This window comes from Vipera ursinii, assembly GCF_947247035.1.
Source record: "Vipera ursinii genome assembly, chromosome: 1".
Lineage (NCBI taxonomy): Eukaryota > Metazoa > Chordata > Lepidosauria > Squamata > Viperidae > Vipera > Vipera ursinii.
This window is the reverse complement of record NC_139512.1, coordinates 27288553-27360641: the sequence shown is the minus strand read 5'-3', so window position 1 is coordinate 27360641 and position 72089 is coordinate 27288553. Positions and strand designations below refer to the sequence as shown.

Genomic DNA, 72089 nt, shown 5'->3' with positions numbered 1-72089 from the left:
AGACAAACAATTGGCAAGACTCTTCACCGGATGTGTTTCAAGCTGAGGCTGGATCACAACTTTCACTGATGATTACATGTGGATTCCTATTAGAATTTCCAAGTGTTACTGCTTTTTGCCAGAGAGAGACACAGGGAGACAGAGGGAGAGGGGGAGAGAAAGAATTTTGCATATATTTGAAAATCTGAGAAATGACTTAAATTCTGCTTGCCAACGTCATATGGTTTTATCTTTTTTTCAAATCTTTTTCTCCACTCAGAACCAGTCAACCATGCATTGCGCAACAACGTCTGTGAGTCTCTTGAACAGAAGATGTGCTATCTGGTTTCCTGCAGACATTAATCATGTGTCAGTGGACTGAGTAACCACATTGAAAAATGTTGTAGCTTGCTCTTGTTTATTTCACACTTGTGCAAAGGAAAAAAAGCTGACTGTATCCTAAATTTCAAGACAAGTGGTTCAGTGATTTTTAAAGTCTGGGTGGGTTTGAACATGGATTCCTATTGCTCAGGTCCAGCAGCTTAACCATTAAAACGTATTGGCAAGTGCACTTTCATGTACCATTTTCAGAAGCCAGCAGAAAAACTGTAATTCTCTCAGGGAAATCCAGAGCCCCATTCAACAAAGATAATAGAAGGGGATCCACAAATGCTGTCTAAACATATTTTATGCAGTTGCCATGTATCTCAGTTGGGTATTCTCTACTTCTGCAGGCCCATGGGATGGGGAAAATAAATCTAAATGGTTATTAAGTAGAGTCAGAAATGCCTTGACAGCGCCACTGGACTCGGGAGCTATTTGTATCTGGAATCAAACCTGGTATAAAGTAGGAGCCTGATAAACGGCAGGACATTTATTTCCTGTTTTTCTATAGCTGCTAGTGGAAGGGGATACCCTATCCACCTACACTCCCTTATTCTTTTCCATTTGGTTGCTTTATATTATCCATATCAGAGCTGGGCTTCTGGGCTGCTCTTGCTAGTGACTACAGTACAGTTTGGTCCATCAATCAATATGTGATTTCTGGAAACCTTTAGTCAGGCTTGAACCAATGTTAACTTCAGCTAGAAAAGCTATATGAGAAGTAACAATGAACAGCAAGGAAAGATCTGAATGACAAAGATCTTCTGGAGCTGTGTCATTATTTTTGGAGATGTCTCTGGCTCAGATTATGTGGAGATAACACCTATCTTGGTTGAATGGAATCTGGCTGTTTGCAATCCTGGGTGAGCTATCAAGGGAAAACATTTTTCTTCAGTAATATACCTGTAATAGTGTCACTGCACGTTTTTTTTTTTGTTCGTCAGAAAAGTTCATTTCTAACTGTACATTTCCCCTGCTCTCCGCACCTGTTGTGATAACTTATCTGGTAACCATAGTGAATCCCATATGACTAGTTATGTTATGGTTTCAGTCTGTTTAATGTGCATGTCTAGAAAAGGTTCTCACAGTGTTTATCTTTATTGTTCTATTCACTTTGCTGTTACTGTCTGTTACGTTAGGATGTAGTCAGCTGGCTCTCTTTATAATATATATTTAGTTTTTATATTTTTGTAAGTAAAAGGTATTTAGTAAGATTATGCGTCGTGTTTTTATTGCCTTCCTGCATGCATATCATGCATTCTCTGAAGCACGGTCCTTCGCCCTCTACAAAGGTGATTTTTACCTTGACAAATAGAAAGTCCCTTTTAATGGTTAGACCCAGTAAGAGGAAGGGATTTACAAACATGTCTGCATTATACAGTATCTCTCTCAGCTAAGACAGAAGACTTTCCGTACAGGCTTGATAACTACAATCACTCAAAGGAGTGACAAACTCAACTTTCCACCACTTGCCTAAGAAACATATTTCAGGTATTTGTCTATGTATGTATGTGTGCATGCTGTACAGGTGCAGCTGTTGGCAATTGATATACAGCCATTGTACCCAGAAAGCTTCTCCATCATATAAATGAAAGACAAACACTATAAAAGAAAACTTTTCTAAACAAGACCTGGAAAGATCAGAACAGAATAGCTTATTGGATCAGACTAAAAGTATATTTCAGGCATCCCCATTATTTTCTGCCACAGGCATGATGATTGAAGAATTCTGGGATGCTCACGTCCTTCCATCTGGAAGGCATCCAAGTCAAGAAATGCTTGCCTATCTGAATAATTTATCCACCCCCCAGCAGAATAGGAGAGCAATAGCATTTTCCCAAAGTCATCACCTGCCTGCCCCCTGCCCCCATAACATATAGATTTCTCCCTTTTCATAAATCTCTCTTAAATCTATGCAAATTTGGTAGCTATTACCACCATCCACATGCAAGATGGTCCATGCAAGCTGGAGGCTATCATGTCGCAATGAATTCCATAACTGTAGCATATAAAGTTCTTCCTTTCATCTGTTTTGAAGTATCTGGCAGTCAGATTCCTAGCATGAAGGAATCTGTCAAAGAACAAAGAATAGAATAGAATAGAATAGAATAGAATAGAATAGAATAGAATAGAATAGAATAGAATAGAATAGAATAGAATAGAATAGAATAGAATAGAATAACAGAGTTGAAAGGGACCTTGGAGGTCTTCTAGTCCAACCCCCTGCTCAGGTAGGAAATCCTATACCATTTCAGACAAATGGTTGTCCAATCTCTTATTTAAAACTTCCAGTGTTGGAGCATTCACAACTTCTGAGACAGGTTGTTCCACTAATTAATTGTTCTCAGGAAATTTCTCCTTAGTTCTAGGTTGCTTCTCTCCTTGATTAGTTTCTATCTATTCCTTCTTGTCCTGCTCCCAGGTGCTTTGGAAAATAGCTTGACTCCCTCTTCTTGGTGGCAACCCCTGAGATATTGGAACATTGCTATCATGTCACCCCTAGTCCTTATTTTCATTAAACTAGATATACCTAATTCCATTCTTTATGTTTTAGACTACAGTTGCCTGATCATCTTTGTTGCTCTTCTCTGCACTTTCTAGAGTCTCAACATCTTTTTTTACATCATGGTGACCAAAACTGGATGCAGTATTCCAAGTGTGGCCTTACCAGGGCGTTGTAAAGTGGTATTAACACTTCATGTGATCTTGATCCTATCCCTCTCTTAATGCAGCCCAGAGCTATGATGGCAGCTGCAGCACACTACTGGCTCATATTTAAGTGATTGTCCACTAGGACTTCAAGATCCCTCTCACAATTACTACTGTTAAGCAAGGTACCTTCCGTCGCGATCTAAAGACATTCTTATTTGAATGGCCTGATGGGGGATGGGGGGGTTTATTGTTATTTTAATATTTGTATTTACTGTTTTTAGTTGGGCATATATTTAATCCTTTTTAACTTTTGTATCTCTGTATTTTTTATGCTTGCCCTGTTCACCGCCCTGAGTCCTCCGGGAGAAGGGCGGTATATAAATAAAATTATTATTATTATTATTATTATTATTATTATTATTATTATTATTATTATTATTATTATTATTACCTATACTGTACCTGTGCATTTGGTTTTTCTTTCCTAAATGTAGAACCTTCCTTTGTTCACCATTGAATTTCATTTTTGTTAGACAGTGCCTAATATTCAAGTCTGTTAAAATCCTTCTGTATCTTAAGCCTATCTTCTGGAGTGTTGGCTATTCCTGCCAGCTTGGTGTCATCTGCAGATTTGATGAGTTCCCCATCTATCCCCTTATCCAAATCATTGATGAAGATGTTGAAGAGTACTGGGTCTAAAACAGAGCCTTGGGGTACCCCACTGCATACTTCCCTCCATGTAGATGCAGTTCCATTGAGGACTACATGTTGAGTGTGGTTGGTCAGATCTGGATTTTAGCCATAACTTAAACCTGATCCATTTTCAGCTTCATACATAATAAGTAGTGTACACTCTGTATCATTGGATGTAAATTTAGTGTGTACAAATACACATTATATGATTTTAAAAAATCCTAAAGAACAAAATATTTCCAAAGTGGAAACAAAAGTAGCAAACAGAGAGAAAAAAATTAACAAGTAAAAAGTCAACAATATAATTAGTTAAGTATTAATTACACATGCCTGAAAACTTCAATGCACTCAAAGCACTTTGGCAACAATCGTGATTAATCCTGTCTTTGACAAATTGCTGACAAATAGTCTTCAGTTAGAAATTTTGTTGCCAATTCAGTTGGAACAAGCTACAGAAAGCTACAGCACAAAGCTGTGGCTATAGAATTGCAAAATGATCTAAATTTAGTTAGCAGTAGTTTTTAGATACAGGAGGCAGATGGTGTGGGCGAACCAAGTTGCTTTCGAACTGTCTAGATAACCAGGTTCAAATTCATAGTTCATGGGTTATCTACAGTATATAAATTTGCTAAATAAATAACTAGTGCTTCTCAATTGATTATGTACCATAAATTCATCATTGACTCTTAACAATCACATTGATAGATTTCCCCCTATGACTATCTGTCCCTCACCTGGTCTTTCAGGTCTTCCAAATGGGCACCCATTGACACTGTAACTGAGTCTTTGCTGGTCACCCTCTAAATCTCTTTCCTTCCACCATTCACAGCATTGGAGTCTTCTCACTGGCCTTCATTAACATACTGCCATCTGTCTTGCTTCTGGGCCAGTTTAATAAGGTTCTAGTGAATAATGAATGAACAACTCTATGTGGGTCAGGTGCAGTCAGAACAGCTAGCCATGTTCTAATTTATTGTGAGCATGATAAAGATAAGCAGAGTAAGCTTATCTCACCTATTCCATCAAAACATTCAGGTCATCCAGATGATTTCTCTTTCCAGCTGTCAGATGAGTCACATAAACATTACAACACACAGCAGCCAAATTCTCTGTAGCAGTGGACCTGATATAAGAAGGGTTTTTTGTAATACCCTTTTAAAATGAGTCTGTTTATATGTGATTTTGATATAGCTACAGGCTGTCCTATATTTAATGCTGCTGCACGTTGACCATAATCAAGGTTTTAATTTCATTTCATTTCTGGATATCTAACTGGCAGGCAAGTTTCTGATGGGATTTTTTTGAAAAAAGATTTTTAAACCAATCTAGAATTGGTCAGTTCACCCAATACAGGTAGTCCTCAATTTATAACTATTTGTTTAGTGCCCAAAGTTACAATGGCACTGAAAAAAAAGTGATTTATGACCATTTTTTACACTTATGACTGTCGCACCATCCCCATGGTCAGGTGATCAAAATTTGGATGCTTGGCAACTGACTCATATTTATGACGGCTGCAGTATCCTGGGGTCATGTGATCACCTTTTATGACCTTCTGACAAGCAAAGTCAATGGGGAAGCTAGATCCACTTAACAACCATGTTACTAACTTAACCACTACAGTGGTTCATTTAATAATGGTGGCAAGAAAGGTTGTAAAATGGGGCAAAAACTGTCTCATTTAGCAACAGAAATTTGGGGCTCAACTGTGGTTTTAAGTCAAGGATTACCAGTAATGAATGCTTCAATATGGAAACAGTACTTTGTAGAATAAGACACTTTACAAAACAAGACACAAGACACTTGTGATGAAGGCTGGTTAGATCACTACCATTACATGAGGATGAGGAATACGTGCCACTTTAGAAAAGAAAGAAGCCGACAACTTATTTGCCTGAAATGGTATAAGGTTTCCTGCCTGAGCAGGGGGTTGGACTAGATGACCTCCAAGGTCCCTTCCAACTACTACTACTACTTCTTCTTCTTCTTCTTCTTCTTCTTCTTCTTCTTCTTCTTCTTCTTCTTCTTCTTCTTCTTCTTCTTCTTCTTCTTCTTGTTATTGTTGTTATATTATTATTATTATTATTATTATTATTATTATTATTATTATTATTAACTACTCAACTGGTTGCTCCTTCCTGTGCTGCTTCTCTCATAGTTCTGTCACCTAAAGCACATGATAACCAATTCTAGATGTACCCTAGTCATCTCTCCACGAGGTGATCTCTTGGTGCAAAGAGACGCTGTAGCCACTCACAACAGAAAAACATGTCGCTCAGCATCTCTTTGGGGTGATGCAAATTGGGTTGCTGGATGGTGCAGGGAGCCATTTTAGGACTAATGAAGGGGTGCTTTAAACAGCAGATGATTATCATTGGAGTAAGTTTGATTACTCTGTAGGGTAGCCATGATGTGTCTATATTGATAATGATCATAATTATGCAGGCAACTATGGAAGCAAATGTTTAAAGTTAGAAATGAGAGTTGGATTTTTGAAGAAGCAGGGTAGAAAGGGTTTTGATGCTTTTGAACTTTGGTGTTAGAGAAGACTCCTAGGAATGCTATAGAGACAACAAAACAAAACAAGGGGCCATGGAACAATTTAATACAGAGATCTCACTAGAGGCAGAGATAATCAGGTCCAGATTGGATACATGTGATGGATTAGTTCTCTGAATAAATTACCAGTTTGTAATTGATAACAACTACCAACAGTCAGCAAATTGCTAACAATGTGGTAATTATTATAACGACCTTTAACAAGAAGAATAAGATTGTGTTGGGAAAGGAGAAACCTTAAGAATGAGCAATTTCAAATGTTTATATCATATTAGCCTGTTCACGCAATATAGAGTACACTTCTGAAGGGCAACCTTCTTGAAAATTTGCTTAGTTATGTCTGATAGTGGTTGCATTTTGAATTATTATCATGGTTACTGTGCTGTTACTATACTTTTCCAAAACACGTAAGTTGATGTAATGGAGAAAAATGGTAGAATCATAGAATCGTAGACTCATAGGGCTAGAAGGGAGCTTGGAGGTCTTTGGTCCAAACCATAACATCCCAGACAAATGACTGACCAATTTTTTCTTGAAAATCTACAGCGATGTTGCACCCACAAATCCAGGAGACAAGCTGTTCCCTTGGTTAATTGTTCTCACTCTCATTAGGTTTCTCCTTAGTTGAAGGTTGGATCTGTTTTTAACAAGCTTTCACGCATTGCTTCTTGTCCTATCCTCAGAGCTTTGGAGAACAGGTTGATGCTTGCACCTCTGTGGCAACTCCTCATGAACCGGAAGACAGCTATCATGTAACCCTAATTCTTCTCTTACTTAAACTAGACATATCTAGTTCTCTCAACCATTCCTCATAAATTTATCCTGCAGACCCCTTATCATTTTAGCTGCTCTTCTCTGCATTCTTTCTAGGGTCTCAGCATCTTTTTTTGTACCACGATGACCAGAATTGGATGCAGTATTCCAATTCTATGGAGGAACGTTGTCCATAGGGTCGCGATGGGTCGGACACGACTTCGCAACTAACAACAAATTCCAATTATGGTCTCACTAGTGCCGTATAAAGTGATAGTATCACCTCTTGTGTTCTTGATGCTGTCTGTTGATGCAGCCTAGGAATGCATTTGCTTAGTTGCAGCCTAGGAATGCATGAGGACCCAGATTGTTGGGGGCAATTAAGCTGACTTTATAATAATGCTGCTTGGGGGTGTGTGTGAAAGCCCTAATAAGCAGGCATATACATAGAATGAAGGCTACTGCTAAGCTTGTAAGCCGCCCTGAGTCTTCGGAGAAGGGCGGGATATAAATGGAATTAAAATTAAAATTAAAAATTAAAATTGGCTTTTTTGGCAGCTGCAGCACACTGCTGACATACTTAAGTGGTGGTCCACTAGAACACCTAGAACCCTCACAATTACTACTGCTGAACCAGGTACTTCCTATTCTACACTTGTGCATTTAACTTTTCCTGCCTAGGTGCAGGACATTATTTTTCTCACCACTGAACTTCATCTTGTTAGCTAGGGCCCAATGCTCAGGTCTGTCAAGATCCTTCTGAATCTTGAGTCTATCATCAATTCCCCACAACCTGATGTCTTCTGCAAATTTGATGACCTCTTCTATTTCCTACTCGAATTCATTTATGAAGATGTTGAAGAGCATTGGGCCCAAAACACAACCTTGAGGTGCCCCATTGCATGCTTCACTTCACATAAATGTAGTTCCCGGGTAGTTGGTTAGTCACAGTGGTGGGATTCAAATATGTGAACAACCAGTTCTCTGTGTGGATGCCACTTCCAGAAGTCCATTCTGGCCTGGGCAACAAAAAATTAGTTACCGGTTCTGCCAAAGTAGTGTGAACTGGCTGAATCCCACCACTGGTTAGCCAACTGCAAAGCCTTCTGGTGGTGGTACTGTCTATCCCACATTGTTCTATTTTACTGAGAAGCAGGTTGTGGTCTACTTTGTCAAATGCCTTATTGATGTTTAAATATACTACACAGTGTTTCCCAGTTCCACTAATTTAGTCACTTTATCAAAAAAGACAATAAGGTTTCTCTGATACAATCTGTTTTTAATAAAACCCATGCTGGCTTTGTTCATTTCTAGATACTCACAAATCAGTTGCTTGATTATCTTTTGCAGGATTTTTCCAGATATTGATGTCAAGGTTATCTAGTTTCCTGGATTCACTAGATAACAATTTTCTTTGCTTTTTTTGTTAGAAGAAATTCTATGGATGATTTACACTTTAGCTTATACCTATTTCCAGTCAATCCCTCCTGTGCTTCTATCAAAATTAACTTTTTGAAACAAGTTCTAGAACTTTTTCTCTTTAGAATTAATATTATTTATCAGCAAAAATTCTTACATGCTTTCAATCACTTCTTGCATGAAAGAGTTTTTCCTCTTTCTGTTTTGTTTTGCAATCAGACACATTGCAAGCACTCTATTTGATTCTTCATCACAAATTCCAGCAGGCATCCTTAAAAATATATGTAATGGGTTTAATGGAACCACTGGAAAATAAAAGAAGCTGAACAATTATTATTTTTTTAATGTTCATGTTTTTGTGTTAAGAAACATTGTGTTTTCACACCAATTCATTTGTGATAGTTTTTACTATTTTCAGCAGTGACGTATTCTCTATCCCCAGCCCTACCCTTAGAAAATTTTCAAACAAGAGCAAAAATCCATGTTAACTTTTGAAATGCACATATTGTTGGGAATGTTTAAGTTGTCCTAAAAGACAAATAAAAATATTTTAATATGCAAACCAGTAAATAGGCACTCCAGTCTTTTTCCATGGTTAGTCTCCATCCAACAGTACAGAAAGGAACATATACAAGTTACACAATGTAACGTAAGAGAACCAGTTTTGAAATTAAAAGATATTTAGAGCTCATTTCAAGCCAGAATAAGCAGGATGTGCATTAGAATATAAAATAGAGTATTCCATCACATCTCCACTCCACTATAAGCTGTTATAAAACTATCAGAGAATAAGGAGGGCTTTTAATGATGTTTTCTACAATACTGTAGCTCACCCAGTATATTGGCACTGAAATTGGTTTGATATTTCTCAACTTCGGGGATAAAAAACAATTGGACTTTCTTTTCATTTCTATGGCAATAACACTGTATTTCATCCACTAAAATTCAAGCATTTTATTTAATCCTATCCATTGCTCCCAGATTACATTTGCAGTTTCCCAGCCTTTCCTGGGTCATACCTTAAACATTGGAATCAAAATGGCCATTTCTGTATTCTGAAGTGCAATTTTTGGCTTAAACATAGCTATTTTGCATATTTTCCTAAATTCCACTCCAAAATAAAAAATTGTCTAAAATTTCAGACCTGGCCATTCTATTCCTAAGACCATATGACCAGCCATGTCACCTGCAGCCCTTGAAGGACAAATAAATAAACACAAATTGTAGCTTTTAGAATCCAACAGGAAAACCCCTTGACCTATCCCAAGTGTTCTAGCTGCCCTTCCTTCTATATGAGCTGCTTCCTGCGATGGCTGTAATAATGAGCATGAAAGGTAGAATGGCTTGAGCCATTGTGATTGGCCTCAAATAATTCAACAAAACAAGCAGGGATTCAAATACTGACTCTGGTCCAGGCTCAACCACTTCTCTGGGACCACCTTCGGAATCAATTTGTGACAGCAGCAAAAGAGTAAGAAAAAAAGAGAAATGAGTGTTTGTATTACGGACATCCCTCTGCTTTCTAATACGAGCATTATATCCTGTCCTCTGTTCCTAAATTAATCTCTTGGTTTAAATCTATAGGGCTCGTTTGACTTTCCATTTGTGTGTCTCTGCTTAACTGCCTTGAGGATCACTGCTGTCTGCATATGTGTGTCATGTGTGTGTGTATTTAACCCAAATTTATTTCCCCTTTTGTTTATCTGGTGGTCCCAAGCTTGCTTTTGTCTGCTTTAGCCCTGCCCTGCAGGAGGTAAAAGGGGCTAAGAGGCTGTCTGTTAAGGGGAACAGCTTCTGTGCACAGCTGCACCAAGCCAAGACTCCTGTCTCCCTTTTTCCCCCCTTTGCTCCCTGAAAAATCTATCCATTGACAGCTAACTCACCCCCCCCCCAATCTCTTCCCCAAACCTACCGGCTATTCAGTCCTGATAGAACCCTCCCAGGCCCCTTTTGTCCCAGGGAGAACTGCAAACCCTCTCATTAGTGCTTATTACCCTGAGCCGTTTGACAGCTTACAAGACTTTCCCATTCAGGCATGGCTAGAGCCTGCTCTCCTTCTCAAAAGAAACGGAAGTATTCAACTGGTTGAATAGAGGGGAAAAGCTGTTTCACTTCTCCTCCCTCCCTATTCAGGTTACTTTTGATACAATATTTTCCTCTTTGTTTGGCTAAAGAGAGACAGGTCAAGGCAGACTTCTGGCAAACCTTGCTTTGTTTAATGTAAATAACCAGTTCCTGTCTTCCTTCTGCTCAAGGAAGGTCTCTGTGTATTTTCCCCTGCAATTTGACGGAATGGACTATTTCATCCTTTAAGGCTAATTTTAGTTTCGTGTGTATTGATCGCAGCAATTCATTTTATATCAAGTCAATGTGTTCCATCATTTTAACCCAGACAAACATATGCCCCATTCAAAGAATGAGAGAAGCAAAGCCTACCTCTTAGAGGTATTTTTACAGATGTGAAATTTTTCAGCGGCAAGGATAAAGGCAGTTAATTTCTGCAATTTATTTATTTTTCCTCTTAAACAACAGGAGGGGGAATGTTTGTAAAAAGTGGGGAGGCCACCCCTAATACTCCAGTCCTTCAGTCAAAGCAGCAAGAGTCTTTAACCTCCTTGTTATTATATATTACAACTTCTTACCTCCAGATGAAGCAAATGGCTCTTTAAAATCCTCTCTTACACATGCAGCAGAGTAGCTTTTCCAACTTGGTCTCTTCCAGAGATCCTGAGACTGCAGCTCACTGAACACGTAGCTAGAGAGTTGCAGTCTCACTATTGTTGAAGTGCATAAAGACAGGGAAAGTATCAGTAAAGGGCTATGCAAAGAATTGTCTCTGCATCTACTGTATGTACTAATGAAGATTCCCCAATATCTGATACCTTAATGAATATGTATTCTTGAGAACAACAGGGAAGTGAGTTCCTACTGCCATCTTCTGGAATATCTTTTCAGCTTCCCTGTTCAGCATACAATATGAAAGTATAAATTATGTACAATGAATATATAAAATATAAAATAAAATGAAGTTTCCTGATGTTCTCTTATCCAAGCACTAAGGAGACTTTCACCTGCTTAGCTGTTTCGAAATCAGTCAAGGTCAACTAGGAGCTACCAAAGAGATCTCTGGTGCAGTCAAAAAGTGTCCACTGTAAACAAAGGGGAGCCTTTCAAAGTTTGGGAGCATAGGCAGGAATGTAAACAAATGATTAGGATGAGGAATCCTAAATCAGGAAGATGCAGCTTAGGGATGGGTGAACATGCTGCTGCTGATGGGAATGCTGCATGATGCTGGAGAAGTGAAGCCTGAAAAAAGGGAGGGATGGCAATGTTATAGGGTGTTCGAGAGAAGGTCACAGGGCGCCAAACAAAAGAGTTTCCATGTTGCAACATTTTGCGGCAGGTTTAATATGCACTTCAGTGTCTCTGATGCTAACTCCTTGGTTTTGATTATACAACAAAGAATTTTGACAAACCTGCCTTCTCTTCTATGAACAGTGGAAAGAGGTAAGCTATTTCAATGCCCTTTGGCAGTATCTTGCATCCAACATTTGAGAGAAACTCTTTTCTTGATCTTCAAATCCAGATTCAGTAGGAGTTCAAGCAGCAAAGGCAGAGATCAATACATTAATCTACACCAGTGGCTCCCAACCTTTTCTATACCCCACACCCCTAGAACGCCTCTGATATATTCTCACACCCCTTATAAAAGTTCAAAGTAACAGCAGAATTATACATACGCATTATAATTTTGAAAACCCAAGTTTTTGCACCCCCTGGAATATCGTCTCGCACCCCTGGGTTGGGAACCCCTGATCTACACTCTCTTTAATGACAATGCCACTTGGCTAGAATCCAAGACCTGCTAGGGATCTCCCCACTCACAATGAGATTTCCCCAGAGAGTTTGCTGATTTTACATCTAGCAATTAGTTTACCAAAAGGATCTGCTAGGCTGGACAGTGTATTATCCTGCCTGTACTGTATTAAAAGGCAAGCAAAGGGATTGTTATCCTATTCAGAGTTATATTATTATTACACTGGATCATTCTTATTTATCAGCTTTGGCTCAGAATTGGAAAAAAACTGGGTTACATACTAACTGAATTATATACTGAAAGAAAATAATTACTTTAGCATTACAATAAATTAATTTGAATTATTGAATTACAACTAGATTCTGCTCTTTGGATAGTAGAATGATTCAGCACCATAGACAGACACGTCTCTAAATTCATGCTAAAGGAGAACCCCACTTTGGTTTATATTCTGCAACATTAGATCTCTTTTCCATTGACCGTGAGAGAAAGTTGGATGAAATGTTCAGTAAGAGATCTTTTAAGGGAATAAACCTGGCTTAACTTCAGATAAATAAATAATTTAAAGTATGTATTATAATAAATGGGTGATTTTTAATTATTTGATTGTATTATATTGCATTCTTTAATGTATTAAAAATGATTTGCTTTGCTAGGTGTCATTAAGTAGATTCCTCAGCATGTTTCCCGTCCACTCCCAGCAGATATTTCAATATTGCCTTGCATAAGGTGTGATTTTAAGACAAGGGATTCTGAAGATTCATTCTATATACAGGATGATGATGATGCTTATCTCGACAGCAAGGTATGCAAGATAATGCTATCCGTTACTCAGTCAAAGGTGAACACTGTTGCACCCAATACAACTTACTCCCCAAGTAATCAGTTCTTGGAGGGGGTATTCCAGCTTGCTACCTTCTATTTTCTTTAAATCTGACTGATACATGGGCAACCAGCCTACACCCGTTTTAGCTGGCCTGTAGCCTTTTACTTGCAGTAGTAAAATAGGAGTGATACTGCAAATTCAGCCCCCAGAAACGGAATTGAAGCATCTGAATAATAATGGAATTTATTTCCAAGTAAGTGGGCAAATACTAGAATATACAACATGGCCTTCTAAGCAGTAGCTTTCCAGTAACCTCTCTAAAAGACCTTGGCTCTGTATCCTAACTGTCATTTCTTCCCTGTCTTTTCCCAGCGAAAAGAAATCAAATGGCAAGAATCAGCTTATTTTTTTTAAAAAAAGAAAAACCACAGAAAAACAAGACTGAAACAGCACAGCTCAAGTGATTTAAAGATCAGTGCTCAAACTCTGTAATGGTATGAAATCCCTTTGGCTGGGGAAGGAGAACCCCCCCACACACACACACTAAAGCAGCTTAGCTGGTGCTCCTGCTTAAAGGCCTTTTGCTTTCTTCCACCAAATCTGGGCCTGTTAGGCAGTGGGGGGGGGATCCTCCCAACAAGCCAGGTTCCTACCTGCCTCTGCACCTCTTAGTCTGACCCACAGCAGGTTTAAAAAAAATTGAGGACTTTGTCTCAATGGAGTTGTTAAGCTAGGTAGATATCTACCAGCTCACAAACATGCTCCTTCATTAAAAGGCTCTGGTGTGTGTTATAGAATCAGCTTCTTGTTCCAATAAAGAAACACAGCATCAGAACGTAGCCTGGATGGGGACACTCAGGTTCTGCCTCATGAAATTTTAATTCCAAAGTGGAAGGGAAAAGAAACAGAATAGAAATACAATAAAACCAGTATCACTTTTTAACATTAGCAAGAATAATTTATAGGGTAGGTAATGGGGAGCAGCAACACGCTTTATCTCTGAATGAAAATAAAAGCTTGATTTTAAAGACTGATGCTTTGTATCTGACGGTACAACCCTATTTTATGTAGGCTTACATGGAAGGAAGTTACAATACTTCAAAGACACTTACAAGTAATGATGCAATCCTACACTTACCTACTTCAGGGTGAGTTGCATTTTCTTTTCTTGGGTACATATACCTAGGATCCCACGGTCATAGGATTGTACCATTCCCTGGACTGATCCTATGCAGTTAGTACATAGAAAAACTATTGAAGCATGAAACAATATAGTATTAATTTTGCTAAGTAGATAACAGTATACAGTAAATCACATTGTATACCATATTTATACAGCATATTTTTAAAGTGGTCCATGCATTTTTCAGGTTAATACCTATTAAACCCTGAAATGAATAACAGAAAATACCTGGATCCTGATATTGGCCAGGTTAATTTTTTTTCTCAATAGCCATGAAAAGATTTTTTACAGAAAATGAAGTACAATTGCAATTCTGTATCATTTTCCATACTGAAAAGGGATTATATTTTATAGTATTTAGAAGGATTAATTTTGTAACCCTGGTCTTAATGACTACTTCATATAATTGGGATTTAGGAATTTGAAAGTGAAAAAGACTTATCATCACATCTACTCCTTTAGTTTCTGTATGCATGCATGTATGTATATGTATGTGTGTGTGTGTATATGTGTGTATATGTGTATGTGTGTGTGTGTATGTATGTATGTATGTATGTATATATGTATGTATATATGTATATTTTCCAAACCTAGGCATGATTACTTAGAGGTTGAATATCCTATTGACTTAAGGGGGCTTATTGCAAGTAATATGCTAAAATGGATTGTATCCTCTTTCCAGGATGCTAAAAGATTTACTTAGCTTTGTTTTTTAAAAAATGTAAATGCATTTCTGTCCTCTCCTTCTATGTTCTTCTCTTCCTTTATCTCTGGTTCAATCTGGCTGGTAAGATCATTTTATTCCTAAATCATAAAATCCTGGGTAGTGGCAGGGAGGACTCAGCAATGACCACAGAGCAATAATTTTCTTTATAAATGAACTTCCAACCACCAAGCCACCAAACTGAAGTGAACAAGTGTTGCTTAAATAGGAAAAGGATCTATTGTCTACTAGCTGTGTGCTCAACAAAATAAGTGAATGAACTGTTCTTCCACATTGTAGTGTGGGTGTGTTTCTGCAAACTCAGTCCCTATGGCTAGTATATAATTTTGCATTGAACGAATCCATTAAAGAATTGATTGAATAGCCCCAATGAGACAATTAATAATGAATAAAATAAATTGCAAACACAGCTATTTTGCAAATTCCCTCTTGCCAGGTATTGTTTCTAGCTACCTTTCTCACATTGTTACTGACCCACCCTTCTCAATACCTGTTCTTTCCAAGATTAAGAATTTTTAACACAATGAAGGGAATAGCAGAATTTATTTTGCTCACCGAATATATTACTATACTGGTTTAATTTGTTCTTTCTGTTTTCTGGCTGCCCTTCTTCTCCATACAATATCAGATCCTGCACATGCTCCACAAATGGAGGAAATGAAATACAGTGTCAGTTATTCACATAGGCACCGCCCCATATAATAACAATATTAATAATGATTATTATGGTCACCAAATAAGACAATCTACCAACGGAGCAATTTAAATAACTCAATAAACATTATATAAAATATTTATATTTATATTTATATATATATGTATGTATGTATATAAAAAAAACAAAATAAACAAAAATCACTGTCTTTGTAGTCGGATATTCCGAGAGGGAAAATAATAAGATTATAGTTTATAGTTTATTATATTTGTATTATATTTGATTCCAGTAGGCGACGCAGGCGTGTCACTCTTTCTACGACCCGCGCGCCCCTTGTTTGACTCCACACCTTCCAATAGCTCCTGCTTGAAGAATTCAAGGCTTCGGAGTCTCTCCCTCGGCAGGGCCTGTTGTCCGGGCTTCTCAGGCGCGGACTGCGGACAAGGCCAAGGGCTGAAGCCGGCGAGCGAGGAGGGCTGGCCTTGTAATGTTTCGGGGGCCGCCCTCGGTGTATCTCTGCGTCCTCGCCAGGTCCCCCCCCCCCCCTCGGCCCGCAGGCTCCGCGCTGTAATCCACGCAGGTTCGGCGGGGCCTTTTTCTGCTGCTCACAGGTCGCCTTCGCTGTCGCTGGAGGTGATGGAGATGGCCGAGGAAGCGGCGGCTTTACTGGATAGGCTGGCGGCGGGACTGGCGACGGCGCCGAGCGGCGGTTCGCCCGCGCTCTCTTCCTCCGACGGCAGCGACCGCCCCGCACCCTGGGAGGAGAGGCCTTGTTGCTGGAGCCTGCGAGGGGGAAAGGAGAAGAGAAACGGTCGTGACTCGAGCGGCGGTGGCCACGAAAGGCAACCCGCCTTCCCCTGCTTCTGCGTTACGAATCCCGCTCCCCAATGCTGGCTTCTGCCCCTCTCCTGGCCCGCGGAATTCTCCGCCGAGGTTCGGATCCAGGGCCGAGTTAAGACCCCCCCGAATGGAATACGCCACTCATAACCACGTCTGTGTTATTGTTCCCCTCCGCTGCTTTTTCTCCGTTGAGTCAACAGCATGGGTTGCATGTGAAAGACTAAGATACTGATTGTGTCTGCACTAATCACTTTGTGTTGCATGAAACATATTGATCAGTCTCTTCATTTCAGTACTCAGATATAATTTTGATGACAATCCCGCCATGTTGAAAGTCCAAAGAGCAGTACCCTCGCTTTTAAAAAAAAATAATAAATCCTCTGCATTGTCCCCCTCACCCAAAGACCACATTCTCCCCTTCGTCCACCTACTGCTGCCGTATCATCTCCACCATTTAGCCCACTTAGCATCATTCTGCCTTCAAGGTTACTACAAAATCATACCCCCCCCCCTTTCTTAAGACAAGCCTGCACACCATCTCCCCTCTTAATGGCTGCTACAATATAACCCAAACATGGCCCGGTTACAGACAGGAGGCTGCAGAAACTTATTTTCAACACAAAGTTCCAATATCTTCCCTGAATGTTCTGTTTCACATATAGAAATTATACACAAAATGTATAGTTTTGTTGTCAGATAGGATGCATTTTTACAGTCAATGTTCATGATTACCAGTACACGTTTGTGTAGCTTTCTTGGCAACATTAAGAAAATAGTTTGCCACTGCTTCTTTGGAGATTTCTTTTAAAAAATATTAATTGATCCTAGTCCTCAGATTTCCTGTGCTCCCTATCCCACTGTTAATTAGGTCTAAGCGTGATTAACTATTGGTGGAATAAGGCTGGCTTGGAACTGCTACTTATACAGTTGTTTTTGGTGTAGTGAGATAGAGACGGAACATGATATGTTTTGGTCCTATCAGCAACTAGCTCTGGAGATAATTATCATCTTGGAAATCTTTTGAATAGGAAATATATGTGCTTCCCCTTTTTTCTAAAAAAAATTATAATCATAAGTCAGATGGGGCAAGGAGCATGGCTAGTCAATGGGAGATATCTATGGCCCTCCGGTTACTCAATCTGAGCACAAGTATAATAAAAGCTGGCATGTTATATCTATCCTAGATGCTAATGTATTGAACACAATAGTATTTTAGAATAAACATAGTGTAAAATATTAAGACTCCACACAATTACATTTTGACAGCTTTTCCTTTTGTTTCTTCCTCTTCAATATGAAGCTTTAATCATTGATTTACTACAAATATTACAGGTATAGTGGCTCAGTGGTTAGAATATCAGCAAACAGCCCGTGCCTGCAAAGATGAAGTGAGGGAAGCTAAGGCTCAAAATGAACTAAGGCTTGCAACCAAAGTCAAAAATAACAAAAAAAGCTTCTTTCAACATATAAGAAACAAGAAAAAAGTTAAGGAAATGATCGGTCCATTAGTGGGGGAAAGTGGCAAGAAGGTGACAAGCAACAGGGAGAAAGCAGAACTATTTAACTCGTTTTTTGCATCTGTCTTTACACAAAGGGAAAAAACAGTCCAACCTACCAAAACCACTGCCATAAAAAACAGACTAGAAACGCAAGTTAAGATAGGCAAGAAAATGGTAAGTGAGCACCTGTCCAGCCTACACGAGTTCAAATCACCAGGCCCAGATGGATTACACCCCAAGGTTCTCAAGGAACTGGCAGACGTGATCTCAGAACCACTGAACTATATTTTTCAAAGATCCTGGAGCACTGGAGAACTACCAGAGGACTGGAAGAGAGCTGATGTAGTTCCCATATTCAAAAAAGGGAAAAAAATAGATCCAGGAATTTACAGACCTATCAGCCTGACCTCAATACCTGGGAAGATTCTGGAAAAGATAATCAAACAACAAATCAGCGAACACCTTAATGCAAACAATGTTATCACTAAAAGCCAACATGGGTTTGTCAAAAACAGATCATGCCAGACAAATCTTATTGCATTCTTTGACCAAGTGACAAAACTAGTGGACCAGAGGAATGCTGTAGATATAATTTACTTGGACTTCTAAGGCATTTGATAAAGTAGATCACAACCTACTACTTGATAAGATAGAAAAATGTGGGTTAGATAGCATTACCACCAGATGGATTCGTAGCTGGCTGACAGGCCGTACTCAGCTGTGGTCCTCAATGGAACTGCATCTACATGGAAGGAAGTGTGTAGTGGGGTGCCCCAGGGCTCTGTTCTAGGCCCAGTGCTCTTCAACATCTTCATTAACGATTTGGATGAGGGGATAGATGGGGAACTCATCAAATTTGCAGATGACACCAAGCTGGCAGGAATAGCCAATACTCCAGAAGATAGGCTTAAGATACAGGAGAATCTGGACAGACTCGAACACTGGGCACTATCTAACAAAATGAAATTCAATTGTGAAAAAGTAAGGTTCTACATTTAGGCAGGAAAAATCAAATGCACAGATATAGTATAGGTGGTACCTTGCTCAATAGTAGTAACTGTGAGAGAGATCTCAGAGTCCTAGTGGACAATCACTTAAATATGATCCAGCAGTGTGCTGCAGCTGCCAAAAAAGCCAACACAGTGCTAGGCTGCATTAACAGAGGGATAGAATCAAGATCACATGAAGTACTAATACCACTTTATAATGCCTTGGTAAGGCCACACCTGGAATACTGCATCCAGTTTTGGTCACCACGATGTAAAAAAGATGTGGAGACTCTAGAAAGAGTACAGAAAAGAGCAACAAAGATGATTGGGGGACTGGAGGCTAAAACATATAGGGAACGGTTGCTGGAATTGGGTATGTGTAGTTTAATGAAGGGTGAGGGGTGACATGATAGCAGTGTTCCAATATCTCAGGGGCTGCCACAAAGAAGAGGGAGTCAAGCTATTCTCCAAAGCACCTGAAAGCAGGACAAAAGCAACGGATGGAAACTAGTCAAGGAGAGAAGCAACCTAGAACTAAGGAGAAACTTCCTGACAGAACAATTAACAGTGGAACAACCTGCCTCCAGAAGCGGTGAATGCTCCAACACTGGAGGTTTTTAAGAAGAGACTGGCCAGCCATTTGTCTGAAATGGTATAGGGTTTCCTGCCTGAGCAGGGGGTTGGACTAGATGACCTCCAAGGTCCCTTCCAACGTATTATTATTATAATATACCCCCATATCTTTCATTTTATTGGGGGGATGATCAAATGGGATGACTGGTTGGCGGGGGTGGGGGGGAAACAATCCAGAATCCTGAAATAAGCCACCATATCTTTGCTGTGATACAGAGATGAACATCCAACAACTGAAAGAAGCTGTGCTTGACAGGATAGCCTGCAGAACAATTGCCTATAAAGTTGCCAAGAGTTGGACACCACTGATTTTTTTTTTTTGCTATAGTGCCCTAACTAAAAAGCATAGACATCACCCTGTCAACAAAAGTGCGTATAGTCAAGGCTATGGTCTTCCCAGTTGCAATGTATGGCTGTGAAATCTGGACCATAAGAAAGGCTGAGCGCCAAAGAATTGAAGCCTTTGAACTATGGTGCTGGAGAAGACTCCTGCGAGTTCCTTGGACTGCAAGGTGATCAAACCGGTCAGTCCTAGAGGAGATCAACCCTGACTGCTCTTTAGAAGGCCAGATCCTGAAGCTAAAACTCAAATACTTTGGCCACCTAATGAGAAGGAAGGACTCACTGGAGAAGAGCCTAATGCTGGGAAAGATTGAGGGCAATAGAAGAAGGGGACGACAGAGAATGAGGTGACTGGATGGAGTCACTGAAGCAGTAGGTGTGAGCTTAAATGGACTCCAGAAGATGGCAGAGGACAGGAAGGCCTGGAGGAACATTGTCCATAGGGTCGCGATGGGTCAGACACGACTTCGCAACTAACAACAACATAGTGCCCTAAATGATGGATGGTTTTCCCACTGGCTGATGACATGCTGAAAGTGGACCAGAGCAGAACATTTCAGTCACCAATCCTATTATGACTGATACTCTCAAAACAGTGCAGCATCATTTGGCAAAGCCTAGGAACAGATACAATACAATACAATAGGGATTGACATCGGGGGTCAGTTGTTATTCTGATGTTGTTAAATGCCAACTCAAGGGTAGATGGATAGCACTTTAACTCAATGATGGGGAGTGGCCCATAGTAAATAGTGTTTCCAGCTAAGCTGCTTGGAGGTTTGTTTTGGGAGGAGAGATTTCCTACACTTCTAATACTTGCCAGTCATTTTTGGAATCCAATATACATACTGTTTCTTACAGTGCTTAATGTCCCTTACAGACCTCATTTGCAAAAAAACCTCACCTTTGCATCACAAAATATCTTTACATTCTGCCTTATTTTCCCCACACCAGTTTCTCTTACACAATGCAACTCTCTGCGTGATCAATGTTCATTTTCTCTGCCTCCTCATATATAATCTCTATCCTTGCTAACATCTACTGTACCTCTTAACTTCAAAGCAAGACAGACCACATTCACCATAGGTGATATTAAACTCTTATTTCTCTCCTTCTAGGATATGTTCTGAATAGATCAAAAATTAATCATTATATAAAAAATAAATGTATCTGTCGCCAAAATAGCAAAAGAGAATTTCTTCCTTTAAAGTTTGGATATGTCTGAGAATCAGAGGACAGGCATAAATAAAACAGAGAATATTCTTGCAGGCTTCTCTGGCTAACTCTCTATTACAAATAAATTGCTGAGCATAAAAGTCTATTAACTACCCCCTCTCTCCCCTATTTGATATTTACCCACAAGACTGGGTAAAATTAATCACTGAAGGCGAGAGAGAAGATGGTACCTCTCCACTATGTAGGTGACTGGCATAATGGCTGAATTTATTTATTTTAATATCAGTAATGGTACAATGTTCTAAATAAGAGCTACGGTAACTTAAAGGGCATAAAAGAGGGACTATGGTTGACACAACTATGTGTTTAAACTATAGAGTCTACACTACATGTTTTATTTCTATTCTGTCTTCTGTCTTTCATTCAGGAGATCAAGGCAGCATACTTCCATCTTCCTTCTCTTATTCCCCCCCCCCCACACACAACCGTTCTCTGAGATAGTTGGATAGAGAAAGAACAATTAACTCAGAGTCATCCAATCTAGTGAGCCTCTTTGGCTGAGGGTGATCTAGAACCGAGGTGGGCATCCCCAATCCTTTTCCAATATTTTAACTATTATACCATGCTTGCCCTCAGTTTGTGGTCCAGGTGCCATATGCAGATACCCCACGTTCCCCTAGATTAAATTGTCCATCAACAATAAACTCCAACACTCTATCCGCTCTCTATGCCTTACCCTGCTGTCCACTTTGTAAGTGAGATGTGGATATGAGAACTTGATGGGAGAAATGCTTATATATCACTTTTAGACCTGTGGATCAATGGAGATATCAGGGGACGTATATACCTATCTATGTGTTAAAACACATCACAGATAAAGAATTAAATTTTCTCTGCACCCCTGATTTTCAAATATTTCCTCTAACCATTTTACAGTCCCTGCTATGCTATTCTAAGAATTGGGTGGTTCTCCCCCAATATTTATATTATATCTTCAAATGATGTTTTGGTTGTTGCATTGTACTGGTATTTTTAGCAGTGTCACAATATCTTGGCTGCTTCTTTCTTAGAAGGCATTATAGAAATGGGTTTATTAGAAATGCTTTGTTTTATAACCTCTCCTGTTTTCATTATATATGAATATAATTATATGGTTTTATTAGGTTTTTCCACTTAAATTAAGATCTTATATAACCATTTGCTTTTTATTTGAAATAATTCCTATATAATACTAGAAGATTGAAAGTCAGTAATATCTGGAATATCTAGAAGGTTTATTATAGGATACATGAAGGAATATGAAAAATACATTTTGAGACCTGTTACAATATGATATTTTATGTAGCCAATTATAATGGCTACACATGTCCCACAATAACATATAAAAATATTGATGTTTTCTCTTTTTTTGCAAATAACAATTCATATGTAAATTCAGTATTAACAAAACTTCACGTCATAGATATGTCTGAGGAATAAATATGCTACTCAAAAAAATGCAAAACACCTTTTTAAAAATATACCTATCAAGGTATTTAAGAAAATGGTGTAAAAATTGTTTCAAGGGAAAAAACATTCAGAGCTGAAATAAAATATGTGTATAGAATACATTTCTAGTACTACTATTATCTCACGCTTTTATCAAGCTATAATTGCTGTTATGCCTGACTACTGCTCTTAGAACAAAGAAGATAACAATATTAATCTAGCAGAAGTGGGCAATGTGAGTGAAAACAATATCCACAATTATACTGTCAAATAATAACAGAATACCACAAATAAGATTTAATTGGGTAAATTCTTCCTGAAATTACATTTTTCAAATCTATTCTGGATTACACTAAGGATAAATAAAAATATGTATATGCATCTGAAGTCTTAACATCTTATCTGAAGTAACTAAGTTTTTGATTCTTTATTTCAAACTATTGTTTATCTTCCCAGTTCCAATAATTTAAATGAAAATTGAACTGAGTTGTGTGCATGAGTTTAAGAAGACAGTTTTTTCTATTGTGAGGATACTATCTTTCAATTACCTCTTCCTATGAAACTTAAAATGATCTTGCTCATCAATTGTACAAATAACTCTTCTAAACCCTTCTTATTTTTATATTCCCTCTTATTTTATATAACATTTCTTTATATTCATTATATTTATAAAATCTAAACACCCATAGAAAAAGAAAGGATATTTTATAAACTTAGCTTTCAAGACAGCAAAAAATAACCCATTTTAATTGTACTTCCAAATTTACAGAACAGAAAATATTTTATTTTAATTACTTTAAAAAACAGGCACAGACAAATTATGGAAATGATTACCTAACTAAGCAATATATACAGTATTCTTTGTCTTCATCTCTGCCCTAGCTGTATCCTAACCACACCAAACATCTAAGCCTTTATTATAGTTTTGCTTCACTGACTTTTTGTGGTCTTAGAAGATTTAAGGAAACCATGTACTTAAGGCTGCACTTTGGGAAATCCTAAACTCAGTGATATTTGGTTACTCAGTTCTGTTATGAAAAAGAGCTTATAATTAATAAGCTTTCTTATTAATCATCTTAATGAAAATTCAAGAAGTTAAATGACGGTATTACCCCAAATTAATTTTCCCATACATTTTGTCCTTGAGATAACTTATAAGTTAGGAACAATACATTCCACTTAAACCTGGAAAAATTCATATTGCCCAAGTAAACTTTGGATTAATAGAGAATTTCTCCAGGAAGTATATAGGAAAAGATAGCATTTTAGTATAGCCTCTAGCTGCGTATCATGTCTCATGGATTTAAGCTGAATATTGTGGAAGTCAATAGGACGAAATTGTTTTACATTCCTGCACTTTGACACAACAGAGTCATGAATGGGGAGCCATTGTTTGCCTCCTGAAAAATAGAGGTCATTTGTGCTAATTAACATGTCTAAATGGATCAGAAATTCTCTTCTACTAGAGCAAGGCTTTTATTTAAAGCACATTCTTTCCTTCTTGGTTTATTTCTTATTTATTCCTATACAGGCATGCATACCTTAAAGTGTTTTATCATAAAGCCACATACATTATCACCTACATTCTACAAACCATTACAGTTAATATTCTTCCAAAAGGGCATATCCTAGCTGCCACCTATCTTCACAGAAATGGAACAAAGGATAATGATTTGGCTTCATGAGAAAGATGTATGCTTTATACTGAAGCTGTTTAAATAAAACGCTTTAAAACATAAGATATCATTATTTTTAACTCTGTTGGTAGTCAGTTTTGCTGCAGTTGAATATACATATGCCATAAGGCTTTATTTGTCTAATAAAATGCAAGATTGTATCTTAAACCTAAGTAAGCCATATTTTAATAAAATCAAGTTATGTTGGAACACCATATATGCTTTACATTTCAGTTCTTGCCTTTGTTCAAAGTATATGTTGGATAAATAGTAGAAAAGAAAAATGTCAAAGAAAATTACAATTACAAAAATTATAATGTTTCATTTCATTGGACTTTAAAACTTTATGTTACACAATTGGCATAATTTCTTTGAATTTTCAGTTAATTTAAAAAATCATTTTGCAGTTTTTTAACTGCATCTCTTCACCTGCTACTAAAAGATGCTTCAGAATGGAATTCAGCTATGTCAAATCATCGCCTTAAAATATTATATATAAAAATAACTGCCATTATATACTTACACAGAATTTCATTAATTCTCAGTTTTGTATATTCATCCCACGGATAGTTGATATTTAATTGTTAAAAGTAAGCAGATAGCAATATATTAATTGTAACTCATGTCTCCCTATTGGGGAGTATTTACTTATGAAAATTCTTTTTAAAAATCCTTCCTTAAATTAGTACAATAGGAAATAAAAATACATTTAAAATTAATGAAAATTTACTTTGAAAAGAAATGAACTGCATGCAGTTAGAACGGTTACTCCTGCATACATGTCAACAGTGAAAAGCTGTGACAGTCAAGCACATCTGCCTTTGCAATCCTTTAAAAAAATGACTTGTTAAATAAATATCCCAGAGGCTACAACAGACCAATATTCCTGCAAAGTCAAACTTTATGATTCCATGTTGACAACTATATCATAAAAGCAAAACATCAACATCAACAAAATTGACATCACTCTACTATGATCATGGTAGAAGGAGCCTAATTCATCTCCTCGCTTCCTGTTCCTGTAGAACCAGCTAAGATTTTTGAGACAGGATTTCAAATAAGGAGACTCTTTTGAGCATTTTTGGCAAATAACGATAACTACAATAATAATTTAAACAACAAATCTGCCTATCCCAGGCCCTGGAGAAATATTGAATAGGTGGACAAAAATGCAAAATCCATCTGACCGACTGTGCGACCATAATCATCATAATATCACAAGTGTGCAGAATATTCCTCTGACCTCTGATTAAGAGTTAGGAGCATGGTCTTTCTTCCAGATAAACATGCTCAGGATTACAACCAGGTTCCAGACACGTGTATTCTGGAGCAGAACTCACAGAAACCGAACACCCGCACCGAAAGTGTAAATAGAATATGGATCCTATTTGCCTTTTTGGCTGGTCTCACTGGGATCTCCATCACAGGAGAACCTAGCCTAAAATCAGGCTGGGAAACGCTTAGATCCAGCGGATTTAACGAGCAGTGCCAAGCAGCCCACCAAGTTAGGACGCAATGAGATTTATTTCTCTTAGGGGCACGGCGCGCTCCTTGACATTCAACGACCGTACGGCTGACCCAGGTTTAGCCCGCCCCGTGGCTGTCGTGTGAATCCCGGGCAGAGCTCAGCTACCCGCCCTTCCCCGTTCGCCTTCCTCCTGCGTCCCGGGTCTGAGCCACTGACCTGTTCTTGGCGGCGGCGGCCCGGTCCCTTTGGCGCCGGTTTTTGAACCAGTTGCCCACCTGCGTGGGGGTGAGTCCAGTGGCCTGGGCCAGCTCGCGCTTTTTGCTGGGGTTGGGGTAAGGGTCCTGCAGGTACCATTCGCGGAGCAGGTGCCGGGTGCGCTCCTTGAAGCAGTGGGTCTTCTGCTCGCCGTCCCAGATGGTGCGGGGCAGGGGGAATTTCTTGCGCACGCGGTACTTGTCGACGGGGCCCAGGGGCCGGCCGCGGAGCTTCTCGGCCTCCTGGTAGTGGGCCTCGAGCCAGAGCGCCTGCAGCTTGGCGTGCGACTCCTTGGGGAACTTGTGGCTTTCCAGAATGTGGTAGAGCTCGCGGTAGTTGCCGCCGTGGAAGGCCACGATGGCGCGCGCGCGGAGGACCGACTCGTTCCGGTTGAGCGCCTCGCACGCCGCCGGCGCCACCGGCAGCGACCACAGGAAGCGCCCCAGGCGCTCCACGTCGCCGCTCTCCTCCAGCGTCTCGCACACCCCGGCCACTTGCTGCGGGCTGAAGTTGAGGATCGGCAGCTGAAACATGGAGGCGGGCGGCCGGGCGGGCTCCTGGGCCCAGTCGCCTCTTCTCCTCCGCGGCTCCGGCTAATCGAGAGCTTCGGCCCTTCGGCGCCCGCCTCTTGTCCCCTCAACCTGCAGCTGAGCCGGTTCTTCGCTCGTCTTCTCCCGGACGAGCGCAGAGACGCGGGAAGGCGGCGATCTGGCTCTCCGGCCGAGGAAGCCAATGCCGCTCTCGCCTCGCCTCGCTTTTTTAAATTTTATTTTACTTCTTTTTTTAAAAAAATAAAAAAAAACTCCGTCCTTCCCTTCACGTCGACCCTTCAGACGGTCGCTTGGAGAACGCCGCCGCACGCGTGCTGCGCTCGGGCGCTGGGAAGCAGAATGCCCCGCGCTCCGTCGGTGGCCTGAAGTTTGGGAGGGAGGGAGGAGGATAATGTGTGTGAGGAGGAGGAGGAGGAGGAGGAGGAGGAGAAGGGAAAGAGGAGGGAGGGAGGAGGAGGAGGAGGAGGGAGGGAGGATGAGGAAAGCCCCCAGATGCCCCCAACCAAGGATTCCGGGGCCCCCCCCGCACATTCTTCGCCGTGGTCGCCTTTTCTGCTTCTTATTTGCTGCTATTGGCCTCGCCAGATTGGCTGCCCCTCCGTTTCCATGGAAAGGGCGCCTGCCCATCACTGTCAACCTTCTGCCAATCAACGCCTGGAAAGCCAGCCAACACGGGAGCACCGGCCGAGCTAGGAGAGAAAAGGATGATCTTTCTCGCTCGGTCGCTCCTCCTGTCTCTCCCAGCGGTCGAGAGCGTTCAGCTGGGGAGGGGGGGAGGGGCGGATTTGGGGGGAGAAAAGATCGCGGGGTGCCAGGTCGAACCGAAGGACGCGGAGAGAGGGTTCTTGCGGGCTGAGTAAAACGAGCGGGGCGTTTGTCATACGGAGGGGAAGTAGTAGTCCGGCAAGGGGAGGTGCGGGCCGGAACGGGGGGGGGGGGGACGCCGCGGTTTCTCCTACAGATCCCGCAGGAAAAGAGGTGAGGGAACAAGAGAGGGCGAGGCTGCCCAGCCAGTTAACTTGCCCGCTACAGGGTGGAGTAGCAGTACAGGAGACCTCTAGCTTAGTAGCATTCTCCAGGATAACCGGCGGGGGAAATGTACTTTTTTCATTATCTACCACTTTATACTTGCACCTGGCAGTGGCAGGACCTGAATTTGAAACTCCTGCACTCCAAAGCGAGGGCTGTGTAACTGTGCCCAGGTCCCCGTTTCCTAACGTAGCGGGCTGGCAAACACGCATCCTGAAAGTCCGGGAAATAAAGCTCTTTCTCTTCATTTTCAGCTTTCCTCTCGGTCTGGAACCCCATTGGCAGTGAACTGCGGAGTAAATGGTATCGATTCTAACGCTTGGTTCTGAAGCAACTGGCGCGGAACAGGCTGGAAACCTGTGGCGGATCGCTGGAATATTAGAGGGTCGTTTTGCCCCCAGATACTGGGGAGGTAATGAACGAACACGCGCGCGTACACTTCACACCTGCGTTTAGCCTACAGCAGGGTCCTCAGTTATGGAAGGCATGAATGTAAGCCAATGTAATTTTTGCTGAACCAAAGTTAGTTCTAAGATTCAATGACTGTACTGTCTTCATATTATATAGACCATGAGTTACGAGTCAAGTAAAAGATCTACTGGCTATATGTCAGCATATTAAACTTGGTTTGTTTAGGTTGTTTTATGTTTTTGTGGTGAGAGCATGGTGTGTAAACCCAGTCATTTAGTTATCTTATACTTCGATTTGTAGTGGGAACACAGAAAACAGCTAATTTGTTGTGCGGGTTTCATCAATTTCTGATGGACGAAGCTGCTTGGATCAGCAGCGAAACATCTCAAGCTAACAAAATTGTGTCCAGTTAACGATGTTTCAATCTTCGGACACCTTTGTCTGGATGACTGTGAGTCCTCACCGACACTTGAAATTTACTTCCAAGGGTGAGGAAGATAGAAGCCGTCCAGGAGACTGAAATTCGCTTTCCCGAACAGTTGAAGGTTTCCGATACTGATTCAACCATTATAAATCTATTTTTAAAACTGTGAAAGAATATTTGGAAACCATCGCCTTTTTCTCTTCATTGGGCATTCAGGACCCCGTTAGCGACCTTTCTTGGTGGGATCTTTCCCCCCCCACACACACACACCATTGGCTTCCTTAATTTCTGCTCAACCGGCAGCCAACCCCACCATTTCAGATCACATCTTTGCGCTTCAGCAGCCTCGAATAAACATTTAGAAAATCCGGGAAAGAAGTGAGAAGTCATTTGTAGGTCAGGACAAGCAACTTCCAAAGAAATCTTTTACAGTATTGAGCAGATCTTAGTGATAAGAATTAATTCCGCCCTCTTCAATTTAATATTAGGTAAAGGGCCCATCCCTCGATCGAAATGAACAAAAAAACCACAACCCCACACACATTTACTATAATGCTTGGGGAAGTTGCTTTTAAAAAGAAAAATAATTATTTCGTATTCGTTGTTTTCGTTCTCTAGAGAGACGTGAGCTGCAACTTGATGAGGAGGAGAAGGCGATGCAGGAAAACTGCCCAAGGTGTCCGATTTACTCTAGAACACCCTCCCCCCCCCGCCCCCAGGCTGGTACTTTCTAGATTGGTGGTGGTTACATCCTCCGATTAAGGGACAAGTTGATCGGGACCGTGGGATTCGTATTTCAGCACATCCGAGCGTCCTTAGGTTGCGGGAAGGCTCGCCTCAAAATCATATCTAAGACACCTCTTATTTTCCCTGCCCGGAACATTAAAGAACAGCGTTCAAAAACTGACACCCATCTCTTAATATTCGGAAATGAACTGAATAGTAACTTAAGGCAGAGCCTTTTAGCAACGTTGCCTTGCTTATTATTAATCCTTTGCGCGCGGGGGGGGGGCAATTCTCAAAAGGGATGTTCTCTTAATGGGAGACTTGTGGGGGGGGAGATTTCTTCCCTCGTCGTGGAAAAGTTGGGAGGCCTTAGAAATGCGAATTATAAAGCAATCGCCGTGGAGATCATTTGGCGTGTTCTTTTTGCAGTGAGAAACAAAAACAAAAACAAAACACCTCCAGCTTGAGTGAGATGCGAGCAGCGATCTCTTGTCTGGGGAGAGAAATCTGAGGCTGGAGGGAGGTTCTCCCACCGCTTTTTCTCCAGTATCAAGCACCAGGCGACTTTTTCTCGGGAAGATCTGGCAAATCAGGCGGCAGATACATAGCGCAGATAGTTTGGAGGTGTCGGGTCAGATTACTGCACGCCTGGCTATGCGCCGACGTTCATTCTGACGGATAAGCCTGATATTATTTTCACATATCTACCGCGTTCGCTTGAGGGGGGGGGTGGGGGGGGTGAAAGCCCTCCGAGCCATTGTCATCATTTATGCGAAGCTTGCAACTAGCGGAATGGCAAGCCTTTCAGTATCGCTCGTTTTCATAGACGCCGTCAGGAGAGCTAGCGCAAAAGTGAAGAAGGAAAGGGTGCGTAACCCGTACTTGGGAAAAGTCGTCGTGGAGGCAGAAGCGCCAGACCCGCGCTAGGCAGTTCGCCGATCCGATTCGTTTCAAGCAGATGTATTTGGATTTAAAACAAACAGAGATGTCAGTCCTGGGCATGTTTCTTGACTCTGTGGTATAAACCTCAATCTGCGGGCAAGAAGGCTTATTCCCAGGTTCTGTTTCCATAGGGCTGCAGCCTTAAAAAGTTGTATAGACCCCTTATATATATATATATATATATATATATATATATATATATATATATATATATATATATATATATATATATATATATATATATATATATATATATATATATATATATATATATATATATATATATATATATATATATATATATATATATATATATATATATATATATATATATATATATATATATATATATATATATATTAAACTCATGGCATCCCAAGGAACAATCAAAAGCTGAATCTACAAGAAATAGGAAGAAATGAAACATTTTAATGGCCTTTTGACACCTCCCACAAATATTCGTAGAATTTCAATCTTTGGAGTTAATTTAATTAACAGATGCAGATAACTAATTCATGTTGTGTTTTATGTGGAATGTGTTAGATATTGATGATTTTCAGGAAGGATTAAAAAAAGGGGGGAGACATGAAAAAAATATGCTGCCTATTGAAATTCCATAAGAATTCCCACTTTGAAAAAGTATATTAATCTGGAGATTTTAATTAATCTCAATCTGAAATGCACTGAGAGATCCCTCAGAAGAATTGATACCACAGTACAACTTATTTACTTATTTACTCTCACCTTTGAGACAGGATCCATTGATCCATTAAACAAACCTTACTTTTTATAGGTTTATCCAAGAAGCGAGTGCACATACCGTGCTTTAGGGGAAAAACCCTATAAACTGGACTTCAAAGTAAATGAGTTTAAGACTTGGAAGAAAGCCCCTGTGGACAGTTTGTGTGTAACTTTACACCGTATCACTTCAATCATGTTAGTCTGTTGTAGCAGAAACAAAATCTTGGTACACTTTATTCATAAAGTTTTGGCATAAGCTTTGGTGCACTATGATTGTTCCATCGAATGTACTGAATGTTCTCTATTAAAAGATGTACTCTATTTCTGAACACCCAGGTATAGATCAAGAAGAAACAAAATATTTGCAGGTATACTTAATTATCTGTAAACATTGATCATTCAGAAAACAATGACAAAGTTATTGCATAGACCTTAGACAAGTGATGGTACAAAACCTTGATTATATTTATTACAGCCTAAGGGTACAGGTGTGTACACACTTATCTGGAAACAAGTTCTTTATAATATACTACACATGAATAGACATGTGTACAACTACATTGTAAGGATTTCAGTACAATAATTTATGTTAAAGAATAAACTCATGCTTAAATGTCTCCTGTTAAAATCAATGGTTATTACCTTGAGCCAGGAATCTTGAATCTTATTTACTTACAGTATGTGGGGAAAATATCTGATTAATTTATCAGAACTGGCTGTTTAGTGGCCATATTTTTTCGATCACTATAACAACAATCGAGGAGGTAGAGAATTGACTGAAAGACTTTCAGTTCCTGTTCAAAATGTTCTGATTTAACTACCTAATATTTATTTTCAGAGCATATTTACTCAGTTTGCACTCATTGTGTATTCTAGCTGCTTTCCAGGGCAAACCCCATTCTTTACTAGCACTGATGATCTTACCTAGTTTGGTAATGAAATATCTGCAAGAAAACAACCAAGTTCAAAGAGCATCAAGGACCCCACCCACACCTAGGTTAAATAGACCCTAGTGGTTGCATTAAGTATTTGCATAATATAGTATACTAAATTTGCCTATTTCAATATAACATATCAAATCTGACTAATAGTATGGGGTGAAGACACTCCTCATATCTGGTGACTGCATTGACATACCTCTCCCTCAAGCATGAGTGTGAGTATATGCACACTTTTAATATATCATCTTTAAATCAGTTTCTGCATTGGCAGCCATTTTTTTCTTTAACTGTTTCCACAATTTGGAAGATCTTTTTCTTATTCATTTGTTAAATGAAGCAGAGAAATGATCCATAAGATCTTCAGCAGACATTTATTGGGATGTTTGGTAAATACAAGCTTGTACCTATTGTATTACCCTTCTACACAATTCCTTGCTGATATGTTTCAGTCAGCAATTTGTTTTCTGTGAAGGCCTTCCAAAGAAATAATACAAACAAGTAGGCATTGCCAGAACAAAAAACAAGGCTGGTTTTATCTAGTTGTATTTGCCAGCAGTATGGGACAGGTCATAATGGGAAGAACTAAAAAAATAAAATGAGGTGACATTGTATTTCAAAGAAATGGTGGGTTTAAAGAGACTGCATTGCATGGATATGAGTTTGTTAACAACTCCCTATGTGAGAGGCAGCTGCCAACAAACTGGAAAGGGTGGGTGGTAGTGTGCCCCTTTCTCGGAGGCCAAATTTGGATCCTGAAATCCTAGGTAACTCATGGCTATTCTTCAATCTTTCTTTTTTTGAAAGGTTGTCAAGGCAGTGGTAATAGATCAACTATGTAGCACCCTAGGAAGAAGCTTTGAAAGGCTCAAGGTATATTTGGTTATTAATAGATAAGTGGATATGATATGATCTTGAATCACATGTGAGGCTGATATTGCATTATAACTCAAATCTGAAATAGAAAAGATGTTCTGTAGGAACGCTTGGGCTAAACAAAGATCTTTTCTTTAAATTGTCTTAGTAATACAGTAGATACATATGCTTAGCAATATATACAATATTACAATTGAAACATGCATTTACTGAACAGTTTGGCCTATACTTAGCAGTCTCTCAGATACTTGTAATTTTAGTTTCTGAAAGAGATGCTGTCCTCGAATGGAAGTCAGTTTCACAGTGTTTTAAAAAGTGAAATATATTTAGTATTATCTATATATTTGAGCTGATCTGTGGAAGGAATAATTAGAATATCCAGTTTTGGAGGGTGAATAGGTCCAGGTATTAAAAATATGAAATATGATTTAAAAATAAAACTAATTCATCAGACAATATTATTTGGATCCAAAGAATATTTAAACTTTTTATATTGGCAATGGAAGCAATATTTAACTTATATCATTTGATTTTGTTCTGTTATAGTTGGGTTTTAGTCTCAATATATATTGTATGTTAATATGATTTTGAAAAGACATTAAACATCTCAATGTCATGTTGAGTTACATTTTTAAAATATGGATTTTTTCATATTGTAAAGAGCTTTAGCTTTGGTGTATTGAGCTTGGAGTACTGCAAAGATGATAGTTTTATGTACCGGTAATTGGAAAGTCACTCTTGAGATTTTAAGAATGGTATTAAAGCAATGGTTTAATAATCAGCATATTCTTGGTATTTCTTTGCTTCAATAAAACACCACTTGTTATTTTTCTTGTATTTCATAAAATGTTCTTGATTAATTTAACTTTCCTTGTCCTTTATTTGGGATGTTGAACTCTACCAAAATACAGATACAATTTTTAGCAGTCTTTCCCAGTAACCAAAAGAGATTTTCTAGGTCTGTTTTAAAAAAATACAATCTTGAAAAACATCAAAAGACTGGGCTTGGCTTATCCTTGAGTATATGCATTATTGTAGTACTTTCTTTAAGCACTGATATATCCCATATATACTCAATAGATAAGCCCATCCACAGATAAACTGACCATCAAATTTTTAATCAAAATAACATGAAACATGGATGAACCATGCACTACCTACAGACAGAACAATTGTAAAAAAAATTAAAAATGAAAATTTTGAAAGTTGACTTGTCCACAGGTAATGCAGTCTCTTGGTTAAAAATTGGAGGCTTAGTTTATCTATGGATGGGCTTATATGTGAGTATATATGGTAAATATAAGAATATATATTATTAATTGGCTGTATATTGGTTGTATATTTTGATAATCATTTAATCAGTGCAATTGAAAGCAATTTATGATTGGCCAGTTAGTTGATATTCTTTGTTAATAACATTTACAACATTGCTATTGTCATAGGCAGTTCCACAATTAATTTGCTGTATATTATTTGTAATTCATATGTGATCTTGGAAGGTAATTATCTGTCTTTCTGCTTGACTGATTCTGCTTGACTCTATGCTATTGTCAGGGTAACATCAACACATACACACACGCAAACAGAAAACACTAACATAAACTTTATTTCTATGCTGATTATTTACAAAGGCTCTGGGGACATAACAATAAAAAACCAAATAAGAAGAATCCTCTCATAAATAATAAATGAACTCACCTGTAAAATAAATCAAATAATAACTATTGAAAAAGCAAAATATTATTGTAGAAGGAGACCAATGAATCAAATATCAATTAAAGGCTAAATGCTATCTTAGTTTCAGAAAATAATAGTTTATTACTTGGACATGCACTGAAATAATATTAATTAGCAAACTAATTCTATATACAAGGTCTGAGTATGGATTGTAGTTTCTGAAATGTCTATAATTGTTCCAATGTGATTGCATAAGCAATCTGAGATTGCCTGAGATAGCAAAATAAATATGAACCAATAAAAGAGCATGTAACAACTTGGGCTGTCTTATAATTGCGTACAACTTTCACTATAAAAACTAATAAACTGTAAATGCAATAACAACAATCCTGCAAAACAGTAGAAGGATTCACATATGACAAATATCATGCTTTTCCAGATTTGGTTCATTCATTTATGTGATACACTATCTTAAGACAATAAAACATATTGAGATGGCTTCGTTAGGTTTACATTCCAATTATATAAAATTACAAATAGGCCCTGCATAACGGAATATTGCACTGTGGTACACTCCAAATACACTTGTAATCCTTTCAAAAGTCACCCTGACTATCTCATCTTTCATTTGCTTTCCATTTTCTCAGTCCAGCAATCAAACAGTCTATTGTATTTCATTTGGTTTTTTATAAAAAAATATTTATTTACTGAGGTTTATATGTTGCTCCAATCCAACAAGACTCTAAGCAGCTTTCACTTCCTTTACAGTAAAAGTGTTAAAATGTAACAATAATAAAATAAAATAAAACATCTAACCAAAAACCCTGCAGTAAATGGCCATTTTGGTAATGGATCTATTGCCTTTCCCACATGCAATGGTTTGATAAAATAATTTTCTAATATTACTATTGAAAAGTATTTGCAATATTTAGTTTTGGTCTTCTGCCTAAATACCTAATTGTATTTTACTAATAGAAATAGAATGGGCTCCAATAGGGGAGCATCAAGGTGGAGGTGATTGATAGATTAAAAACAGATCCTTGTCCTCCCCCCCACATCCTGCTTCCGCCCTCCCCATATTTTCATTGGGCCAAGTATTTGGCTCTTCAGAGTATGTGATTTATGTGCTTTAGCTTTTGTATAGTTTTAACTTTTTTTAGATTGTAGGCCACGTGGAATTACCCTGTGGCCAATAAATTTTACAAACAAAGAAACAAATACAATGTTTATAGTATTTACAAAGGAGTCTCCTTGTGTATTGGCTACCAATGTATTTCCTTACAAATATGCTGCACAAATTCTCCAGCAGATGGAGTATCTTGATTGCTTTTCTTTGAAAGTTCTGAATTAGGGAAAATGTGTTGGGGAAGCAAGGCAATTCAGTGTGCTTTCATTGTCTCAAGTACTGTTTTATTTATTTATTTACAAGGCTTTTAAGCTGCTACCTTGTTTCTAAGTGGAAAACACTTGTGGACATTTTGCTAGTAACCAAAAGAAATGATATTAATTTTGGGATTTGACAATTAGAATTGTTTATGATTATAGAAATCTTGAGTATTATCAAATTTTAGATTAAAATATTAATTTGTTTATATTTGTAACTATCGAAGAAAGTTGGAAACTATTCTGTCTTTATTTATGTTTAGTTTTTTTATTCTTTTGCACTTTGCCTTCCCCTATGTTTTCCCTTTTTAATAAATTCTTTTTTATTTTTTATCTTTTGTAGAAAATTAGTAAGATACAGTGTATTTTAAAAAAGCTTTTAAGCTGTTTCAACTAAAGCTGACTCTGAGTGAAGGATATTGCCCAACTTCATAAATTCAGATATAAACAAACAATGGAACAAAGTGATATAAATAATAATAGAACATATGTAGTTTAATGAAGAGAAGGCTGAGGGGTGACATGATAGCAGTGTTCCAATATCTCAGGGGCTGCCACAAAGAAGAGGGAGCCAAGCTATTCTCCAGAGCACCTGAAAGCAGGACAAGAAGCAACGGATGGAAACTAGTCAAGGAGAGAAGCAACCTAGAACTAAGTAGAAACTTCCTGAGTGTTAGAACAATTAACCAGTGGAACAACCTGCCTCCAGAAGCTGTGAATGCTCCAACACTGGAAGTTTTTAAGAAGAGACCGGACAGCCGTTGTTTGTCTGAAATGGTATAGGGTTTCCTACCTGAGCAGGGGGTTGGACTAGATGACCTCCAAGGTCCCTTCCAACTTATTATTATTATTATTATTATTATTATTATTATTATTATTATTATTATTATTATTATTATTATTTCCTTAGCGAAAGAAAAAGAAGCAAGTGAACAGACAGGAATTTCATAATCAAAGGATCAAAAATTAAAAAAAAAATTCTTCACCAGAGGGAGCAATTTTAACATCCCAACCTCTGGGACCTAATGAAACTGCCATATTTCAACAGACTTTCTAAAAACCGGAGGAAAGGAGCCATTATGGTGTCCTGAGGCAAGCTAAAAAAAAAGGTAAAGGTAAAGGTTCCCCCGCACATGCGTGCTAGTCGTTTCCAACTCTAGGGGCTGGTGCTCATCTCCGTTTCAAAGCCAAAGAGCCAGCGTTTGTCCAAGGACGTCTCCGTGGTCATGTGGTCGGCATGACTAGATGCCAAAGGCGCACGGAACGCTGTTACCTTCCCACCGTAGTGGTCCCTATTTTCTACTTGCATTTTTACATGCTTTCGAACTGCTAGGTTGGCAGAAGCTGGGACGAGTAACAGGCGCTCACTCTGTTACGCGGCACTCGGGATTTGACCCGCCAAACTGCCGACCTTCTGATCGACAAGCTCAGCGTCCAAACCCACTGAGCCACCACGTCCTTTTTGAGGCAAGCTAGTTCTGAGCAAATGGTCTATAACTGCAAAAAGCAGTTCCTAAGAGAAGGAACTGGAGTGTGACCACCCAACTCAAACTAATTGGGAATGCAGATGATATTGGGAAATGACGACCCTAGAGATTCAGAACCATAAAAGACTTTAAAGGTGACAAAACAATACATTAAAATGAATGATAACCACTGTAGTTTTCTCTCAAAGTTCTGGAAGACTTTTTTCCCTGTGGTTTATTCCTGTCTGGGTCAAACACTAGACCCTGTAATTCAGAATTAAAAAAAAATATTTATCACATAAGCCAATTTTTTTCAGAGTATAGCTACATACTTACTACCTGGAATCTGACAACCGGATAATGTAAATGGATTCTATGTGCCCTCACCATAGCCAAAAGACTAATATTGCATTATTGGAAAGATAAATGTATGGCCTCTTTCACCCAATGCAGTGGTGGAATTCAGCCAGTTCGCACCAGTTCGGCAGAACCATAGCTATTTTGTTGCCCAGGCCCAGAATGGACTTTTGGAAGCGGCATCCACACAGAGAACCAGTTGTTCGCATATTTGAATCCCACCACTGACCCAATGGATTGAAGACCTGATTGTCTGCCACCTATGAGTAGATTGCCCAGGACATAGACTTTGTATGGACAAATGCAATGAAATGTGGGACTCGTTTATATAAACTACAGTTAAAATTATAGTTATATCAATGTATTAGAAATGTATTTGAATAATTGCATCAAGTAACTATCAAATTGTAACTATTAATAGCTAAGATGATATATTACACCTTTTTTCTTTTTCTTTTTTTCACTTTTAAAAAAATATATTTTTGCATCTTTTTGTCATTATTTTAAAAACAAAGAATACATTTTAAAAATAGACTGTTCTGTTTGCAAATGTATTTGTGAGGTGGCTCCTTCTCTTCCCTTGAAATACAAGAAGGTTCTGAACAACCCTCAAAGAAGTTTATTAACTATTCCCAATTACTTCCTTATTCATAGGATTTGTATCCATAAGACAGAACTCAAATAAGATATAGGTAGTCCTTATTTAGCAACTGCCTCATTTAGTGACCGTTCACATTTACAACAGTGATTAATAAATAACTGTACGATCAATCTTCATATTTACAATCTTCCCTAGTTTATAAAGCAAAGGAAACCCGAAGTAAGATCATAAGCACAATTTGGGTTCACTTAGCAATTGTTTTGCTTAAAGATCAAGTTGCTGGTCCTAATTGTGATAGCTAAACAAAGAATATCAGTAGAGAATTGAGAAACATACCATCAAATAAAACAGATCTAGAAACTAATAATCTAGGAGCCGTGATGATGCAATGGTTAGACTGTAGTATTTGCAGGCTGACTTTACCCACTGCTAGGAGTTCGATCCTGACTGGCTCAAGGTTGATTCAGTCTTCCATTCTTCTGGGTTGGTAAAATGAGGACTCAGATTGTTGGGGGCAATGTGCTGACATTTGTAAACTGCCCAGAAAGAGATGTAGAGCACTATGTGAGCAGTATATAAGTGATATTGCTATTTTGATTTACCTGGTAACTTTAGAAAATGAGAATAATAAGGACTCTAATCTAATCTTTTCTTGCCTTCAACCCAACTCAGTGGTGGGATTCAAATACGTGAACAACTGGTTCTCTGTGTGGATGCCGCTTCCGGAAGTCCATTCTGGGCCTGGGCAACAAAAAATTAGCTACCAGTTCTGCCGAACTGGTGCGAACTGGCTAAATCCCACCACTGATCCAACTCCTTTTCAAAAGGCTCCTCCCTGTTCCTCTCCTGCCAGAGCAGTTACTGAATTTTATTGGACAAAGTCAAAGGCCTAGCAGCCAATCACTGAACTGTTGCTATATTACACCCTGAGGACCCCTGACTGCACTCTTTAAAAGCTAAGAAGCCTTCATTTTTAAAGTGAGGGGAAAAAATTGCTTCTGCTGCCCAAAATATATGGATTTCTTTCTGATTGCAGCCCTCGGTGTTTCCAATACTTATTCCTTAAATATTTGCTTTCCCAGCTACAGTTAAAACCCTCAGGGGAGAGGAAGAGGCTGGAGAAAAGCTGCTGAGGGGTCTGGCTGAGGAAAATGGGAAATAGAAACTTGAACAAGCTTGCATTTGTGGAAGTGTGATAGATGAAACTATTTTAAAGCTGCAAAATTGCTTTACATGCCAGCTTTTTTTATTCTGGTGGAATATTTATTTTTATTTATAAATAAAAATAATTATTTACTTATAAATATTTTTTTTATTTTTTATTATAGGGAGGGAAGTTAGTAGGATATTAGAACTGAAGTAAGGGGGTGGGGGAAGCACCATCTTCCCCTCAAATAATGTTTGTATAGATTGGTGTGTACAAAGGTTTTCCCTTTTTGAATTCTCTGTTAATATACTTACACAACTGAAAACAAAGTTGGAGGAGAAATCAAACAGACCAAATCTCAAGTCATGTTGTTAAGGGGGAAAATATGAGGAAGCACCTTAAACTCATGTATAAAAAATAAGACAAATAATCTATCAGTAAAGAAGAAAGAGGCATTGGAACACAGTCTTGTCTATACAAAAAATATCATGTTTGGTACAAAACGCTAAAGCATGTAATTTGTTTCAAGTTAGGCACTTTGAAAAGATGCTTGGAAGTTAAAATATTTGAAGAACAAAACATTTTGAACAATCAGCCATGAGATCCACATCTCTTTAGTACAATTCAATTCAATTATTGAGTAATGCTCCAAAAGATGCATTAGGGCTTATTTCCTGGTAAGGTCTTATTTTCAGGGAAATACGGTACTAAAATGAGTCCATCTGGTTGACAATCCTGGGGCTTATTTTGGGGGTTTTATTTTATATTACAAGTGTCTTGAAAAATCATGCTAGGGCTTATTTTCCAGTTGGATCTTATTTTGGGGAAAACAAAGTATTTATTAATTTTACCTTTTGATTCATATCACAGTGGGGAAAGGCTTCACTCAGAACATGATGGCTATTTTCATGAGTCAGAACATTGATAGCGTGCCTACATATCACCTTACCTCCCACCTGAAACCTATAGCTGTTGCTTATATAATAAATCTTCTATAATTTTCAGAAACTGATTTAATATATTGACAAAAAGTTGGGGTATCCTAAGTACCCCAAAAATCTGTTAACACTTTCTTCTTGAAAGTTTGGAGCCTGCCTGTCAGATCTCTAATCTCAAATCTCTACAGATTTCTAACTTCTGTGTTCTCTTTAGTGCCTTTCTTGAAATATTGCATCTTTGCTGTTATTTGTAAATTACCCCCTCATAAAAGCTTACATTGGGAATAATGATTATAACAATTATTAATGAATAAGTTTGAATATAAGAATTAGAATAAATCAACAAACAATAAAACAAATATTATTTGAGTGATTCTCTGCTTTTAAATTTAGGTTGCAAAATGGCCGACACTCTCTTAAGCAATCTGGACAAACTGCTGCTACAACTTGGTAGGTTGGAAAGTTTCATCCTAAAAAATAGTTACTAAAAGAAATTTGTAACTTTTTATCCCAGGTATTCAAAATTTTAGAATTATCTGAATTAATTGTACAGATGGCGTTTATATAATCTCTTTATGAGAGGATGTAACATTACACAGAAATGTCACTAGTTATAGTCTCACCAAAGTATTTCTTGATGCAGACAATGGTTTAAGAAATTACAACTAAAGATCATTCAGATATTTGCAGATCAGATCTGTTAGCCCTGAACTCTTCTATTACTTCTCATTTTCAATTTGCTTTTTCTTACTAATATTTCTATTATTTTGCCTTCTGGCCTATTAAAATGGATATTACAAGGGGATGCTGTAAGCAAGAAAAATAATTATAAACTGTAATAGTAAAAGTAATTTGGAGATACACAGTTAGAGCCGGAATAAATAGGGAAAATTGCATACTATGATTCACCTACTTAAATTCATATAGAATGGCAATAAAAATTGACCAAACTATGACTGAAAATGCATATTTCTTTTTTACATTTAAATTTTATTTATATCAATACAAAACATGTATATATATTCTTCAGTTTTTCAGCTTGAACAAGCATCTTACTCAAAGGAATATGAAAGACAACAGATACAGCGTGAGTATATTTTATGAATATATAAAAAGGATGTAATATTATAGCAAAACATCATGCCATGGCTTAATTCATGGATTTATTTTTACTTTTGCAGACTGAGTTTAATTTTGAATATTTAATATTTCATGAATATTTAATATTATATAATATTTCATATTCTTACTACTTTTCCCATAGCAGCTTTATTTCTGCCTTCCAATATCTTAGATCTATTATCACTTTAGTTATTTTTCCCTTGCAATTTTCTCTCTTACGTATCTGCATGTGATATCATAATACAAATATGAAATGCTAGAGATACTTTATCATTTCACAAAATAAGCTTTGTCATTTTGGTGTCACTGTGGTTGGGAACAAATGTTTATGTCTATGCTATGTCACAAAGTGTTTGTTTCAATCTTAAAGTCTTTATATACCAACATAAAAAATTATTTTCAGTATATACTGCAAACATTTTGAAGGAAAAGAGTGAAATCTGCCACCTACATGAAGAAATAAATAAAAGTGAGGAAGCAATTCTTAGCTTATGCAGACAAAATAATACCAATAAAGAGAACTGTAACATGTAAGTATATTGTATATAATATTTATTTATATAAGCCATTTTTATGGTTTTCTTTTTACTTTATTCTTCTCTTCACTGGAAAAATTCTCAAAATCACTGAAAATCAATAAAAAGAATTGTCTATAATAACACAGTGATGTCTAAATGATGCCAAGAGATCAATGACATCATCACATAATAATGCAATTATGCTATTATGTCACAATACATGTTACAAATATGTCAGTCATGACATTTATGCAATGATGTCATATCTGCTTGCACTCCTTAAAATTGCTTCCAGATTGCATCTAAACGAAATTTTACAAAGCTGAAAATATGCAGAGTAATGTAACTCAAATCATCAAAGGTTTAAAACAATTTTCCTTTGAAGAATGTTTGCAATATTGGAGGCATAATCAAGATAAAGCAGTTAAAAGTAAAAAGGGAAAATAGTAAATTGATAACATTTAACTTGTCATTCAAAAATGCATTGCACTAGAACAAATAACAGAATTGGAAGAGACCTTGGAGGTCATTTAGTCCAACTCACTGTTTGAGCAAGAGACCCTATATAATTTCAGACAAGTAGTTGCCCAGTCTCTTCTTAAAAGCATCCAGAGATGGGGCACCCACAATTTTTGAAGGCAAGGCATTCCACTGGTTAATTGTTCTCACCTTTAGGAAATTTCTCCTTAGTTCTAGTTTGCTTCTCTCTTTGATTAATTTCCATCCATTGTTCCTTTTCTTGCCTTCTGATGCTTTGGAAAATAGGTTGACCCTCTCTTCTTTGTGGCAACCTCTTAAAAATTTAGAACACTGCTATCATGTCTTCCTTAGTCCTTCTTTTCACTAGACTAGACATACCCAATTCCTGCAACCATTCTTAGCCTCCAGTTACTAATCATCCTTGTTGCTCTTTTCTGCACTCTTTCCATTGTCTCAACGTCTTTTTTATATTGTGAAAAAAATCTTGAGACACTGGAAAGAGTTCAGAGATAATTATATTATAGCTTTGTTACTTCGGACAGTTCTTATGCTGGCTCAACAAATAGATAATTATTATTATTTTAAACTTACTGATCTAGATGGAAACCAACATATGTTATTTTGAAAAAACATGAAGAATATTTACAGAAAGAACTTCAGAATTACCAAGAAGCAACAGAAAAAGACAAGTATGCAAAGACATCTGAACATTTGAAAGACATTTCATATTATGACTTAAATATCTGTATTATGTTTACTAACCAGAATAGTAGAGTTTTTCAAATCAAATATATTTTTATTAAATTAAGATATATATATATATATATATACATATATATATATGTAGATCTAGAGTCTCGGGTTTCTTCCCGCGTTCCTTTCATCTTCAGAAAGTTGTGGCGACGTTTCGACGAAATCCCATCCGTCATCATCAGGCCGGAGTGTTCCTCCTGCTGCAATGCTCCTGGAAGCAGCAGGAGGAACACTCCGGCCTGATGATGACGGATGGGATTTCGTTGAAACGTCGCCACAACTTTCTGAAGATGAAAGGAACGCGGGAAGAAACCCGAGACTCTAGATCTACACATACAGACACCCGCGAGAATCTACGAAAACATATATATATATATATATATATATATATATATATATATATATATATATATATATATATATATATATATATATATATAATGTATTCAATCTTTTAACACTGTAGTGTGTGTGTGTGTGTGTGTGTGTGTGTGTGTATGGATCTTTGGTCATTCAGAAAACATATATATATATATATATATATATATATATATATATATATATATGTGTGTGTGTGTGTGTGTGTGTGTGTGTGTGTGTGTGTGCAAATTATTCAAATTGCTAATAAAGAATTTTGGGAGGCTGGCTTATTAGCAATTTGAATAATTTGCACAAATAATGAGCTGTCATAGTTGACTATATCCTGTGGATAAGCCTTGAGACAGGCCAAAGCAGGAATGAAAGAGTTAATTAGCAAGGTACATTAAAAAAAGCCTTGACAAATACTTTATATATATATATATATATATATATATATATATATATATATATATATATATATATACACACACACACACACACACACACACACACACACACACACACTACAGTGTTAAAAGATTGAGATTGAATACATAAGACCAAATCAATCAATGACAGAATTATTCTGAAATAATATAAAATATTATTTTAAGGGGAAAGGGTGATTTACAAACCCACATTATGGAAAAAGAACATTGAAATTACAGCCTTACATCTTTTGGCAATAGGAATACAGTCTTTTGGCAGACTGTATTCATGATGCATAATCTGCCTTTTAGGAATCTGAGAGCTGAAGAGCAATGTCCAATTATCTATTTTATATCCAGTGATTTACTAATCATATTTTGTTAAATGATTAGAGATGTTTATATTATGAATAATTTGATGTTCTGTTCATTAGTAAATAGAAGTGAAAATTGCAATTGAGAACAATATAAAGTATATTTTCATGGGCATTTAAATAGGATGCCACAGATGGTTAATAGTAATAATATGTATTAGTAATAAATACAAATTGTCAGAAATATTCACAGTTAATTAAATAATAGCAAATGGTGTTAATGTTGCAAAACCTTAGTTGAACAGAGTGTATATTGTAAAATGTGCTAATCTTTTGAAAATACAATTAATCACCAGTGAAAAATGACTGTATTTTCTTGTTTTAAAAGAAAAATGTACCAGGATTATATGAATCAATATCAAGAAGTTTTCAGGCAGCACCAAGCAAAATATTTAGAAACTACAATTGCCCAAGAATATTATCGTGAAAAAAAAGAATATGAAGAAATTCAAGATCAAGTTCAACAAAATTCCAAATTACTTAGGCAGAAAGAAGCTGAACTGATAGATCTTCACAGTAAAATATGCTTTAATTAATTTTAATTTCATTTATGCAGAGTCCTTAGACTATGAGTTAAAATAAACATAAAAGTTAAATTATTGTTTCAGAATATTTTCCCTTATGGGCATATTTGAAATGGCATTTCCCCCTGAAATTAAAAGCTATTGATAAAGATTGCATTATTCTGAAACCTGTCATATTATGCTTAATGTGTCTGTTTGCTTTTTTTTAAAAGACTATACTTATTTGGATTAATACTGTATTTTATACATAGATTAATTATTTTTTCATTCTCATAAACTTAATCTTTACATATTCAGTTCATAAACACTTTCTAGAACTGCTGATTTGGGTTTCTAATGTTACATTTTTTCCAAGATACCATGAGGTTTGTAAGTATGCATAAATGTATCTATGTACATCTCCCAAAACTAAGAAAAAAAGAAGAAAACTGGACAGGATTGGCATGAAGTAGAATTGTTCTGAGACATAAAATTTAGGTTTAACTAAATTTGGAAGGAATTAGCAAAATTCATATACTGAATGTGCTAAAAAAAGATTATCTTAATAAAAGAAGAGATGGGACAACAATGATTAAAAGATGTATACCTGAATATCATGAATATTGTGTTGCTATGACACAAATTCATAGAAACTAGATTGATGGTGGTAGCTTTCAGAATGATTTTTAGTACATTAGGAAGGAATTGTGGTTCCTGATAGCAATAGCAATAACCCTCACCCACTCCCTAAAACTGCTATGTGAGCAAAATCATAAACGGGTGTGTTAACTAATATTGCTACTATTACTATTATTAATAACTATTTCTACTAGAACACTAGAATAAACAACTTGGACAGTTTTCCTTCTTTTCTGTTTAATAAGAAGCAGAACAGTTATGAGATTAATTCATTACCATCTTTTTTCCAGAACCTGGTCCCTTTCAGTCACTTTCTTCATGGGCAACACATATGTATCCATTCAACTCCTATTGATTCTATCATGATAGTTGCAAGCTGTTATGTCAATTGAAAAGCAAATGTAGCATTAATGTATTTTGCCATTTAAGAAACTAACTAAATTAGAATGAGGAGAAGTAATTGTGGACAATGCTCATACATTCAGGATACGTAATTGTAATCAAGCTCCATATAGGGATATAGGAAATACTAGTTTAAATTTGGTTTAAAATGATTCTACTTAGTTAAATAAAAGACTATCATAATAATTAGTTATATATTATTTTTAGAACTACTAAATGTAAATTCCATTATACGTCATAGTGCATCTTAAAATTTGGGGATAGAATTTAAAGCAAATTTATCTTATAGCCTATGTCTAAAAATAGACTTATGCCCTCACTATTCTTCATCTCTCCCCCTGTATGTCTCTCTAGTTTTGTTTTAGTAGCTCCCTCAGTCCAATGTACCAATTTGGAGATTTGAGGAGGGATTACACAAGAGCAGAGTAATTTGTTTTATTCCTGGATACCATTCTATCAGAGTATAATACCAGTGTACATGCATTCAATACATTAATGCAATTTTATTTCATGTTTTATTTGAAATGGAATTAACATCACTAACTTGGTCTCAGATTTATAGAAGCTAGCAGAACTTCATGTTTTCAAATGTTTTATGTAATGTTTTCTAAACGTTTGAGCATTTAATATACAAATTATACCATGGCCACTAGACTGCACTGTAGCCTAATCCTCAATTTAATTTGAAATACTAGGACCAATTTTTGGAAGTCAATTTCACATAATTAAAATGCTATATGAAATTAACACAATGTGTTTCATGTTAGTTACAAGCTAGCATTTTTTAAATATAGATTTGAATGTGTTTTATATTGTATACTTTGGGGGGCTAATAACAAACGATTCATCAAGATGTTAGTCACAAACTGGTAAATTTGGATGGAGAATAAAACTATTCAAATTATGGAAAATCAATTCATTGATTTCAGGTATTTAAATGAAAATGAACTCTTCATAACTATGAGCAGAATTGTGGCTCCTTTTTAGGTTTTTATTTGAATGTTAAAGTGTGTGTTTTATTGATTCCTTAACACATGAAAGTGCTTCTCTGCAGCAGAACACAAAGGAAACTCTTACTCATGCAGCAGTTCTCAAACAGCAATCAGCTGAACTTGTCAAAACTGCAAAAGAGCTAGAAAAGAAAATGAACTACTTCAAAGAGGTAAGTGCTTATGTTGCAGTCTGTGTGAACATGTCACTGCATCAGATCACAGTGGAAAAGTAATGTATTAGAGCACAGGTGTCAAACTCGCCCCCTCACGTGATGTGTCATGACGTATTGTGACTTTTTTCGCATTGCCGGAGCTGGGGTGGGTGCGGCCTCCACATGATGCAACCGGCCCATGGGCCAGCAGTTTGACATCCCTGTATTAGAGATTGGAGTGTATGAAGTATTTCTGAAGGTTGGAATTTAATCTAAGCAGTGATTAATGAATAACTATAACTATAACAGAAAGGAAATGTATTTATAAGAAATACATTATAGGGATAGGTGAAGCCTAACACCTAGTTAAGTACATTCTGCCAGGAGAAAAGTCAAAGACTATTTGGCTTGTGCACCTACGCATGGAAAGTTAGACAAAAATAAGTGACTTCAGATTAGCTCTGTAACTAACAGGGTAAGGTTTTTGCTTTGGTTTTTTGAGAAAGGAAGGAAGATTAGGTATGCTCGCTATCTTGAGTTATTTATAAATGTAATAAAGATGGGATAAAAATAAACAGAACATTTGCACAAAATAAATGCGTTTTATCTTTTAGCATTTAGGCAATGTTACAGAAGATCAAAAGCATACTGAACAGATGGAAGAGGATTCTAATGTGATAGAGGAAAGAGCAAAAAATCAAGAAAGAAAGAAGGATTTTGATGAAAGGTGGCATTTTAAAATCAAATTTATCACATTAAAATATGAGTTATAAAGAGGTTACTGAATGTTGAAATCTTTACTGTCCAGAAGCTTTCCCCCTTACAAATTCATACTATTACAAATTGTATCTGCTTTACTTACTATTTTGCAGATATATTTCTGTTCTAACAGGTTTAAATAAAGATTTTCAATATAATATTTACACATAGGTTGACTAGTGCAAAAAGGGTTATATTATAGTTTCCTAATGTGAAAGTTCCCTCGCAGTGATTACCTTAGAGTGGAATGGAGTCATCTTACATTGCCTAAAAAGTATAAAAGGGTAGCTATGTGATCCTGGGAAAAGGTGTGACTCAGTGGTGGGATTCAGCCGGTTGGCACCACTTCAGCAGAACTAGTAGCTAATTTTTTGTTGCCCAGGACCAGAATGGACTTCCGGAAGCGGCATCCACACAGAGAACCGGTTGTTCACATATTTGAATCCCATCACTGGTGTGTCTGTTCTAAGAGGTTGCTGTTGGCTCCTAGATCAAATCAGTTTTGGAGCAAATGATGACTGACTCCTCATATAATATAAGTAATTATATAACCACTCTAGACAAGGAATACCTCAACTTAAAGAACAAATACAGTTCCTAGACAACATGAATTCACTCTAGCAACAAAAAGTAAGCAACATATGAACCCTCAAAGAAATAGCATGGTTTTCCATATAATGTTTGCTCTAATAGTCAAAGGACATCTCCACACTAGTATTTAATATAGTATCTCTAATTTATATTGTTATGTTCCCTCTTCTGTTCCCATTTTAAAGTATTGCAAAAAAGTAGATAATACTTGAAGAAACACTGTTAAAAATAAACTAAACCTTTCAAATAATAGCATCCTGATATTATTTAGCTATAAAACATTAAGTTTATGTATATTTTTTGCCTTTTCATTGAAAAAAATACTGAGACTAAAATTAAACAAATTAAAGCTAAAAAGAACAACAAGTCAAGAATAAAACCAAAAGACAAAGAAAAAAAGTGAAGCTAGAACAAAAGTTGGGGTACATTTTTTATCTTTCATTTATGAATCAAATTTAGAAACTGATTCTGGTCAGCCTATCTGCTTGAGAGGAATGTCTCATCCATCCATTTAGGAAATTCTAGGCTAGGTGTCCAGAAACATTTTTTAAAAATAGCTGCACTTGCTCTAGCATCTGACTAGCCTTGCCCCTGAATCATGGCTTTCATACATGTCTTTGGAAAGTACCATCTATGTATGCTTTCTTTTCAAATGGCAGTGGACTATTTAACCTTTTCCTCTTCTATTCAATTGTGTCCAATTTTTGGAAACTGACTGGAAAAGTTTCTGTAGTTTGCTTAGCAAACTTTTCAGAGGTGGTTTGCAATTGCCTCTTTCCTAGGACTGAGAGAAACGACTGGCTCAAGGTCACTCAGCTGGCTTTGTGGCTAAGGTGGGATTAGAACCACTACACCAGACTGTCTCTCCTTTCACTTTTATCAATTTTTAAAGTGTTACAATACAATGATATATATTGCTAGTAGTTTTAAAGAAGTTATTTGCAAAAAAACCAGTTGTGTAATAAATGGAATTTCCAGTATTATTTTAATTTATATTGTGTAATTTTAGTTGAATGTAGTGCCTTTTATGGATTAGCTTCATGTCAGTTCTTAAAATTTTTATTTATCAAACTTGTATGCCATCAAAGGTGACTTTCAAATTAGTGCTAAATTAAAACTAATAATATGCTACAAAGTTTAAAAACATTTGTAGCAATAATGTACTTGTTTTCCAAAAGAAAAGTTTGTATTAACAGTTTTAGTCATAGGTAGGTCAATAATTCTGTAACAATTTTGTATTTTTCCTATGCTTTTCATATTTCTATTAAGCAAGTTGCTCAATAGACATTATCCAGTGAGGACATTAGATTAGATTATGCATTTTTTTATATTCTTATCTTTTATTTCAAAGTAAAATAAAATATGTGTCTCACATATTTCCATGTTTCTTTCATTGATTTAAAACTTTCTTTCAGCTTGTTCAAAGAGAGTCAACATTTATCGAATGAGAAAGAGCAAACATTTAAACCATTTAATCTACCTAGCATTTTTCAGAAATTAGTTCAAAGTGTGCCAACTGTGAAACCACTATTTCAGATCACAGATAGAGGTAACAAAATATTAAGAGATTTAGCTGTGAGATTTTGAAGTATATACATCTGAATATTGTAGAATATATTAAGGTACTTCACTGCATAATTTGATATCTTTGTTGCAGGAAATGCAGAGGTGTTTCTATATCAGTCATACTGGAACTAGTTAATCAAATAAAACTGACTATTTTCTGTTTTCTATGATGATATGCCATCTTTCCCTTTCAAGGGAGACAGACACTGTCCTGTTCTGAGCACATAGAGCTCTGTTTTGCCCAATTTCTCCTCTTACAAGAAAGAAATGCCACATCCTTTTTGGGCATATCTTTCCAAGAGCCTGGCACCATTTTTTAACCTAGATGTCATCACTATCTCAAACTAAACATGGACAAGATTACTGTACTTCTGAAATCTAACTCAACACAGAACTTTTCTTAAAACCTTTTATCAGTATAGCCATCAACATTTGTAATTTTTATTTGATGAATATTCACAGAATCCATCTGTTCTTCATGGCTAAGATTGCATAGCTGCTGATTCATGCCCTGATTTCTCTAATCTGAATAATTCTAGTAGAATGCTGGGCAGATTATATACATATTGTCTTATTGTTCTGAGCCTCAATGAACTACTCTTAGTGCCCTCTGTTTCTACTGCCTGTACTAGCTAGATGTTTGCAGAAGGTCAGCACAAAGTTGTATCAGGATGAAATTTGTAATCCCTATTGCTGATTCATATCCTACTGCTCCAGGCTCTGTCATTGCAAACACCTGATTTCTCTCCTAACAGGTTTACAGGTTATCTTTTAATCATGTTGGAATAAGGCGAAAACACTGCGTTAACATTGCCTCAGCTAAAAAAAAATTAAGCCTGGAGATAATACCAAAAAAGGTGTTGCCAGGCCAATTTTGTGTTATGGAGGGTGCAAATAGTGAAAACCCTACTCAACTATTGTAATTTTGTTTTACTATAAGATGACTACTACTATGTGATTACCCTTTTGATGTCAGTTTTATATTATTCCTATGTGAGAATCAGCTGAGTAATATAGAGTTCATAATCTTATATAATACAGGTGCAGAAAAGAAAGAGGACCTGGCAGGACATTCCAAAGTGACTAGTATGTATTTCAACCATATAGAAAATGAAAATCAGGTATGCAATCAGGTATGCAAACAAGGTGTCAAAAACTTGATGACTAAAAAAGGGGGGATTTTGGGTTTTACTGATTAGATTCATTTGTTGTTATAGAAATGGCTAGTTTATAATATTATGGAAAAGTAAAAAGTTGAGATTCAGGGTTAATGCTTCCTTCTACTGCAACAGAGGAAGTCTGTTCTTTTTCCCTTTTTCCCTTCACTTCCCCCCCTTTCCTCCCCACAGTATCCTACTATTTGCTTTTGTATTTTTGTATTTTATTCTATAATCCAGGGGTCTTCAAACTTGTCCTTTTTATGACCTTTTTATGGCACGCTGGCTGAGGAATTCTGGGAGTTGAAGTCCACAAGTCATAAAAGGGACAAGTTTGAAGACCCCTGCTATAATCTAATAAAATGTTACAAACTGTAGAAAAAAGTAAAAAAGTACTGGTTTCAATTTCTTCAGGGGCTGTTCCTTTGCTGAATCACTTTCCCTTTGCACTGACAAATGTATGATGAATTTATCCATGTTTATTAATATGCACCACTACCAGCTAGCTCAGGGGTCTACAAACTTGGCACTTTTAAGAGGGGTCTACAAACTTGGCACTTTTAAGACTAGTGGACTTCAATTCCCAGAATTCCTCAGCCATCATGGCTGGTTGAGGAATTCTGGAAGTTGTGAAGTCCACAGGTCTTAAAGTTGCTAAGTTTGTAGACCCCTGAACTAGCTGGTCAGCCATTCTTCCTCTCTCCCTCTCTTCTTTCTCCCTGCCTTCTGAGCTCTACTTTCATAGTGTAGTAAGAATGCAACCACCACCCCAGTCCCTTCCCTGTACCCTTAAAGACACAGGAATCAAGTGGAAAGCAAGAAAGGCTCACAAAAGCCTCCCAGAATAAAGAAATACTAAACTCCAGGTTTTTTTTCTTTAAGCTGCCTCAGGCATGTCTCAGTTTAAGCAATGTAGCAAAAGCTTGGCAATTGTGAAAAGTGATAAGTTTAAATTAAGCCTGTTTACCTACAAAGAAAACTTGTCAAAAGCCATAGACAGACTCAAGATAAGGGTGTAAAACTAATTACATTTGTTTAAAGGAATTAAACCTACGGAAGCCAACACTTTGGACTCATTGCTAGCCTTTGTGAAACAGACTAAAATATTCCAATAACCAAAGCACACAAACTGAGCCTCTGAAATACAAAACGCTGTAAAAACTGTATAAAAATCCTTATGGTAATCCATCCAAGCTGCCAGATGACCAGGAACCCACTGGCTTCCAAAATAAACCCACCTCCTTTTTGACATGCTCGTCTCCAGGCTTTTCACTTCATCAGCACTGATTGCATTCTCCTGGCTGGAGAAAATGAACCAGGGGACCTTTTCTTCCAGCAACAGCTGCTACTTCTTCCCTGTCTTTTTCCTCTCTGCCTGCTGAGCTCTCCTTCCACACCTTCTTCTCCATCCCCTTCTCTTTCCCTATTGTCTTTTTTCCCCCATTCCTGCCCAAACCACCTCCTTTTATATCCTCTCCTCTCCCCCTTTTTCTTCAGTTCACCTCCAGCTCTGTGCTGCTTCCAGAAGCGCCAATCAGCTGGAGCCCTTCCGGCACTCCTGGGGCTTCTGCCGAGCCCCAACAGTCCTGCAGCTCCAGCTGCCTCTCCCTCAGGCTTGAGTCGCTTCAGCTCATTCCCCTCCCCTGCTACATTTCTCTAGGATGGTCGCATACCACCTGCCACTAGTGGTATACATACCACTGGTTGAAAAGCCCTGCTCTAGGAGAATGAATGGGTCTTCAATCAGAATTTTATACTCTTAATTTAAATACATATTTTTTTGTTTTAGAAATGTGATAATTCGGAAACCAAGATTGTAGAAACAGATCCATCTATAACAAGTGATCCCAAAGAAATATCAAATAGGTAATTTTTCAATCATCCTACCTTCATTAATAATATGTAGTTTATGAAAATATATGAAAATAATTCTGCTGATACAAATTATTTTCTGAATTGTTTCAGATTATTAGCTAATCAGAAGAACACACTTACTAAACAGTGCTTTAACACTGAAAATACAAAAGGTAAAATCTTATTAAAGTATGTATTATATATATTGCCATTTACTATTACCTCTTTGATAAAAAAAGGTTTTATCAGAAAAGATGAAAATAATTTACTCTCCATACTATTTAGGAAGATTGGAAGACTCATTATAGCTGATTTGAAACAAGTGATTTTATATAAATATTACTAAATAATATTTCATTAAGTAGACCAGTTAAAATCATAGTTATACATTGTATTATTGTTTTATCCCCAGGTATTTAATCTTTTAGTTTTTATTATATTTTATTGTAAACCATGTTGTAAATAATATGGTATAGGACAAAAATTTAATACATTAATTTATATTTTATTACTCTTAATTGAATAATTTTCAATATTTTATATATTGAAATGTACTATTTTACATTATAGTTTAATATCATTTATATCACTTTTTACTTATTAAATATATTATTCTGTGTGAATAATTGTAATCTGGCTATTTTTTGTATCTTAAATTGTTTATCTTTTTGCATTATTTTCTCCTAGTCAATGACCATAAACATTTTGATTTCATTTGATTTTGATCTTTTTTATTTTGATTTGAGGTATGAGTGGTTTTGGAGGGCAGGTATATAGGGAGAAAGTCTTATTTATGAAGAAAAGCCTAATTTTTCATCATTAGAGTTTGCTGTAAATTAGTTATGAAAATGAACAACAAATATCAGGCAGAAGAGCAGATGGAAGTGAAGTTAGAAATGTATGTATCATTTTATGGCATCTAGTGGTTGTCTGGATATTGCATGCTAAGTCTGATTTTCTACATTTTTACACTGTAAGTGAGAAGAAAGGGAATGAAAAGCAGTTTTTAAACATAAACCTAATGTGTGAATTATTGCAGAGAGAGAGAGCACACAATTTTTTATTTGGAAAGACTGAAAAATTGTTGGGAACTATTATAGAATACAGGTAGTCCTGGACTTACAACCACTTTTGAGCCCAAAATTTATGTGGCCAAGTAAGACTGTTATTAAGTGAATTTTGCCCCATTTTATGGCCTTTCTTACCACAGTTAAGTGAATCACTGCAGTTGTTAAGTTAGTAACATGGTTTTTAAGTGAATCTGGCTTCCCCATTGACTTTGCTTATCAGAAGATCACAAAAGGTGGGGATTTCTGGTTTTGCACAGTAGCAACCAGTCGCAGGCTTGTGGATTCTCCGCACCCCCACGGCTAATTTCGCCCTGCCAGGGGACTCTAAATGGGTCTAAGTCGCCCCAGAAAGGTGGCGAAGAAAAAAGTGTGCCCCAGCAAATCTGAAACTATGACAGTCATTCCATTCAACTTGGGGAAAGCCTTCTAACCTGACAGGAGAAAGGCTGGCCGTATTACATCAACCAGCCCAAGCTACTAGCAACCGAAGTCCAAAAGTACTAACCAGCACAATTGTGAACAGCGTGTTTGAAATTGGGTGAGGGATTTGATCTTCTCTGTTCTATTCTATATTTAATTTCCTGGAAAAGATCCCCAAGAATCAAAATACCTCCAAAAGGGAAGGAGGTGGATTTCTGCCCCCCCTTATTAACGGAAGTGGCAAATTAATCCTTTTATGGAGGATCAAAATATATGGAAGTGAAATAAATATAAAACCTGAAATTTAAAACTTAAATCTGGATAAATCTAATATTGTTGAATGGTTAAGAAACTCATTCTAAAGACAATTGTTAATTTTGGAAATTGAAAAACAAATAGTTGCTGACACCTATTGGTGGATGAAGACTATGACAGCTAGGACTTTCATATGAGAGTTGGCAAAACCTGGAAAAAGCCAATCTGAGTTTCTGACCTTCAAAGCTTTAACAACAAAGAACAGCTGTGACAAAAAAGGACAATAATCTGGGCTGTAGACAAAGAGAATTATAAATTTTTTAAAAAAATCTTTTTTGAACTATTTGGATTACAAATATCTATTTAACCAGGACTCTAAAGCTATTTGCAGAGAAAAGAAGAGAAGAGAAAAACTCAAATCTTTGGCCATCATGGAACAGAGACATGTAGAAAGAACATATCAAGAAAACATAAATACTCCACAGGAGGAGATATATAGCATCCTGCAACTAATTCAAACAACAATGATTTTAAACCACAAAGAAATTCAAAATAACTTTGAAAATATAAATCAATCTATTTCCAAGTTAACTCTATAACAAAAATTTTTCCAGAAAACAACAACAGAGAAGGAGCAGATAAAACAGATAAGTGGATACAAAATTGAGAATAGAGATTTAAAGATGGAACTTAACAAAACAAGAAAACATGATTTAATCCTAGTGGGGAAAAATCACAAGAATTGAAAAAAAACAACTTATCCCTTAAGATTACAAAATAAATCTGACGACAAGAAAACAGATTGGATTAAATGGACTCTAGAGATGTTAGGAACATCGGAGAGAAATGAAATGATAAGAGAAGCGGAGAGAAAGAAAAAGAAAAAGAATTTCAACAAACATGGAAAGGCAGAAGTCCCGTACAAAGACACTTCATTTGATTTACTTTTATATCTACAGTAACATTTCTGAACATATGGAAAGACCTTTTGACTCAGCAAAATACATTGATCAAGAAAGATACTGGGCAAAGGAAAAAGACTAAAGTGGAAATCAAGAAAATAGATGATGGGACCTACCAGAGACAATACTTAAAAAGAATCATTTGTTTGAATATGGTTTAAAAAAGTAGAAAAGATTTGGACTATATATATCATTCTAAGAGAGATGAATCCCTTAACTAATATAGTATGCTTTCTTCCATTTTTTATTCTATTTCTTGATATGAGTAATATAAAAAAGTTGAAATGGCTTAGATAAAGGAAATGTTTTAGGTATTTAAATGTGATTGAATTTAAGAAAATTATAATGGATAAAAAAAATTTGAATAAGAGTTAAAGGACTAGAGGACTAGATGTATTAAATGCAATATTTCATGATTAAACATATTTTCAATTATGGTTAAAAAGAATAAGAAATCTTGGAAACAAATATATAGTAGCTTAGGAGGGATATATATTTCAAGTAGTATATTATTTTTTATGTTTCTTTACTCTTGCTCTCCTTTCTTTTTTACTGTTTTATCTATTCCTTAAGAAATATAAAACTGTTGAGATGGTTCATATGGAAAAAATAGACTTAATTTTTTAAATGTAATTAATTTTTGAGAAAATCTTAACCAGTAAGAATACTTTGAATTTTGTGGGAGAAAAAAAAATTAAATAAGGACTGTAACAGGATCTATGATAAGGCAACCAGAATGATTGGATAGCAGACAACTTTGTCTCCCAAAAAGTAGAGAAGGGAACTAGGGGATTAGCCATATTGGATTTAATTCTAACAGAGATGAAATGATAGAAGGTGTTGAAGCCACAGGAAGTTATCATGCAATATTGGAATTCAAACATTCTGGAAGCACAAGCAGTAGAACACAGTCAAACTAGAGTCTTGGACATTAAAAGAGCTAATTTCAATAAATTTAGAGAGAGCTTGGGAAGGATTCCATGGATGAGAATCCTAAAGGGGAAAACAACTCAAGAAGCTTGGGAAATTTTGAAAAGTGAGATAATAAAGGCCCAGTCTAGCACAATACCAACAAAGAAGAAAAATAACAACTCTCAAAAGAAACCAGCATGGCTGCATAAAGAACTCTGATAAATTGAAAGATAAAAAGGACAAGTATAAAAAGTGGAAAGAGGGGCACATAACTAAGGCAGAATATCAGCAAATAGCCCCTGCCTGCACAGATGAAGTAAGGAAAGCTAAGGCTCAAAATGAACTAAGGCTTGCAACCAAAGTCAAAAATAACAAAAAAAGCTTCTTTCAACATGTAAAAAAGAAGAAAAAAAGTTAAGGAAATGATTGGTCCATTAGTGGGGGAAAGTGGCAAGAAGGTGACAAGCAACAGGGAGAAAGCAGAAATATTTAACTCGTTTTTTGCATCTGACCAACCTATCAAAAACAGTGCCATAAAAAACAATAGAAACACAAGTTAAGATAGGCAAGAAAATGGTAAGTGAGCACCTGTCCAGCCTAGATTTAATTTAATTTAATTTAATTTATTAATATTTCTATACCGCCCTTCTCCCGAAGGACTCAGGGCGGTGTACAGGGCAAGAATAAAACACAGATTTACAAAAAATAAAAGATAATTAAATACATGCCCGATAAAAATACAATTAATACATGGTAAAAACCCCAATAAAAATAGTAAAAAGACCCCAATAATCCCCCCTCAGGCCAGGCCGGCTTGCTCGAACAAGTATGTTTTCAAGTCGCGGCGAAAGGAGCGAAGATCGGGCACCGTCCGGAGCTCAACCGGTAACTGGTTCCATAGCTCCGGGGCGCCCACAGAGAAGGATCTCCCCCTGGGGGCCACCAGTCGACATTCTCTGACCGGTGGCACCCTTAGAGACCCTCTCTGTGGGAACGCACAGGGCGGAGGGAAGTAGATGCCGGCAGCAGGTGTTCCCTAAGGTACTCCGGACCCCTGCCATGTAGGGCTTTAAACACCATTACTAGCACCTTGAATCTCACCCGGAAGACAACTGGCAACCAATGCAGCTCACGGAGCAGAGGTGTGACATGGGAGTATCGGGAGACTCCCAACACAACTCTCGCGGCTGCATTCTGTACCAGTTGGAGCCTCCGGGTGGTCCTCAAGGGAAGCCCCATGTAGAGAGCGTTACAGTAGTCTAGACGAGAGGTCACGAGCGCGTGAGTGACTGTGCATAAATCATCCCGGCTTAGATAGGGCCGCAACTGGCGCACCAGGCGAACCTGGGCGAAAGCCCCCCTAGTCACAGCCACCATGTGCTCTTCCAAGGTGAGCCGTGAATCTAGGAGGACTCCCAAGTTGCGAGCCCTATCTACGGGGGGTAATAATTCACCCCCCATAGAAAGAGATGGAATATCCGAATAGACCCGGGATGAAGGTATGCAAAGCCACTCGGTCTTGTCGGGGTTGAGTTGAAGTCTGTTCCTCCCCATCCAGACCCGAACCGCCTCCAGGCAACGGGACATCACGTTGAGGGCATCACTGGGGTGGTTTGGGGTAGAAAGAAAAAGCTGGGTATCATCAGCATACTGATGATACCCAACTCCAAAGCCAGGAATGATCTCACCCAGCGGTTTCATGTAGATGTTGAACAGGAGAGGCGAGAGGACCGACCCCTGAGGAACTCCACAAACGAGAGACCTCGCGGTCGACCTCTGCCCTCCTGTCAACACCGACTGTGAGCGTCCCTGGAGATAGGAGGAGAACCACTGTAAGACCGTGCCTCCCACTCCCAATCCCCTGAGACGCCGCAGCAGGATACCATGGTCAATGGTATCGAAAGCTGCTGAGGGGTCTAATAGGACTAGAACAGAGGAATGACCCCTGTCCCGAGCCCTCCAGAGATCATTCACCAGCGCGACCAATGCCGTCTCCGTGCTGTGCCCAGGCCTGAAACCCGATTGGTACGGGTCTAGATAATCCGCTTCATCCAGGACCAAAGGGAGCTGGTGCACCACCACACTCTCAACAACCTTCGCAAGAAAGCGAAGGTTGGAGACCGGACGAAAGTTGTTCAATACAGCTGGGTCCAAGGCAGGCTTCTTGAGGAGAGGCCTCACCACCGCCTCTTTCAAGACGGCAGGGAAGCTACCCTCACTCAAAGAAGCTGATATAACTGCTTGGAACCAGCTGAGTTCAAATCACCAGGACCAGATGGATTACACCCCAAGGTTCTCAAGGAACTGGCAGGTGTGATCTCAGAACCACTGAACTATCTTTTTCAAAGATCCTGGAGCACTGGGGAACTTCCAGAGGACTGGAAGAGAACTGATGTAGTTCCCATCTTCAAAAAAGGGGAAAAAATGGATCCAGGAAATTACAGACCTATCAGCCTGACCTCAATACCTGGGAAGATTCTGGAAAAGATAATCAAACAACAAATCAGCAAACACCTAGATGCAAACAAAGTCATTACTAAAAGCCAACATGGGTTTGTCAAAAACAGATCATGCCAGACAAATTACATTCTTTGACCAAGTGACAAAATTAGTGGACGAGAGGAATGCTGTGGATCAATGGAACTGCTAAGCACATTGGTTTGTGCTTAAATTGTAAGCCGCCCTGAGTCTTCGGAGAAGGGCGGGATATAAATGGGATTAAAATAAAAATAAAATAATGAAGAGAACGGGAGGAGTGACATGATAGCAGTGTTCCAATATCTAAGGTGCTGCCATAAAGAAGAGGGAGTCAAGCTATTCTCCAAAGCACCTGAAAGCAGGACAAGAAGCAACGGATGGAAACTAGTCAAGGAGAGAAGCAACCTAGAACTAAGGAGAAACTTCCTGACAATTAGAACAATTAACCAGAGGAACAACCTACCTCCAGAAGTGGTGAATTCTCCAACACTGGAAGTTTTTAAGAAGAGACTGGACAGCCATTTGGCTGAAATGGTATAGGGTTTCCTGCCTGAGCAGGGGGTTGGACTAGATGACCTGCAAGGTCCCTTCCAACTTTATTATTATTATTATTATTATTATTATTATTATTATTATTATTATTATTATTATTATTATTAAAAGAAATATATTGATGTGATTATTATTTTTAGGAATATTGGGAAAATATATTTAATTGTTATCTATCAAAACAATAAGAATTGTATTAACTTAATGTTTGCAAAAGAGGACATTTTGGAGAAAAGAGGAAATCAACTAAAACAATTATGTGGATTATGTATTATAGAAATCAATTGTTAGTGATTGTTTAACAAATGTAAACCCAGACAACACAATGTTCACCAATTATTAAGTGATTTATGTTTTTAAAAAATCAATAAAATGGGTTTGTCAAAAACAGATCATGCCAGACAAATCTTATTACATTCTTTGACCAAGTGACAAAATTAGTGGACCAGAGGAATGCTGTAGATATAATTTACTTGGACTTCAGTAAGGCATTTGATAAAGTATATCACAACCTACTACTTGATAAGATAGAAAAATGTGGGTTCGATAGCATCACCACCAAATGGATTCGTAGCTGGCTGACAGGCCATACTCAGCGTGTGGTCCTCAATGGAACTGCATCTACATGGAAGGAAGTGTGTAGTGGGGTGCCCCAGGGCTCTGTTCTGGGCCCAGTGCTCTTCAACATCTTCATTAATGATTTGGATGAGGGGATAGATGGGGAACTCATCAAATTTGCAGACGACACCAAGTTGGCAGGAATAGCCAATACTCCAGAAGATAGGCTTAAAATACAGAAGGATCTGGGCAGACTCAAACACTGGGCGCTATCTAACAAAATGAAATTCAATGGTGAAAAAAGTAAGGTTCTACATTTAGGCAGGAAAAATCAAATGCACAGGTATAGTATAGGGGGTACCTTGCTCAATAGTAGTAACTGTGAGAGGGATCTCGGAGTCCTAGTAGACAATCACTTCAATTTGAGCCAGCAGTGTGCTGCAGCTGCCAAAAAAGCCAACACAATGCTAGGCTGCATTAACAGAGGGATAGAATCAAGATCACGTGAAGTATTAATACCACTTTACAATGCTTTGGTAAGGCCACACCTGGAATACTGCATCCAGTTTTGGTCACCACGATGTAAAAAAGATGTTGAGACTCTAGAAAGGGTACAGAGAAGAGCAACAAAGATGATTGGGGGACTGGAGGCTAAAACATATAGGGAACGGTTGCTGGAATTGGGTATGTGTAGTTTAACGAAGAGAAGGGTGAGGGGTGACATGATAGCAGTATTCCAATATCTCAGGGGCTACCACAAAGAAGAGGGAGTCAAGCTATTCTCCAAAGCACCTGAAAGCAGGACAAGAAGCAACGGATGGAAACTAGTCAAGGAGAGAAGCAACCTAGAACCTAGAAACTTCCTGACAGTTAGAACAATTAATCGGTGGAACAACCTGCCTCCAGAAGTGGTGAATGCTCCAACACTGGAAGTTTTTAAGAAGAGACTGGCCAGCCATTTGCCTGAAATGGTATAGGGTTTCCTGCCTAAGCAGGGGGTTGGACTAGATGACCTCTAAGGTCCCTTCCAACTTATTATTATTATAAAATATATTACAAAAAATCACAAAAGGTGATCACGTGACCCTGGGACACTGCAACCGTCATAAATATGAATCAGTTGCCAATTTTGATCACTGGGGATGCTGCAATGGTTGTCAGTTTGAAAAACAGTCATAAGTCACTTTTTTCAGTGCTGTTGTAAGATGTGATGTATCTCATTAATATGGATTATACTTGCTTGATCAAGCACCAATTCTAGGGCTGTGCAAATTCTTTGAAATAGGTTCTTTGGAATGCATGACTTTTTTATTGTTAAAGCAATTTGTCTGTTTCCAAGCTTGCTCAACTGTTGTGAAAGCTGCTTCTATTGTCTCATCATACTTTGGATGCAAAGCCTGTATGTTCTGGAATAGTGAGGGCAAACCTTTTAGAGACCGAGTGCCCATATCTAGGGCTGCAGAGTGATTTTGTGCCCCCGCCACAGCCGATCCGGGTGGCATAGGCCTTTTCCAGGCCTCTGGAGCCCAGATCGGGCTGCTGGTGTGCCGCAAAATCGCCTCACAGCCATGGATGCGAGTTCCAGAGGCTTGGAAAAGGCCTCTGCCGCCTGGATAGGCCGTGGGGGATGGGAGGGCATGAAATCGCTCTGCAGGCATACCTGGACTCACGCTGGCAGGTGCCTCCACCATCCAGCCTGGATCTGCTGAACTCTTGGAGCTGCTCCCTGACTCCCAGTGCAGAGAGAAAGAGAGCTAGAACGCAGGCGCACGTGGAGAGGCGGAAGGGAGCTGCCTGGCCCCGCCTGCCTGGCCCTGCCTCCGCGTGCCTCCTGTGGCACGCATGCCATAGGTTTGCCACCACGGTTCTGGAAGATCTGGTTCAAAGGATTTGCAGAGCCCTAATCCCTGCATCCTATTGCTATTGCTATACTAGAATTATGTCCCATAATACTTTAGGTTGCTCATGGTAGCATATTTTTTATTTATTTATTTCATATGTGTAACAGAACACAGCATTAATGTAGAAAATTTAAAAAACACTATATAAAATGTGCTTCAAAGTATAAAAACAGAACAGCGAATTATTTTAAAAATGCACAATATGAATGATGAGTAAAATTATGAATAAAATTAAATTATATATGAGCATTTACTAGAATGGCTAAGCCTATGGCCAGATATTTAGATCATTTAGCTATTAGACAACATACTTAGGTAATATACTTAGGGATCTCCCTTCAATTTATCCCCTCAACAACCTTCATGAGAGATTGGGTTGAGAGATATGCACTGGCACAGAGTTACCCACTGAATGTCATGATAAAATGAGCCTGAATCACAGTGGTTCCAGTCTAGCACCTTTACCATTATATTGCATTGGTGAGTTGCAGCACTGCACATATTGGAGTGAGGCAAGAAATGAATTAAGTATGAATGACTTCTTGGGGTAAAGTGAGGTCTTCTTTTTTTCCTTCTCAATAGATCCTACAATGCTTGGCTCTTCACCTTGTTATATCCTACATCAGATCCCCAAGTTCTTAAATTGGCCACTGGAATATTTTGCCTCTCACCCTCTCAGTTCATAAATTTGTTTTTTTATTGTCTATTTGGGAAACCCCTTCTAGGTGTTGAATTTCTCATGGGTCCACAATTTCAGGGAAATAAATCAAATGATGGGTTGTAGTTTGGTATTCTGCTCTCTGTATTTTACAATTTTTCTGACATTGATGCTAAAAGCTGATATACAGCTATGTGACTGGGAATATAGCAGCATGCATTTCTCAGTAATGTACTAGTATAATCACCAATGCTATATACCATCTTGATTTTTATAAAATATAATTTTCTATGGTAGGAAAAAAGGCTGACTACAAAGAAAAGGAAAACAAATCAATGGATTCTGCAGTTATATCTCAAGTTAGTTTAACATCTTGTTATATTGTTTTATTAAATGATTTTCAATAATTTTGAAAACCAGATATATGCTAATGTTATTTGAGTTGATGTTTGCTGCTTTAAATTCCTTACATTGTACTTTTTTGGAAGGCAGTTGGTTGAGAAAAATGCTCTTCATATAACATTCCTGCACAGAACACTAACAGCTTCAAATCTATATGGGTAGATTTCTCTCTGAAGAAACACTTCAATTCTTATTCCATCATTTATTTATTTATTTGTTTTTATAAACCGCCCTTCTCCCGAGGGACTCGGGGCGGTGTACAGAGGAAGGAAGGTATACAGATTGAACAATAAAAAACAATAGTAAAAACAAACTGGGACCCCAATTAAAGCTATCAGGCCAGGCCGGACTGCTGGAACAGGAAGGTTTTTAAGTCGCGCCGGAAGGTGCGGAGGTCGGGGGCCATCCGGATTTCGGTTGGTAAGCTGTTCCAGAGGGCTGGCGCACCCACTGAAAATGCCCTCCCCCTGGGGGCCACCAGCCGACATTCCTTGAGCGGTGGCACCCTGAGGAGGCCCTCTCTGTGGGAGCGCACAGGACGGTGGGGTGCTGACATTGGCAGAAGGTGCTCCCGTAGGTAGTCCGGACCCATGCCATGTAGGGCTTTGTATGTCATTGTTAGCACCTTGAACTTCACACGGAAGGCAACCGGAAGCCAGTGCAGCGCACGGAGGAGAGGTGTGATATGGGAGTATCGGGAGGCTCCCAAGAGTGTCCGTGCCGCTGCACTTTGCACCAGTTGAAGCTTCCGAGTGGATCTCAAGGGCAGCCCCATGTAGAGAGCGTTACAGTAGTCTAGGCGAGAGGTCACAAGGGCATGGGTGACTGTACGTAAGGCATCCAGGTCCAGATAAGGCCGTAGTTGGCGAACTAGTCGAACCCGGGAGAAGGCCCCCTTGGTCACAGCTCCTATGTGATCTTCCAGGGAGAGCTGCGAGTCTAGGAGGACACCCAGGTTGCGGGCCCTATCAACAGGGGGCAGTAACTTGTCCCCGATGTTAAGGGATGGGACGTTCTGAATATCCTGGCTTGAATATCCAGCCATTCAGTCTTGTCCGGGTTCAGTTGAAGCCTGTTCCTCCCCATCCATTCCCGGACCGCTTTCAGGCAGCGGGACATCACGTCGAGGGCATCACTGATATTGTTTGGAGTTTATGTATTGGTTTTATAAATTTGGATAGTGTTTTGGGTTGTGAGATGGGTGGCATATAAGTACATTTATGAAATAAATAAATTTATATCTTACAACTTCCATATTATTGCTCCAAAAGTGATTGTTGACAAAATTTAAAAGCCCTGAATATATTTGTGGTAGTCATGGTTTCCTCAAATATGATACAGCAGCATTTTCTTAAACAGGATAGGCAGACAGAAATTTATACTAAACCTACTGGATGTTATTCTTCAACAAGAGATGAAGATACTGCAGCAACTCCAGAGCCTAACATACTTCCAAAGACACCTGACTCTGGTGGGATGAGAACTCCATTTGAACTGTAAGCATTGTTCAAATTCTGCTTTTCTTCAGGATCCTTCTAAAGAATTATTTTTAAATTCCACTTAATATTTATATCTTCTTCTCTTTCATTGTACTAGGTTTCCACCAGAAAGTGAAGGATTACTGGCCAAGTCACCTGCTTTTTCTTTTCTTTCTGGATTTACCTCAAAGACACAGTCACCTGCATTTCATTTTTTTGATTTTTCTGCATTTGGAACAGAGAGCTTATTAGATCAGGTAATAATAAATGTTTAGTGTACTTAGCTATTTTTTTAGGCTGATTAACCTATTCACCAGGAAAGCTTGGTGTTTTTGTTAAAGATTTAGACTAGAATTGACAATATTCAGGTTGAAATCCTAACTTGACTATTCTTGGATAAAAGAGGGAAGAATAATCATGATCAGGACCTAGAGTTAAGTGGAAGAAAACCAATATAGAGTTGCCAAAGCCAAGGAACAGAGAGCAAAAGACCTGGTTGATGCATACAGACCATGATGTGACTTTGGTCTTACCACTATAGTTTCCTCCTGCCACATTTCTGGTCACCATTCCACAATGCTCCTTACTGGATGGTACATTATCCCTTACTGGATGGTACATTATCCTTTCTTGTTTTTCTTCGCTTCTCATCCAAGAAGCTTCTTCAGCTCTGACTGGATGGTGGAGAATGGAAGGATTTATATCCCTTACAGATAGCTGGTAATTTGCATTCTTTTAGAGAATTGTTGAGGACACTTGGAAGGTTTTCTGTGTTTTCAAGGTCACCTGAGTGGTGCAAGTGGGTGTGGAGTCTTCTTGGAACTACTGAAAGGACACCTTGTAGATTGGAGATAGAGGAAGTCAAATCCCTCCCCCTCTATTAAGGGCTGTTCAGTTTTCACATAATGGCCTCTTTGACCCTCTTTCAAACAGCGGTCCTCTCTGTCCAAATGTGGACATTGCTGTATTCGAAAGAGTGGCCTTTATCTTTTAAATGCAGATGGTTCTCCTATGTTGTGCCATGCATTTATGAAGTAGTTTCCCCCCCCCCAATGTACAGATCTGCACATGTCTCACTGCATTGTACTGTATATACTACTGTACCTTAGTTTGTGTCTGGGTGTTTTATCCTTGGGGTGAACAAACTTTTGCCTTAGTGTATTCTTGGGTTTAAAGGGAGCACGTATGTTGTGTTGGCTAAAGACCCTCCTGAGCTTTTCAAATATTCCTGCAATTTATGGAATGACAACATTGTTTCATTTATTGTTCTTTTCTGTTATGGAGGAGCTCCTGCAGGGTCTTTTTGGGGCTTTGATGAAGGCCCATTTTGGGATAGCTACACATTCTGAGGGCCTCTTTGATGTGTTTTAGGTTTTTTTCTTTCCCATCTTTGCTGGTGGGCCAGCCTTCAGCTTGGTGGTGTAGGGTTCCAATAACTCCCATTTTGTGCTCCAGTGGGGTGAGAATCAAAATGTAAATATTGATCTGTGTGTGGCAGTTTTCTGTAAACTCCAATGTTAAGGCTTCTATCTTCCTTAATGTGTATTGCACAGTCCAGGAAGGCTAGACTATTTTCTTTAACATCTTCCTGTGTGAATTTGATGTATCTGTCCACAGAGTTGCAGTACAATGCAGTACAATGCGATGAGACATATGCAGATCTATACATTGGAGAAACCAAACAGCCACTTCATAAATGCATGGCACAACATAGGAGAACAAACCCATCAGGACAAGATTCAGCAGTCCATCTGCATTTAAAAGACAAAGGCCACTCTTTTGAAGTTAGCAAAATCCACATTTTGGACAGAGAGGATTGCTGGTTTGAAAGAGGGGTCAAAGAGGCCATCAAATTGAACAGCTCTCTCTCAATAGAAGGAGGGATACGACATCATCTATTTGCAGTCTACAACAGGTCTTTTCAGCAGTTCCAAGAAGGCTCCACACCCATTTGCACCACTCAGGTGACCTTGAGGACACAGATAAATCTCCAAGTGGTCTAAACGACTCTCTGAAAGAATGCCAGTGACCAGCTGTATGCAAGAAATTTAAGTACTTCCATTCCCCACTATCCAGTCAGTGCTGAAGAAGCTTCTTTGGTGAGAAGTGAAATGTCTTCAAAGAAAAACAGGGAAGTCCAGTTGCCTCTTGAAAAAGCACCTTTGGGGCAACTATGACCTTGATGACTGAGAATCTCCATAGACAGATGGTACATTATCCTATTTATACTAGATTATATATGCATGTTAGCATTACTGTTTATGCTATGCTCGTGTTCTTCATTTGACTTTATTTATATCCTGTTATTGTGTTCTGTTCAACGTGCAGTTACAAAGATTCAACTCACTTAGTTGAGAAACTCAGTACACTCAGTTCTGGCAATAGATTGATTGGTTTTGATGTGGTCTCGTTCTTCACCAAAGATCAAGGAGACCACATGAAACTAATGAATTCATCAGCATAATTCAAGAAGACATTGCTATATATTAAGAGGGTATTTCCTGAAGATACCACAAACCTCTTCCATCATTGCTTCATGTCCAGTTACATACAATAGAACAATGAATTTTATGAGCAAAATGTGGGAGCTGCCATGGGGAACCATTTTAGCCTAGGCATAGCCAATTTCTACATGAAGAAATTCAAAGGGCATGGGATATTGAACCCTTAAAGGCATCCATCTGGCTCTGGTATTTGAATGCCATTTTTGTGATCTGGAGTCCTGGTAAAGAAGTCAAGAAATCCTTAAAACATCTGAATAGCCTTCTCCAGAGTGCACTGTTGGATGATCTGAAAGATGACCTGTCATGGAGAAAGTCTATATATGTGGTCACTAAGAGTAAATAGTAATTTGATGGAATAATCAATCAATCAATCATTTAGGAAAACTATGAGAATACAAAGGATAGGATGGAAATGCAAATAATTATTCCTGGTGCATAGGACATGCTTAGAAAGAAACTAAGAGTATGGGACCACTAATTAAGCTGAATAATTCAGGTCAGAAAAATAACCCCACATAATTAACTACAGATTTGCTTCCACAAGCTGTGTTGATCATCTTTAATTTGTTAGAGAGGTATTAAACACATTTAAAAACAAGTCCTGTTACAGAGGTTCTCTGATTGATGCTGTGACATCCCACCCCCCACCCCATGAATAAAGCTAATGAGTTCTTCCTTGGTATTATTGAGTGTGCCACTGGCTATGCTCTTATCTCATTTTATATCGTATTTGCCCATACATATACCTACTGTGCCATTTTCTAATGAATTCACATGGTCTTTTAGTCAGGTGAAAGCTGCTCTACTGGAAATATAAATCCAATTTCTCCACACAAAGATATTGGTAAGTTTTCATAGTAGAGATATGTTGTGACTAGCTGTTGTCTATTCATAAATTACTGAAAGGCATTTATATTGAGAGCCAGACTATGACTTTACTCTTTTAACAAAAATATTTAAAAAAGAACTCCATCCAGGAGCTAATGCCATTTTCCCAATTTATATGTTCTGGAGAATTTCAAATCCAATATTATGATTAACAATGGTGTTATCTTTTGTTTTTTATTTTAACAATGGCTTATAATCTATATTCATATGTTATTGATATATACTGTATCAAATGTTAATTCAGAATATTATTCTTTTCAAGGAGATTTCTTTGGAAAAATGGATAATGAAGACTCATTTACATTTGCATTTCCAACACTTCCTTCTGCTCAGGTTTTTCAAGATGGGAAAGAAGATTTTAATTTTCCCTTTGCTTTTGGATCTTCTGAGCAATCCACTCTAAAAGGTTTTCAATCTGCCTCAGAAAACAGAAAGCCATTTTCACTTTTCTGAATGTATCCTTAATTGTGTTGTAATATTCTACATAAAACAAGAAAAAATAATGGAAGAAAGTGAATATAAATATTTTTAGACATGTTGACATGTTTTCATTCAATTCTTTTTCAGTTTATAAATAGCTCTTCTTTAAAAGGTTAAAGGCATCTATTCTATTTGTTTAAGTATGTAATGTGTTTTATTGTGGGGCATACAGGGTAAGCTTCTAAATTTGTTTGCTGATATTGACAAAAGAATGAACTGTTTGTTTCAAGAAATGTAAAAGCAGTTTTGGTGAAGTTTTTATAGTTAATAATGGCAAAGTTGTTTCCCTTTGTTCTATTGATATATTTAAGATTATATTGTTACACTGTTATATATTTCACATATAAGCAAAATATTGTTTTGAACATTTTAAAACATGAATTTTTAGAAAATGTTATAGAATAAAACAATTTAAATTGAAATTAATTTTATATCACCATATTATAACTTCACATTTCTTCATATCTGGAAAGAAGGGACATTAAAATCACTTCTATGAACTGGTCTATTTTCAAGACAACAAAATATGATCCAATTAGCCAACAGATTATGGGATAAAGCAGACATGTCAAACACAAGGCCCGGGGGCCAGATCCGGCCCGCGAAGTGGTTTCATGTGGCCCCTGAAGCCATCCTGGAAACAGTGAGGGAACGGCCCCCGCTGCCTTGGCCCTGGCCCAGAGACCCTCCTTCTGCCAGAGACCCCCAGATCTGTCCCACTCCTGCCCAGGCCCCCATAGGCACCCTTGATGCCAATGATGTAGAGCTGGCCACGCCCACCCAGCAGGCCATACGCACTCTAGCCACGCCCACCCAGTAGGCCATGCCCACCCTGGCCACACCCACCCGGCCCCCTGAGGGCAACCGCAATGCTGATGTGGCCCTCAGTGAAATTGAGTTTGACACCCCTGGGATAAAGAAATCAACACATCTCTTTAATACTGCATCTCTTTTAATTAGTTTATCGTCCAATCAAAGGTGCTAGAGGGAGAGGCAAAGCAAATCACAAAATACGTATTGGAATCTTGCAATGCAAACTTTGCCCCTTATGCACTGGTGTGTAATTTTACAAGGCTAGTGAAAATGGGTGGTGTGAAAATGAGTGGTGCTTATATATCATAATGACATTTGAGGATTTTGGTGTCATTGTGATTAGGAACTAATGTCCGCGTTCCCAATTTGGAGCACAGGCATCTGAAGACAAAGAACTGGCTGTAATTTCAAACCAAAGAGACAAATCATACTTTGATTCCTATTATGTTTTCTTAATGATTTGACTTAAAAAAATATCTCCTGGGCCATTTTTTGACAGTCCACTTGCTTTACAAAATCAGGTAGCTAGCAAAGGTTTAGAAACCATAATTTTTGATTTTTAAATGCTGCTGAAAGATAAGCATTAACTAGTCATAATAGTGTGCAAAGTGCATTTGCAACCAAATCTTAATAACCTAAGTAAGCCAAAATTCTAACAGAAATCTTTACAAGATTACAAGTTTGACAACATTAGCAATCTGTTTCTATTGCCAGTCTGCAAAGTATAGCAAAAGACACAAGTAACCCACTCATCCAGCCATGCAAACTCTATATTCCCCATAGTGAAGATTAAAAAAAAAGACTTGTCTGGCAGATTTGGTATTTAAGCATCTGCTATCAGTCTTCTTTGTTTAATCCTGTAGTTATAATTTCTTCTTTCCTTTCAACATTTCATTCCCACCAGTTTGAAAAAAAAATCCCTGTCACAAGCCACAGGAAAATGGCCATTTCTAGGTCAAAATATTTTTCATATCCCTAAGGGAAAAAAGCTTTCTCAGGGATTTCCACTGTCATATTTCTAGATATTCAATATGTGACAGAGCTAAGTATATATAAACCAAATCTATGAGGCTACAGTGGTTTGAAATTACAGCCAGTTCTTTGTCTTCAGATGCCACACAGAAATCCAAAAGCTGGCTGTGCAGTTGGTTTAATTGTTTCTCCACACTCATCACAGGTATTATTTTTGAGACAAAATCAATATTCTGTCAGCTCATCCCATCCACATACTTGCACTGATCATCAGCAAACAACAGCTAGAACTCATGAAAAATGAGGACATAGTTATAGTTTTGCAGAGACCATCTACATACATTCATATGCTCTTCCCTTTTGATATCAGTCAGGAAGGAAGGAACTTCAAAGGGCACACCTGGATTTCCTTTCCCCCCCCCCCCCCCAGAAATTGAGATGTTGCCAGCTGCTTGCCTTCAAGGCTGAATGGCTCATTTAGAAACTTTTTTTTTCATCTTGATTTCTTTTAGGGTATATCTCTTGACATCTCCAGAGTTGACACAAGTCACATGTTATCAAATCTCTGTTCCTGGTGAATAGCATTCAGTCTAATGTTCTCTGACTCACACCCAGGTTGTCTACAGAGAGCAGTTCTGCTTCCAGACATATCACTCTGTATTCTTACATTAACATTTTGCCAGGAAATGCCTTTTGGCATAATACTCCGTTTATCTTTGTTGATATAATGTAAAGTTGATGCTCTTTTTTAAGTATTCCCAACAATTCACCTTTGGAAAGGTAATTTTATATTGTTTATATCATTTTTACTTCCTGAAATATACTTTGCCCTTTATAAAAGTGCTCAATTTCTGAAGAAGAAGTTTTAAGCCTTATAGAATCAAGATCAGGTGAAGTGTTAATACCACTTTATAATGCTTTGGTAAGACCACATCCAGTTTTGGTTGCCACAATATAAAAAAAGATGAGACTTTAAAAAGAGTGCAGAGAACAGCAACAAAGATGATTAGGGGATTGGAAGCTAAAACATATAGGGAACGGCTGCTGGAATTGGGTATGCCTAGTTTAACAAAGAGAAGGACGAGGGGTGACATGATAGCAGTGTTCCAATATCTCAGGGGCTGCCACAAAGAAGAGGGAGTCAAGCTATTCTCCAAAGCACCTGAAAGCAGGACAAGAAGCAATGGATGGAAACTAGTCAAAGAGAGAAGCAACCTAGAACTAAGGAGAAATTTCCTGAGTGTTAGAACAATTAATCGGTGGAACAACCTGCCTCCAGAAGTTGTGAATGCTCCAATACTAGAAGTTTTAGGAAGAGATTGGACAACCATTTGTCTGAAATGGTATAGGGCTTCCTCCCTGAGTAGTGGGTTGGACTAGAAGACCTCCAAGGTCCCTTCCAACTTTGTTATTCTGAGTCAGTTATGATTGGAGAAGCATATAAGCATATAATTAATTAAGCTTTGGGGCAGTGCTGTTAAGTAACATTACAACCAGTTCTTAAGTGGATAAAGGACAGGGCAACCAAGCAGTAGTTGAATCAATATAGTGAAAGATAAGTTCTGGCAGCTGCGGGTAGGGATATCGCCCTCTCTTTTGGTTCTCTAGGCAAAAGATAAGCCCCAGTTAAGCTCATCAGCCAGACAGAGGCATTTAGTACTATGTTTCCCCAAAAATAAGACCTAATCAGAAAACAAGCCCTAATGCAACTTTTGGAGCAATAATTAATATAAGACCCAGTCTTATTTTCAGGGAAACTCGGTAGTATACAATAAAAGCAAAAGCAAAAGAGAAAAAGGGAAACTCAGGGAAGAAGAGGAAAGGGAAGCAAGTATAACTGCAGAAGGTTGAGCAAAGATTTATTAATGATTTTCTTTCTTCTTCACCTGTCCTAGTTGGCGGTTTTATTACTTTTTTGCCAC

At 37.9% G+C, this 72089-nt stretch overlaps 2 protein-coding genes across 2 annotated transcripts; one reads left to right on the top strand and one right to left on the bottom strand.

Moving 5' to 3' along the window:
- Positions 1-16249: 16249 nt before the first annotated feature.
- SIX6 (SIX homeobox 6) lies at positions 16250-26543 on the bottom strand (the record flags this gene model as incomplete). Its single annotated transcript, XM_083370362.1, has 2 exons — positions 16250-16427; positions 25972-26543. The coding sequence occupies 2 exons, from the start codon at positions 26541-26543 to the stop codon at positions 16250-16252; spliced, it is 750 nt and encodes a 249-aa protein (XP_083226488.1).
- A 1347-nt stretch (positions 26544-27890) lies between these two features.
- LOC310634509 (protein SIX6OS1) lies at positions 27891-68355 on the top strand (the record flags this gene model as incomplete). Its single annotated transcript, XM_083352933.1, has 13 exons — positions 27891-28002; positions 29044-29101; positions 42937-43026; positions 44581-44768; positions 45685-45727; positions 46838-46958; positions 47555-47667; positions 49706-49839; positions 50898-50989; positions 52803-52879; positions 64629-64767; positions 67801-67858; positions 68165-68355. 13 exons carry the CDS (start codon positions 27891-27893, stop codon positions 68353-68355), a joined length of 1416 nt encoding a protein of 471 aa, XP_083209059.1.
- Between the last annotated feature and the right edge of the window lie 3734 nt (positions 68356-72089).